General features: G+C 40.1%; 7 protein-coding genes and 1 long non-coding RNA gene across 10 annotated transcripts in view; 6 read left to right on the top strand and 2 right to left on the bottom strand.

Annotated features, from left to right (window-relative positions):
* Nucleotides 1–3,237: 3,237 nt before the first annotated feature.
* On the bottom strand, nt 3,238–13,505 carry ela3l (elastase 3 like). Its single transcript, XM_017709661.2, has 8 exons — nt 13,388–13,505; nt 9,280–9,368; nt 8,572–8,669; nt 7,892–8,020; nt 7,368–7,504; nt 5,985–6,130; nt 4,265–4,417; nt 3,238–3,301 (listed from the first exon to the last, which is right to left on the bottom strand). Exons 1-8 carry the CDS (start codon nt 13,425–13,427, stop codon nt 3,284–3,286), a joined length of 810 nt encoding a protein of 269 aa, XP_017565150.1. The 5' UTR covers nt 13,428–13,505; the 3' UTR covers nt 3,238–3,283.
* Nucleotides 13,506–16,252: 2,747 nt separating this feature from the next.
* Nucleotides 16,253–25,450, top strand: bco2l (beta-carotene 15, 15-dioxygenase 2, like). Of its 2 annotated transcripts, none has more exons than XM_037531919.1 (12): nt 16,253–16,404; nt 19,115–19,289; nt 19,439–19,650; nt 19,918–20,033; nt 20,716–20,818; nt 21,378–21,470; nt 21,567–21,727; nt 21,932–22,099; nt 23,364–23,498; nt 23,586–23,768; nt 24,554–24,664; nt 25,171–25,450. In XM_037531919.1, exons 1-12 carry the CDS (start codon nt 16,338–16,340, stop codon nt 25,285–25,287), a joined length of 1,641 nt encoding a protein of 546 aa, XP_037387816.1. In that variant the 5' UTR covers nt 16,253–16,337; the 3' UTR covers nt 25,288–25,450. The 2 variants fall into 2 exon arrangements, with proteins under 2 accessions (XP_037387816.1, XP_017565149.2); XM_017709660.2 differs by having other exon boundaries at nt 16,254–16,404; nt 21,339–21,470.
* Nucleotides 25,451–25,881: 431 nt separating this feature from the next.
* Nucleotides 25,882–36,860, top strand: si:ch211-214j8.12 (uncharacterized protein LOC100000539 homolog). Of its 2 annotated transcripts, XM_037531920.1 has the most exons (6): nt 25,882–26,201; nt 27,309–27,561; nt 28,600–28,766; nt 30,360–31,396; nt 33,567–33,910; nt 36,370–36,860. In XM_037531920.1, the coding sequence occupies exons 2-6, from the start codon at nt 27,336–27,338 to the stop codon at nt 36,768–36,770; spliced, it is 2,175 nt and encodes a 724-aa protein (XP_037387817.1). In that variant the 5' UTR covers nt 25,882–26,201; nt 27,309–27,335; the 3' UTR covers nt 36,771–36,860. The 2 variants fall into 2 exon arrangements, with proteins under 2 accessions (XP_037387817.1, XP_037387818.1); XM_037531921.1 differs by lacking the exon at nt 25,882–26,201 and having other exon boundaries at nt 27,359–27,532.
* A 3,785-nt stretch (nt 36,861–40,645) lies between these two features.
* On the top strand, nt 40,646–43,696 carry LOC119261767 (C2 domain-containing protein At1g53590-like). The gene is made up of 2 exons (XM_037531440.1): nt 40,646–42,307; nt 43,206–43,696. The coding sequence occupies exon 2, from the start codon at nt 43,214–43,216 to the stop codon at nt 43,604–43,606; it is 393 nt and encodes a 130-aa protein (XP_037387337.1). The 5' UTR covers nt 40,646–42,307; nt 43,206–43,213; the 3' UTR covers nt 43,607–43,696.
* A 5,745-nt stretch (nt 43,697–49,441) lies between these two features.
* On the top strand, nt 49,442–50,935 carry LOC119261892 (C2 domain-containing protein At1g53590-like). Its single transcript, XM_037531940.1, has 2 exons — nt 49,442–49,537; nt 50,443–50,935. Exon 2 carries the CDS (start codon nt 50,451–50,453, stop codon nt 50,841–50,843), a length of 393 nt encoding a protein of 130 aa, XP_037387837.1. The 5' UTR covers nt 49,442–49,537; nt 50,443–50,450; the 3' UTR covers nt 50,844–50,935.
* Nucleotides 50,936–54,894: 3,959 nt separating this feature from the next.
* LOC108434471 (perforin-1-like) lies at nt 54,895–55,746 on the top strand. Its single transcript, XM_037531967.1, has 2 exons — nt 54,895–54,979; nt 55,222–55,746. The coding sequence occupies exon 2, from the start codon at nt 55,230–55,232 to the stop codon at nt 55,617–55,619; it is 390 nt and encodes a 129-aa protein (XP_037387864.1). The 5' UTR covers nt 54,895–54,979; nt 55,222–55,229; the 3' UTR covers nt 55,620–55,746.
* A 5,058-nt stretch (nt 55,747–60,804) lies between these two features.
* Nucleotides 60,805–62,494, top strand: LOC108434475 (protein unc-13 homolog C-like). Its single transcript, XM_037531536.1, has 2 exons — nt 60,805–60,846; nt 61,972–62,494. The coding sequence occupies exons 1-2, from the start codon at nt 60,805–60,807 to the stop codon at nt 62,359–62,361; spliced, it is 432 nt and encodes a 143-aa protein (XP_037387433.1). The 3' UTR covers nt 62,362–62,494.
* A 3,294-nt stretch (nt 62,495–65,788) lies between these two features.
* LOC108434476 overlaps nt 65,789–70,487 on the bottom strand; it is a 12,441-nt gene continuing 7,742 nt past the window's right edge. Inside the window, exon 3 of the long non-coding RNA XR_001858377.2 lies at nt 65,789–65,976. This is a non-coding gene — a long non-coding RNA (uncharacterized LOC108434476). The remainder of the gene's footprint in view (nt 65,977–70,487) is intronic.

A 70,487-nucleotide genomic window follows, 5' to 3' on the forward strand; every position in this document is an offset into this window, starting at 1 on the left:
TGAGTTGAGAAACTCTCTACAGCTGGAACTCATCATCAAAACCTTCCATCATGAGAGTCTAACCCCACACAGGCAATGTGCTATCAACTGATGGTGCATCCTAGAACCAATATTAAACTGCTGTACCTTTTCTTCTGTTGCAGTTTCCAGTCACAAAAGGCCAGAAAGTCATGGGGAAAACAAAAACAACTGCATGACACTCAGACACGCAAACGGATAAACAATAAATAGAGTGAGTACGGCTCAAAGGATGATGGGAGACTGGCTCAAGATTGATTTTCTCTCTTGCAAAGGCACCACCAGAACACAGTGTACACACTACAGAGGTGCAAACCCAGGAAAAGCCTCACAAAGTGCATAAAGCAGCATGGAGTTTATAGCAGCTGTGCTAACATTTTACTATTATTGAAAAATAAATTGGATTCACTAAATTTTCAGTGCTGAGAATCCTGAAAAAACTATGAATGTAAGCTTTAACGTCAGTCAAAGCAAAAAGCAAGTGGAAATCTAACATTAATGAGACCAGGAAAATCCTTTAGCTGCTGGACACTTAGCAGGTTTTCATGGAGGGTTTGAGTGATGGAGACAGCTCTTCAGATGGGCTAACTGTAAAGCTAACGACAACTAACACCATTCAGCGCAGCCTGCTGAGGAGGACTGCTTATACATAAGATCTTTTATCAAATCTTAATGATATTAGTGCAAAGAACAGCTCAAATACACAGGCATTAGCATTTATCTTTGATCACAATGTTTTGTTTATTGCAATTTATCAAGCTAACAGCTGTCATTAAGACTAGCATAATTAGCTCGCTAATGATCATAAAGGGAAAACTTTGCAATGTAAAGAAAGTCATGTAGGTTTGATGTTAAATCAAATCACTAGAGAGAAACTTATACAGTTTTTTTTACAGCGGTGGTGATGGGAACCAGGAGTCGCTACACAAATATAGCCATTTTATTTACTATCCAAACCCACCAGTGAACCTACACATGCCTTCTGAGCTTTGCTAAGTAATGTTGATGATGCTAAAATAGAGACAATCTGAAAAAATATGTTTTTTTGGGGACAATTTTGCCTCATGACGCCCTCTATGTACCTCTCCGCGATTCACGGAATGGAATGGAATGGAAAACGAATGGAATAGCATAATGTTTTAGGCCAAACCTTTATCATTTACTATCATAAGACAATGTGTTGGGCATCAGACAACGTATTCATAGCCATTTTGTGGAATAATTTTCTGTGAGGGAACTTTTAGGGGTGGCCATCTGGTTCCTATCACCACCAGAGCGAACAATTCTGACTCTGTTTCTCTAGAACGGAGCATTTCACACCAAGCCTCTCTGAATGACTCTGTTTACATCTCAACCATTAAATTATGCAGATATTTTGAAAAAATGGAGGACCCTTTAAAAGTATGTGCAGGAGGGAAAGGTGTGTAATCTGTCTTGGTGTGCGACCTTCAGTGACAGAAGCAAGTTCCCACTCATTTTAGTAGCAGCGCTCACGTCTAGCAGCAGGAATCCTCTCTAACGAAAAACAGGTGCTCTGAAAAACTACTCAGCCCCTAAATGTCAGTGAAAGAGTTTCATTCAAAAGTTACATTTCACACCATTTTCCCTCTACCTCAAATGTAGTTGACTAGCCAAGACATTTTTGGTGTCCAAAGTTTAGCTGCAAAGCTAAAAAAGTGACAATAGTATGTTAGCATAGCTAAAAACACTGGTAGCAACTTTTTGGAATATATATATATATATATATATTTGGAATATATATACCTATACTTTTATCCTTTTTAATTAAAAAGTATATCATACAGTATCAGAAACCACATAAGCAAGTCTATTTGAGATTATTTAACAATTTGACATGGTTTGAGGCAAGCATCGATTGATTTAGAGATGCTAATTTGCTAATTGGTCATTTAAGCTTCCATTTCCACTCATTAGCTACATTAGTCTCTTAGTTCCAGTGCAAAAATTAAAAGGGTAAATCTCAGATACTAAAGGTGCCTCAGAAGGTCAGTTATTTCTGCATTTAGGGGGTAAATTGAGGTAAATTTCACTTTTTTACTACTCTGTGGCTTTAAATGCAGTCAGAAGTCAAGCCATCTTTATGTGGAATAGAAGAAAGATATTTCCTCTGCTTTTCTGTTCTCTGAGGAACCTGAAAGGCTGCTACTGGAATGCTAATTTCTTGGAACCTCATGTCTTTTGGAGATAAGAGGTTTTCTCTGAGGAGCAGTAATATGATGTGCTGCTCTCACTAAAGACCTTTGGCTGCTTGTGTGATATAAATTTACAGTCATCAACAAACTGGTGGCAATTCAGATTGACAGGGCTATAAATATACTAGTCCAGCATGCTGTTTGTGTGTGTTCTGTGTTTTACTCTCTTTGTGGGGACCAAGCCACCACATTATAGTGAGAAAACATGACCATTCTAGGGTTGTCGGTATGTTCTGCTGGTGCTCATGAGGAAAATGGCTTTTTAAATACTAAAAAAAAAATTCACTCTAATTTGAAAAAGGGAACAGGCAGTGGGGTTGGTTGGCACAGTTTTCACTCCTTGCCATTTATCACAGGCATAGCATACATTAGGATAACCCAACTAGCAGCAAATATAAGCTGAATAACTCAATTTTACCTGATCTTTCCTGGAATTAGTGCCTTCATGAGGTTGTGCATGTTGTGCACCAACATGGGGTTGGTTGGCACGCGTTACGAGGATGACCGGCACATTATAAAGGGCGATTTTTTGAAAGTCGAGTAGCATTTCTGATTCAATTAAACACTACGGATGTTGAATTTTTAATGCCAAAATGTGACATGTTTGTGTAATATGTTTGTATGCCCAGTTATGAAATGCCAAATAAAGTTTATTCAGTTCAACTCGCTTTATTTTACCATTGACTTGTATTGAAAATAAAACCACGTCATAAAACAAATAAAACCAGGTCACTTTACATTTATATAGATGTCAGTTTTTTCCTTCATTCCTCAATAAAAAGTTGCAATGGCTGAATGTTGGTCAAGTGGACAATCATTTTATGTTTATTTTTATGTTATATTTATCCTACTGAGCCAAAAATTAACACTGTGCCAACTAACCTTGTTCTTGTTTAATATTTGGGGTTGATGTTAGGCTTAGTGTTTAGAATGTGTGTGTGTGTGTGTGTGTGTGTGTGTGTGTGTGTGTATCTGAGAGAGACAAAGAGAGTAATAGCACAACTGGAACTTTTTAAAAGCATTTATTGAAATTATTTCATGCTTGTTCCACTTTAGTTTTTTAGCATAACCTAAAAAAATAGAAAAAAAAACCTATTAGCTATATTCACCATATAGAAGCATCACACAAGAAAATATTGAAATATTAGTTATAATGTCATAATAGACCAATGGCATATGAAATGTAAGAAAAATATACAAAATATTTACAAAATGCTTCCTTTTAGGTATGATCATTATACACAAGCATTATTTAAGAAAATATTTCATCATTAGTGAAAATTATTAATAAATTTTTAGCTAAACATATTATAAATCAGCATTACACATGAAATTGATTTTATTATTCGCTGCACATTATTTTCTGTACACCAGCATAGTATTAAAATGTATATAATAACAATATTATTATCAATATTTTATTATTAGTTATATTTCTTATACAGCAGCACCATATAAAATGTTTTTTATCAGCTATAATTATTATGTACTACAATAAATAGTCATAAATAGTTAAATATTTAAAACATAATTAGTAAAATGGCAGATTTATATTTACAAATTATAAGCTATATTTGTTGTATAATATGCATTAACTAAAAAATAGCCATATTTGTTGTATAGCAATCTCACGAGAATCCCATAAGTAATTATTTTAGCTATAGTTAATGTTATATATCAAAATAGTTCATTAGCACATTAATTAATGAAATAGCAACATTTTATTAGCTATATTTGTTTAGTAGCAGCTTTATGTAAAAACATACTTAGCTACATGTCTTACTTATGTGCATTATATGAAATTCAAATATTCCTTCATTCATATAAGATAATATTAATTATATTCCTTCAGGCTGTGCTGTACTTTGTAATTCTCAGTGAGGTTCTAAAGTTCTCAGTGTGGCTCTAGAATGTATCTAGCAGTAATCGAGCAGATGCTGCTGCTACATTAATAGATTTCTAGGTGGAGCGATATTACAGTCACGCTGCTACAACAGCACTGAGTGCTCTCAAACAGTCACTGCAGACGTTACCTGGTCGATCCAGTCATTGAAGGCAGACACACGGGTGAAGACGGTGGGCTTCTTCTCATAGTTGCAGCCCAGGCCTGAGACAAAGCTGGCAATACCGTGGACCTCCCAGACACCCTCAGAGTTCTTACAGTTCAGAGGACCACCAGAGTCACCCTGCAGGACAGATGAGTTTAACATTAGCTTCAAATAAAGTAGATGGCTGGACAGTTACTGTAGAATAGGTACAGTATATTTATTATTATCTTTAAGGAAGCAAAATTTCATCCATCCACTTAAAATTGAAAATGGTCAGAGATGGTACTTCCAAAGCCAAAAGGGAATTTTTGACAAAAAACAAGGAATAAACAGGCCTAAATGGAATGTCAAAATGAAAGACTTTACAAATAATTTCAGTGGTGATGAAAGTAAGATATAGTGATTAAAAACACTGCATGTTCCCTTCACTCTCATGTGCCATTCAGTGTAGATGTGTTTAAACAGTTTGAGCTGTAGTAGATCAACAGTGAAAGTACCAGCCATTGGTACCACTACAAGTTCCATACTTTAAAACACACCATCCTCCCTTGATACGCAGAATACAGCAAAACATGAGAAGCAGAGAGGAAAGTTCCAGCCAGTCTGCTAACACCATCTGCAGCCACAGGTGTGAAAAGACTGGAAAAATTGACAAACACCAGAGCCGAAGTATGAAGTTTGACTACAAAATAATGAGATTGCCTTGGAGGGCCAACTGTGCTCTGCATCAAGGACATTGGATTTTGTGTGGCACATATAGTAACTGTATAGTATACTGTACATTTTATTTTATGTTGTCATTGATCATCAGCTTTTTCGATGTTCAGTTTTTGTTTTGAATAAGGCTTTTCTTTTCAGTGAATCACTGATAACTACAGTATATTTTATAATTTGTAAATAGATTATTATTATTATTAACTTACAGGGCAAAGTCTGTGAACAAACTTTAGGTTGGCTGGACAAAGCTGCTGCTATGGAATACCAGTTGGTTGCTAAGGTGTTGCTAGGCTGTTGCTATGGAATCCCAGGTGGTTGCTATGGTGTTACTAGGCCACTGCTATTGTATCCCAAGTGTTAAGTTAAGTTAAGTTGTTCCTAGGCCATGCTATGGTGTATAGGAGGTTGCAACGTGTTGCTTGACCTTTGCTATGTCCTTGCAAGTGGTTGCTAAGGTGCTGCTAGGCCACTGCTATTTAAACCCAGGTGGTTGTTAATATGTGTGTGCATAATGCATAATGTCTGTGAGATTTTGTGACATTTGTGGCAGTTAATTTAGAATTTTCAACAAAAAAATCATCTTTGAACAAAGTTTTTTACAGGAAGGCCATACATGCGAACAGTCCCAAAAGCAAAAGCACATTTTTTTCAATATAGGCTGTACGATCCTTTCATTTCATAGTTCTAGCTTGAAAACTGCAGTCGGTAAAACGATTAGAATAGCTTGACTACAGTATACTTCTTAATCATTTAACAACTCCATGCTGTTCTCAAACAGTATGAAACATAAATATTTTAAAAATAATATAAAATAAGAAATCATGAACAAGTGATTCTAATCTTCTGAATGTAACTGTACACGGAGAGTAGTTTCATATTGATTCTGTACATGACTATCAAACACACTGGGACTTTGACACTGATGTTAATCAGTACTGACAGTGCTACAAAGCCACAGCTACTGAAAGCGTTGAGTGCTGCCACTCACATTGCAGCCACCAACGATGCCATCTCCTCCAGCGCACACCATGGTGTCCCTCAGAGCTGGACCCCACCAGTCGAACTTTGTGCAGGTGGCATGGTCCACCACGGGCATCAGAGCCTGCTGGAGCTTGTCAGCAATGGGGCCACCAGCTGAAACAAACCACAGTTCTGTTTAAGCACACTAACTTCTACTGGCTAATGAGCTCTTATAAACATAAGCACGATGAAATGAATATTACAGTGACTAGTGAAATCAGCAAAACTACATTCAACATTAATTTTACCCTGGCAATTCACAGAGCAATGCCTCCCTTCTCTGTCTTCTGTGTTAGCATGAATCAATCATCATGACCAGGAGTTAAATTACCATTTTTGAGGTGGAGGGACCCTATTTTTTCAATGGCTCTCAACAAAGTGGGAACAATAATATTTATTGTATGAGGTATTATAGAGAATATCATGAAGGTGTGATTGTCAATCTGTTTCCATCATACACTGGCAGTATGCTTCAAAAGAAAGCCACGTTTTTAATCTAAACAATGTCCTTTTGGCCACAAAGATGTGGTACAATATGGTAAATGGGCAGTATACTTTAAAAGACAAAAGAGATCGAACTACCAATTAACACCTTGTCGTACGTATATTTAAAAAGAACTTGGTGTACATCTCAGCACCACTAGAAACCCAATTTATGCAGTGATTGATTTGATATCTAGGTGGATACAGCCAAGCTATTGCTCCCATTGGTTAGAACTTCATTAGCTGAACTACAATTTTAGCTTAACTACCAACATAACGAGGAACCAAGGGTGGAATCAACTGATCATTTTTTGATTGTCAATAAGAGGGCCTATTTCTTGAGCAAAAACATCACTCTAGGCCTTCTGGAAATTCTAGATATGTCACTGTTTGTGAATACAGATGGTGGACAGACAAACAGCGACAGCAGCCATAAGCCACTTGAGGCTGTATGTTACTCCACTTCGCGCCATGCCTAACAACACTCTTCCCCGTGATAAAACTGCAGTAACACACAGCATAATACATAATATTAGAACTCTCATAGCACTGCCAGAAGAAATTGGCATTACATTTTTCATTCTCAGCCTAAACTGAAAGCCCAGTTTTAATAGTCATGTTTCATCACTGCATTTCAAACATACTTACTGAATATGACGTGGCTTTAAGACCTATTTTATGCTAATGTCATAGCATGTGGCTGAAATCTGTCACTACCCTAAAACTTTTTTCAGATATAACTTTGATATTCCTCTTGTCTATACGCGTAGCTAATGATTGGTCCCCATCTACACCCAATAACACATCAGAAATGTACACTGTACAATCCTCTGCTTTTGACTGATAAACACATTTTAGCCACACTTACTGAAGATTCTGCCCCAGCCGGTGATGTAGCAGGGGTAGTCATTGGGCAGGATACTTCCAGCGGCAGGTATGCAGGCGAGCTGCACAGTCTCACTTGGGGTCACATGCTCGGACAGCTTAATCAGAGCTATGTCATTCCTGACCACATCGCCATGGAGATGAGTTTACAAACATTTATTTTACAGTATCAGAACAATTAAATTATGATGATTCATGATGACATTGCTTGATGAAATTTTCCTATGTGAGTGGAAATACAAAGTGGGTGTTTCTAATAAAGTGGCCAGTGAGTGGAAGTACAAGGTGGGTGTTTCTAATAAAGTGGCCACTGAGTGGAAGCACAAGGTGGGTGTTTCTAATAAAGTGGCCACTGAGTGGAACTACAATGTTGGTGGTGAAGTTTTGTTCTGACAGTGATTATACATCTATAAACTAAACTGGTACTTTTACTACAATGTACAGCAGATTTCCTGGAATTTACACTAGCTGTTTTTTTATTTACAGTAGTTTTATGGTAGTTCTCACCCAAAGGCCACAAAGATGGGATTCCACTTCTCGTGCACCACAATCGTCTCAGTGCTGATGGCCTTGGACCCAGCCTCCTCCTCCACCAGGTTGTACTTTCCAACATACACGCGGTAGGTATTCTGTGTACTGCATGAATGAAGGGCAGTTAATGCACAAAACAGCTTCATATGTACATCATATCCATATTTATGTATGAAAAAGTTAGAGACGTTATGTTAATTCTGTTTGCTGCTTGTTTACATGCTGTTCGTCATGGATTATTATAGAAATACTTGAGTTAAGTTGTAAGTGTAATACTGTATATATAACTTCATAGATTCATGTGTCTAGATGATGAACAGAGCTATGATTCTAAAATGACAGAGAAAACTGTAGAACATAGAGAATAGATTTCTAATAAAATTAATATCCAGCATGTCTCATAAATATGTATCATTAAATAAGTTCTTGTTGTTCAAAAAACACTTGAAACATTGAATGAAATGTCTAAAAAAATCTTCTGAATCTCCAAAGTGTATAAACTATGAGTGAATACATAAACGACACTTACTAAAATCAAATTAAGCTGCTCTAAACTTTTCAGCTGTAGTGCAAAGGCATCCGTAGTGTTACTGAACAGGCAGGGTTGCTGTAACTGAGCAGCTTCTTTAAAGAAATGAGAAAGTAGAGTGTCGTACTTGATACAGTGAGCAGCAGTCATCACCCAGTTGGTGGCGATCAGGGATCCTCCACAGGTGTGTCTCCACTCTCCATCTCGCAGGTATTGCAGAGAGATCTATGGGGAGGGGGGATGCAATGGGTCAGAAGAATGTTGTAAGAACCATGAGGAGATGATCGATGAGCTGATTTCATTGGGAGATTTTAAAAGTGGAAACAGGGCTGTAATAAAGAGCACATCCACTGATGACACGCTCTCAGAACATCTGCATAATCACACCACTGAGATGTAAACAAAGCCATTCAGAGTGGGTTGGTGTGAGAAATAAGTGGAATTCCCATTTGAGACTTTTTGGGGACCTGAGCTTAGTCTATCTCGCAGCCCCTTCCACATAGTCAGACATTAGGCATTGTCCAGAGGTAAGGCTAAGTTAAGATGTTTCGCAAAACGGACATAAGCTGGAGGCTAACACTAGACTAACAGTAGAATAAACTTAGTCCAATATAAGTGTATTTTTCAGTTAGTTTAACTTTTCCTCCATTTCTAAACTACATGCATTCATGCTCTTGGAGCCCCCTGGTGGCCGAAGCTCTGAACTGCAGCTCCTGAAGCCTGTTGGATTCAAAGAGCCTTGGCTGAAATATCAAGGGGAAAACAGAGACAGAAGAAAATAAGCAAAGAATTACAAAGTGGAAGGACAAGAGTGAATGGACAGAGGCTTACAGACCTGCCAGGGCCAGCTGTGAGGTCTGGCATCCACTCCGTTGACCACACGGGTGGTGATGGGCTCGATGGGGGGAACCCCGCACCCCAGAGCTAGATAGGGAGCGATAGAAGAGTAACATGACTATAGCAGCAAGAATAACTATAAACATATTAACAAAATATGGCACAATGAAGGCACAATGCCCACTCATAGCCCATGTTATTGTTTCATAAACTCTGTCTTCTTAGATGGAGTAGAATAATACAGAGACTTGGCTAAAAATTAACATATAAAGGTTAAAATTACTATATTTAGGCCACAAATTACTATTTTAAGGCAACAAATTACTATACAGAGGCCATGAAGTATTTATTGAAGCCACAAATTACTTAGCAGCCCATAAAGGACTATACTGAGGCCACAAATTATTATACTGGGGACACAAATTAAATTGTGTGTAAATTGTGGCCACACCTTATCAAAGATAATCACCATGTCACGTCAGAGGTCTGTAGAATAAATCTGATGTGTTTGTTTGGCAAAAATTTCAAATTTTCATTTGAAAAACTGGTTTACATAAAATGGACAGAAATGAATGAAACTACATCTCAGCGAATAAAACTGTCTTTGACCCAAAGAGAATTCAGTTCTGAAGAAACCCAAAGACGCCGTCTTGAAATGTCTCTTTTGTTCCATCGACGCCTGCAGTTTATGTTGAGCTGGCGAACTCAGTTGCGTCTGCCGACTCGACTCTAAATGTACATGATTAATTAACTTTTTTCTCATTTGTCAGCGGCGCCATCTCCACATTCAGAACAGACTGTCACGGCAGGGCGCGGCCTGCAGGCGGCGCTGCTGCTGCTGTTTTTAATCCACCGCTGAGCCGTGACGTTGGTGTTTTGTCTCTGTTTAACAAAAACTTCATCCACACAAACTGCGTTTTTGACAATCCCTCAGTCCATGCGAGACCGCAGAAGTGAGTCGAGAGCGCCCCATGAGCGCAACAGCCCAGTGTGGGGCGATAATACCTCATAAACATAACGCCCGAAGCAGAGCAGCGTGAGCGCCTGAGGGAAACTGGAGACCGCTTCACCATTGTCATCAAGTAGGTTTGTTCGTGTGGACTTACGATGAAGGACAAACGCTGCTTCAAGTTATACTTGAGTACAAAGTCAACCGAACCCAGGAGAACGTATGAAGCAGAAATCAGCTTCTTATTCGCATTTCCCCGTTCCACCTTAAATGCCTGGGGGCGCTGCAATGTAACTGCTGCACCAGTTAAGGTGGAACGGGAAAATTCGAACAAGAATTGAATTGAATTGAACCATTTGTCTCTGTGTTTGCACACTGTGAAATTAGACCTCTGCATTTAACCCATACGTGCAGTGAAACACCTGCATACATCCACACTAGTGAACACACACACTAGGGGGCAGTGACCACACTTGCCCGGAGCAGTGGGCATCCCTATCCACGGCGCCCGGGGAGTAATTGGAGGTTAGTCTGTGGTCTGCCCGTCACGAAAACACTGGAAATGGAGGTCTCAAAGATCTCCGCCCTGGACAGCGATGTGGAAAACCTCCATTTTCGGTCACCTATAACCCTGTGTTTGTGTCGACGAGAGACGAAAACGCAGAGAGTAAGGCTTCGCTTACATGGCAGGCAAAAGTGGCCTGAATCTGATTTTCTCACCAAATCCGATTGTTTTGTTTGGCTGTTCACATTGTCTTTTAAATGTGATCTGTATGCGACATCAGTCTGAACAGATCGGCTCCTAAACCGACCCGCCTGCGCAAAAGAACAATACTTCACCAGGTCGGGCCGCCTAGTCCAGAGGTAAACAGTCAAAAGTTAAAATGGTTTCTAATCACTCGCCCAGAACGTTTCTTTAATTTTAGAAAGAATAAGGATGTATCACAAAAAAACAAAGAAATCTTATCTATATATTCCCCCTATTCTACAGCAAACGGATTTTGGGCAGCAGGAGGTGGGCTTTACTGCTAGAGCGTGATTATTCACAGACGACATGAACATACATGAGGTGCCTTTTTAAACTCCTATAACTTGAGTTTTAAAGCTCTTAAAGTTAAAACTGCGGTGTTAAAATGTTTTATGCTGTTCTGTTTTCATCAAATGACTGCATTCTTTTACATAAAAAATGTTTGAGCATTTATAAACTATGATTGTGCTCAAATGCTCCGTTCTATATCAACTCATTTTGGACTCTAGCGCCCTCTAGCGTCAGAAAACCCCGGAAAACATTGCAGAGCGGCAATTCTCCTTTCTACAAGTTCTCTGACCAGACCAAATACAAAGTGAAGCAGTGAGTAGTTTCAGAGTGAATTTAACTCATTGCAACACAAACTGATCACAAATTATGATCAGAGCTGGTGTGTTGATGTTTGTAATCTGTCAACAAAAAAACTTTATTTCTACTTTTTAATTGTATTTACTGCCAGAATCAGGTACAGGCATAAAACCATAAGGCAAGAGCATTGCATTGCAGTCTCTAATACAGAAGAATTTGTTGTTTGGGTTTTTTGAAACTTGAAAATGTTTAATCCAGAGCTTCAATAATGGGTTAGCTTGGTGCTATATGGGATTTTAATCTTAGTTCCAGTTTAAATATGGATATTTTAAGCTTGTAAGAGGCATATAAGTAACATTCTTTACTTTGTATGTCTCAGTTTTTAAGTAACGCTTCATTTAAAGGCTTTGATTTGAAGTCTTAATTTTATTATTGTTGCATAGCCGGTTAGCTTTATGTTGACATACTAGTGAGGAATACAGTTATAAAGAGAATATAAAATGTAAACCAGTTAAAGAGAGTCTGTTAGGGGCTAACAGGGATGTTCAACTAGCTGGTTGCGTGTTAGCTAGCTAGCTGACTTTAGGCTGATGTTATGTTAGACCTAGCTAACATTAGCATCAGCATGTAAGCGAGAATTTTAAGAACATTTACAGATAGTCAGAGTGAACGTGTGACCGGGGTAGAAATAACGTTATTGGCATTTGTTTTCATATTTCTCTTGAGTTTTGAAAGGACACACGGATATTAGCCTGTTAGATTAGACTGATGAGACTGATGCAACGTTGTCAGTACACGACCGCCTGTGTCCGTTTCTCATGGAGGGTTTCTGGATCGAGTTAGTCTGGGTCTTCACTGCAGACCTGTTCGCCCCGGGAGACCCTACCAGGTGCATATTGCTCCCGACGACTTAGCTCTGAAGATCCCTAGACCACACAAGCCCTTCCGCCACGACAAGGCCCTGATCCAGGAGAGGGGTGAAAAAGTCACATATTGCTAATCATTACAGTTTTATCTCTGTAGATGGATATACGAAATTTCTTCAAGCAACGTGGCAGCCTTAAGCATTAATCCTTGAGTTTTTTTTTTTTGTAATCGGAGTTTGATAAAAAATCAACATGTTACTTAGCCTAGGAAAGGAAAGGAGGAGGAAGAAGCTCAAGAAGGTCAGAAGCTGAAGTTTAAGAGAAAGGAGATAGCATTGTTTGACTCTGATACTGTCACCTGATTTGTTCTGGTGTTAGTGGATTGATAGCATTTAAATCATTTTGGATCCTAACGATGATGAGACAGAATTAAACAAATAGTGATATTTTTTACACAATTTTATGTGTATTGCTGCTAAAAGTTAATAAATAAAAAGTTTGGGGCTATTAAAAACTGTCCTGTGGGACCATGTGCTTCCCAGACCCCCCACCTTAGTAAAAGCTTAATAAATCTCTAGAGACACCCCTGGTCTCCAGCTTGTTGATGGTTAGAAACCCTGCACCTCACCAGGCACATTTTGCACCATATTGTTTAAAAGAGTGTCGCATAAAGTTGGAAAAAATGAACAGACCTGTAGGAGATTCTAAAATGACTGAGAAAGCTGTAGAACACGAAAGAGGAAGTTTCAGCTAATGAAATGAGCTCAAAGACCTTGAATTTCAAAAGTGGACTAACTTGGCATTTGACAATAAATGAATATGAATAGATGTATGACTATTTCGATCTGATTTACCCGTAGATCAAATAGTTCCTAAGACTGATAATCAAATCAGAGAGTTGCACCTCTAATTAAACCCTTCAATAAAGTCAGACTCCATGCAGGTGTGTTCTTACCGCTAGCAATGAGCACCGATGCCAAAACAAATGGGAGCATCTTGACTTGGTTCTGCTGACCACCCAGATCTGCTGAGGTGAATTATAAATCCTTCCTTATCAGCTACGCCCAATGTGTCACCACAAATGAAGCCACTGGTCACTCACTGGATGAAAGGAATGCTTTATCTGAGTCTGGGCAGCTGTTTTCCAGGGACATGTTCTCATGGCTACTGGTCATACATAACATGTAGCATAGTTTTGTCTATATTCAGCAGTTTCAGCACTGGAGTATCAGAATTTCCTGGAACTGGATTCAAGAGTTTCTCAGTATATATTTGTTGTGTATTCGCCGCCTTTTTTAAGGTGCCCAATTAACGAATGTTAGAGCTTACTTGTATTTTGTGCACTGCTGACATTCTAAACATGTTTCCCTTTTTCCCACCTTGTTTGTTCAATGAAATTCTATTCTGTTCTATTCTATTCTGTTCTGTTGTATCCTATTGTTCTATTTTACTCCATTCCACCATGATATTGGAATCATATCAATATTGGTTGATAACAATAAAAAATGTAATCAGCATCAGCAGTTTTTACATCTTATAAATGTTCTTGACATTTGACTTGTATATGAAAAATACTGGATATTGGCATCAGCCAGTAATTTCCATATTAGTGCGTCTCTATACTGTATATTTGTGTAGTAGAGTTTCATATAAAGTCTCCGAGTGATTAGTAGTTTGTCACATTGTGAATGTAATTGTTCCAACTAAAGTGCAGCGAGTCGTTTTCTGAAAGCAGATTTGGCTCATTAGCTCGGCTATGGCTGGTCAGCTGTTTCTCAGTTCAGGTCAGCTTGTCTTTGAAGTGTTAGTTTCTGTGTCTGGTAGCCTGACATAGTACATCAAAGCTACTTTTTACACAGTATTTAATCTGTATAGGCCGTGAATCTGAATGTCAGACAGATGTCTTTCTCTCTGTCTTAAGGCAACTGTTTCAATTTCATGTGTTACCGTTTTGTATCTGGATTATGCATTATCTTGGATAAGTCCCAGCAGTGTATCAAAGTGGCTTACACAGTGCACTACAATGATAAATGAGGATTAAATTAAAATAGCGTTTTTAAAACAAGAGGCCTATTTTTTCCAAGGCTGCTGGCTGAACTTTTTCCTGATGCAAAACATTAAAGGCGCAGTGTGTAAGATTCAGGGAGATCTTTTAGCAAAAATGCAGTGTTTTCATTAGTGCAATATCACCTGTAACTAAGAATCATGATTTCATTTGTTAGAATGAGCCCTTCACATCTACACAGAGAGCGAGTCCTCTACTAGCAGAAAGCCAAAGTGACACCAAAGTTGTCTGTTTTCTTCTAGACAGGTAATTTGGTGTGCCAATCTAAAAGCAATGCGGCCACTATAGGTCCTACTACGCGCTTGGAAAGGGAGGAGTGAGAGAGAGGTTCTGCAACCTCACCACTAGATGCCACTAAGTCTTACCCACAGCACGTTTAATGCTGTTGAAATCAGCCAGCATTCTTATTAATATTATATGGCAAAGCTAGCTGTCTATTATTCAGATAAAAACTGATTGAATTTGGGAGAGATTTGGCAGAGATATTCACACCTCAATTCATGCAAGTTTGAATGGAATCTTGAGTCTCTGAGGTGCAAATTTTAGTTTAGTCACAAAAGTAATTCTCTTCTGAAACCTGTCAGGTTAAACACAGCTTCAAATAATGAACCTTTTATTGTGTAAAAACCTTTAGTCTTAAGATCAGACCTCTAGTGCCACATGCAGTAAATGTGTATAAAGGAGAGAGGAAAAGCAAAAGCAAAAGAGTTAAAATAAAGGGATTTTAACTTTAAAAATTTAAGCTTGGTTTGCTGACAGCTTCAGCTGTTACAACTAGTTTGCTAGCTTGCTCACTTGCCTGATCATATACTGTGGTTATATATCTGGCTGGCAGTGAAGTGCCTTAACATTATTAACAGCCTGTAGTGCTGTGTTTGCCCACCACTCGCCTTAACCCTGCGTTTTTTATCAGCTGTATTAGAGGTTGAAGCAAACTAAAGATATGCCTTTCATATTTGCACACTGATATAACCAATATATTTTGTAAGACACATTTTGTCCACAGTGTACTGTATGTACATAATAGATTTGCCCCACCCAGGGTACAAATGTAACATGGTATGTGCTGTGAATGTGCAACCCCGTGCATTAGTAGTGCATTTTCCAGTCTTTGTTAGTTATTCTGACCCTGTACCTCGACTGACTGACCACTTTATTAGAAACCTCTCCTTGTAGATCCATCTTGCTCATGTACAGTTAGATGCACTACAGTTGATGCACTATTTGTGCTTCGTCATTGGTCACTGTGAGCCTGCTGAGAATGACACACCACACAAATAATATCTGGGCAGCAGTGGTCATATATTGGTCCCTTTCCATTGATAAATGGCTTAGAGGGAGGCTGATAAATAGAGCAGATGGACTAGATGAACAGATGGACTACAATATATACAAATTGCACTTATATGGTAGGTGTTTCTGGTAAAATGGCCAATGTGTAAAGGTAGGTGTTTCTAACAAACTGAAAGTGAGTTTTGTATCTAAAGACTGGTGTTTCAGTCGGTGAGACCATCTAAAACATGAATTCAGCTACAACCAACACTTGACTGAATTAGACTGATTGGCTACGTGTACACAAGTACAAAGAAGACAAAAGCCACAGAAAGGGTGTTTATCTCTCAACTACAGGTCAATCACAGGTCAGCCTCAGCCACGGTAGCAATTACAAAAGCAGTATAAAAGTACAGTGTGTTATCAGCAGATAGTTGGGAGTATGTTGAATAACTGGGACTGTGTCCAGGGTTCAGCATTCTGTAGAGATGGCAGGTCCCCACCCCCTTCATGTGCTTATTTGTAAATATACTGTCATTTTATTGGAGCTGCCATTTCAAGTGTGTGCATGTGTAGGACTTTGTCATCTGCAACCATGTCCGACCCAACCAAGAAGCCTGAGCCCAAAATGGCAGGTAAGTCAACGTAGGCATAAAGTTATCATTTTAGGAAATTTTCTTACCAAGTCATATTTCAATTTTAGTGTGTGGCTTAGTCAGTTGCCTAATAACATGCTTTGTTCTTGTTCATACACAAGATATTTTGGTAAATGAATCCTTAATATCTTGTTCTAAATCCTACACATTCACATTGAGGAGACCCCTCTTAATTGAGTTCAAGGCTTTCAGTCACACTCATTGCTAACAGGTGTATAAACTCAAGCACATAGCTATGTAATCTCCATTGATAAACACTGGCAGTAGAATAGGTCGCACTGAAGAGCTCAGTAACTGTCACAGGATGCCACCTTTGACACAAGTCCATTCGTGAAATTTCTGCCATGGTAGGTCTGCTTTGGTCAACTGTAACTGCCACAAAGTGGTACATAAACACTCTGAGTGAAGCTGCGGAAGAATGTAGAACGTAAAAATCGACAGTACTCAGTCATAGCTGCACTAAATAGATCACTATGTGCAATGCCAAGCATCATTTGGAATGGTGTAAAGCACACCGCTACTGGACTCCGGAGCAGTGGAATTGTGTTTTCTGGAGTGATGAATCATGCTTCACTATCTGGCAGTCTGATGGATGAATCTGAGTTTGGAGGACACTTTCTACTGGGAAAAAAGTGCCAACAGTAAAGTTTGGTGGAGGAGGGATAATTGTCTGTGGCTGTTTAGTGTTTAGGTTTAGCCCCTTAATTCCGGTGAAGGGTACTGTTAATGCTACAGCATACAAAGACACTTTAGGCAATTATATGCTTCCAACTTTGCAACAGCAGTTTGGGGAAGGCCCATTCCTGTCCTGGGGTGACTGAGCCCCTGAGCTCCTGGTTTGGGGGGCGTGTTGCGTTATACAAACATTAGGACATACAGTGTGAACATACAGTCATTTCCAGGATCACAATTGCATTTAGTCAATTTAGTCAGCCTGCTTTATACTTCCTCTACACCTACTTGCTCACCCATAATGATCTGATTGTGTACTGTAAGACAAATAATATGACTGCTATCTGCTTAGCACTTGTCGTACATATAGAAAACAGGTTAAATCATGTCAGAGCCATGCGATTAAGAGGCCTTTACATCATATGTCGTAATGTCTGCCCATCACTTACATAATTACCAAGTTCACCCACTGGTCAAGGTCTTGAACTTGAACTAAAAGAGTTTGTTCACTGTCGTCTGTTTTTAGAAGCCATTTCAAATTAAAATGCCAGTCAGAAACAGAGAAATAGATTCTTTCCAATAGACCACCAGTATATGTGATGGATGTTTCAATATGTATATTTTCAAGATGGCACATAGATAGAACAGCTCTGCAAGTGCCGGTTAACCATGTCAAAACTGTGAAGCCCAGGTAGTCTGTACTCACAGTGTTATCAAGAGGACTGAGTGGAGTTTTAGTTAATCATTCACTCTGAGCTTTAGGTGAATTGCATCAGCTCAAAGTCCCAAAGCAATGGGAGCCAATCTACTCCTGTTGTCAAGACAAGCCTTTTCATGAAACTCCCAAGTTGTTATTATTACGTCAAAAGAATATTTGAGGATTTTGAGGACAATAATCCCTTCCATTTACATTGCACAAGAGCAGTAATAAAGCTTTGTTGATTAAGCCATCATGAGCCAAGTATGCATCAGAAATCCAGCTTTAATTTTTTTTTTTTTTTTTTTATTAACTTCAGCTTCTGATCTTAATAAGCTACGAGTGCATGGACAAGGCTGTGTCTGAGATTTCTGGGGGGGAAAAAAGGTTAACAGGTTGTACTCATCTAAAACCCCAAATTTAGAGTTACAATATATTTCAATTAACACTAAATACTATTACAATATACTTGAGACAGTGGTAGAAGAGGTCACTTCTTGAAACAACTGAAAACCATTGACACAATCATAACAACCTGAACAATGACTCTTTCTACTTGTGTACCTGTGCTATAAATGACTTAAAATAATGTAACATTTTTAAGTGAGATTGATAAAGATGGTTATTATTAAAGTAAACATAATCTTACACTCACAGTGCTTTTGCAGGACAAATTATGTTATCAGAGAAAAAAATTTATTTATTGCCTTGGTATGAGAGAATTTCACCTCTTAAGATTTTTTTTCTCTCAGAGCTAATGTTATCTCTATTACATGAGTTATCCAGACATTCAAATTTAAGAAATAATTGAAATTAATAACAAGCTCTAAATTTCTGAATTTTGTTGCGCTACAGTTTCTCATTACTTTGAAAGAGATTTTTGTCAGTTTGCTGTAAAGCTTGTCCAACATGGCAACTAAGGCTAGAAACAAGCATGGGCTGTGCAGCATGGATAGATCAACTAGGATCAAACCCCTTGGTTTGGGTAAGATATGTAAGACTGTACTCTCTAGCTAAAAACACTGTTTGTCAAGAATTAGCTTGCTGATGTCAAACGAGGTGAATTCATAAATGGTGTTCAGTTTTATTTTATGAATCTGATGCAAATAGTGCATAAAAATAATCTTTAGCTTGATACCACTGCAATGAATTCTATGCACTTTGTACTGTACATGCTATGTGGTCCGGTGCGTCCAGTGTGCTTTGGCCTTCAGACGAAGGAAATCGCTAATCTCCACAGAGCTGTGGCCTGAAATGAAGCCAGTTTGACTTACCTGATCTGGACCTAGTACAATAGTCTCCCCCTCCTTTAAAATCCAGCAGACCCTAAGAAGCGTCCTCTGGCCCACGGTCTGGAGAGTGTTGCCACATTACTGACTTCAGTGGAGGAGACTCCAGAGCCCATTCCAACAGTGATAAAAGGAAATATCCCTTCCTGGATCAATGGCAGCTTCCTGCGCAACGGACCTGGCAAGTTTGAATTTGGTGAAAGCAGGTATGAAATCATGGCCTTAATATTATATGTATACTATAATTTAATGCTTTCTTAAGAAGGTTGTTAATTAAGATTGAAGGTTTAATTCTTTCTTAATAAGTTAAGAATAGGTCTGTTTATATGTGGGTACACCTGCCACTTCTTCTCAGGTTCAATCATTGGTTCGATGGCATGGCTCTGATGCACCGCTTCCACATCTGTGATGGTCAGGTGACCTACAGCAGCCGTTTCCTGCGCAGCGACTCCTATGTGCAGAATCTGGAAAAGAACCGTATTGTGGTGTCGGAATTTGGCACATTGGCCATGCCTGACCCCTGCAAGAACATCTTCGCTCAGTTCTTCTCCCGCTTCCAGATCCCAAGTACACTTCTAAATGAATTTAAGACAGTCCAGTGGTGATATTCAATAAGATCTATGTTGATCTAGAGTTTGTTTAGGTGTGTAAGATCACCAAGACAGAAAATCTAAGATGGTACTACTATTCTAAACTAATCCACAAATATTAGAGTGCTAAATCAAGAGTAGCTGTGTCTGGGACAGGTCTTGGACTTTCCACGAACCTATGACAAGAGTTGATTTACCATTCAGTACAAAAATTAAACCTGTAATCCTTTGCTCTGGTCTTCAGAAGCCACTGATAATGCTGGTGTGAACTTTGTCAAGTACAAGGGAGATTTCTATGTAAGCACAGAGACCAACTACATGCGCAAAATCGACCCACAGAGTCTGGAAACCAAGGAAAAGGTACAGTGATCAATGGGCCATATGCTAATGTACAATTGCTGAGAGATACTAGTGTTAGCTCCTATATAAATGAATACTGCTTTATGGGAGTTGCTGGTCCTCGATCAGCAACTCTAACACTGAAAACATATTTAAGAGTAAATATTTTTATATGGCCATGCCAAAAAATTAAAAGGACATATAGAAACAACTTGTTAAATAAGGAGGACAACAAGCTAAAAGCTAAAGTTAGCAAGATCGCTACCTGGCTATCTAGATATCGACCTCAGTTTGTCTTTTTTTCCTGGCTAAAAGTGTAAATATTGGCATCCTGGCGTCCTTTTTCTACTGCGTTAAGAATTGACAAGCAAAAACTTACACTAATTCCAACTTGGTTGTATTTATTATCCTATATTGCAGTGGCTACACTAGCAGTCACGATCTGTTTACATCACAAGGATTCTTGTGCACTCACAATTATATAAAATCATAAATTCCGTCAATCCAGTGAGGCTGAAGGACACACTGCCCAGCTGAAATAAGGCAATAATAGTACAAATAACATATTATATGCTAGTTTTGGTATAGAATGGCCCGCTGATATCATACTTATGGTCAGTAAATTCCAAGAATGTGTGCTTGCTTTGTGTGTGTGGTCAGCATAAGAGAAAATTCTAACAATATGTTCCATGTTTGTTGAAAGGTGGACTGGACTAAATATATTGCCGTCAATGCAGCCACAGCCCATCCACACTACGACCGTGAAGGTGCAACGTACAATCTGGGAAACTCATATGGAAGACAAGGTGCATTAATCAATACCATTTTACCCAAACTAGAACTGCCTAACTACGTTATTCTTGATCAGGCTATTGTATTGAGCTTAAAAGCAAATTTTTTACCCCAAATGGGTTCTGAAGTTTGCTTCCTTAATTTTGCCTTTTAGCTAATAACTTATAGCCACCCCTTAGCATCATGTAAACCGCATGCCTAAAAATGGACTAATTTCAGCCTCATGTTGACCTGTTAAGTCAAATAGGCTTGCTTATGTCATTATTACTACTGTATAACATACCATAATGTATAAAAACTGACAAAAGTACATTAGCAGTAGTACCAAACCAAAGAAGCAAACTTCAGACGTCAAACATGTCTTGGCTTTTGAACCACATTGGGGTAAATTTTCCAAACCATTTCTTTAATCAAGGGCTTCTTCTTCTTTTACAGAGAGAGTATCTTGGTGAGGTGTTGATGAGGGCTACATGTTGAACTAGGTTAAGTTTGTTTTGTGTCCTTTATCTCAACGTATCTGTGCTTTCTTTGAAGGCTACTTCTATAATATTATTCATGTTCCTCGTGGTGAAGGGGGGACAGATGGCGCTGATCTCAATGGTGCCAAGATCCTTTGCTCCATTCCAGCTGCCAGTTCAAGGAAGCCATCCTACTACCACAGCTTTGGTACACAGTCAATCATCAATCAGTCTTCAGTCACCCTGATGAATCAATTGGATCTTTTTATCAATCTGTCTAATCTATTTTGCTTTGCCTTCACAGCATTGTCAGAGAATTATGTGATCTTCATTGAGCAGCCAATCAAGCTGGACTTGCTGAAGTTCATGCTGTACAGAGTTCTGGGCAAGGGCTTCCATGAGGTCATGTCCTGGGAGCCCCAGCTGGAGACTGTCTTTCATGTGGTTGACCGACGAACAGGCCAGGCATGCCAATGCTTTTTTTTTACACCAATGGTGTCCAATCCACAAAGGGCCTACGAAGGTCCAAGCTTTAAGCCATTATTCTGTTTATGTCTCTACGTTAACACTCAACATTCAGTCCACTGCTGAAGATGCATGGAGTATATGATATAAGGTCTTCTCAGACATTGATTAGTTACTCATTACTTTCTTTTCTCTTTTCTGCAGCTCAGCAAGACGAGGTACTACACCAATGCCATGTTTACCCTTCACCAGATCAATGCCTATGAGGACAACGGTTATCTTATCATGGACATGTGTTGTGGAGAGGATGGCAGTGTGATCGGAAACTTCACACTGGAGAACCTGAAGGCAGCAGGAGAAGAGATGGACAAGGTAGTCAATGGCTTCCATGGCAGCTGACCTAGGGCCTGGCAGGTCATGTCAACTCTATCTATGAAAAAAAAAATATTCAAAAGCCTCTATTTAAGGCCTTGAGAGGGGCGCAACCGCCTAAGCATTGGTCTTATCATTAGGAGATTGAAAGTTCGATCCTTAGTGTTGCTACAGCCATCTGTGGCCAGGTGTCCAAGACAGCACAACTGGCCTCACTCTCTCTGGGTGGATTGGATGGCCCTCCCTTTTCCCCCATTACTCAACGCTGGTCAGCGCAGGCGTCTGTTAGCTGATGTAACAGAACTGGTGGTTGCCGCTTTCCTCTGAGCGCGTTTGGCTGTCCAAGGATGTTGTGTGAGCAGCAGTTCGAAAAGATGCGGTGGCGCTTCACAGGACTCAAAGGAAGCCTGTGCTTGCCTTCACCCCCCTAGCACTGGTGGCATCATGTGATTGGGGGAGTCCTAACTAGCGGGCGGAATTGAAGACGTGTTTAAAATGGGGGAAAAAAATTTCTTTAAGTTTTGGCCTGGCAGATTCTAAAACACATCTTACGTATGGAGTTTAATTGCTTAGAATGCCCAGAATTACTAAGCTGAAATATTAACTGGGTGTAAATGAAACACGAAGAGTAATGGACTATTTTTGGACTATTCATTTTATATCAGGGTATATTTAAAGCAGCTCTACAAAAGATTTTACAAATCAGTGTCTGTGTGCTGCTGCAAATCATCCTATACATCCTGAAATAATAATTCAAAAGTGTTGGGCCTCTTTGCATATTCAATGTTTAGGTCTCAATTGAAAAATCAGCATTATTCTGGTGAAGATATAATGACAGAAGGAGATAATTTACACACATCCTCAGAAGAAACGTCCTACACCAAGTTTTTACTGAGTTCTCACTGAATTCTCCTTCAACATGCTCACAATCATCAGATGTATCAGGGAAGGTGTCTGAAGAAAGTACCCATTTCCACCAGAGGAGTCTCCAAATCCTTAAAACTCACATAGTGCAGCTTTAAGATGTGTTTTAGAGCCTGCTGGTTCGAAACTTAAAAACCTCACAGATAAAAACGATCTGGTGCATTTGGTTTTTGCATGAATTCTTTCATGATGTGACCTTCCAGACAGTAAGCATATTAGCTTGGAATGAGCCTAATGCTAGAGCCATAAGTGTTTACAGTGTTTTAACTGCTGCTGTAAATTCATAATTGTTTTAACATTTGACTCTAAAAAGTAAAACACGTCTCTGTTGCTTTGGCAGTTTTACAGTTCTTTGTGCACAATCTTGCCTTGGCGATACGTGCTGCCTCTGGAGGTAAAGGAAGAAGAACCAAATGACCAAAACCTCATCAACCTACCGAACACCACCGCCACAGCCATGAAAACAACAACTGGGGTGAGAGAGAAAGAATAACAAGTGATGTAACCCAAAAACCTACAGCCAGTGCGTACAACCTCTGCTATTTTTTTTCCATACAAAAAGGTTTTCTGCACACATGAGAATCTCTACAATCACGATCTCTTGGAATATGGCGGCCTGGAGTTTCCGCAAATCAACTACACTCACTACAACGCTCGCCCTTATCGCTACTTCTATGCCTGCGGCTTTGGACATGTGTTTGGCGATTCTTTGCTTAAGATGGACCTTGAAGGAAAAAAGCTGAAGGTATGAATCTCAGAGCTTTATATTAAGAAATACATGGCATTTTTGTTGGACTATCAATGGGGGCTTTCTACAAATGATTGATTATTAAACAGTACATTATTTTTAGTCAATTTTCACTTAATACAGTCATCATGCTTGTTGTAATTAAGCTCTGCAAGTATTGTAATAATACTCTTAAAAGTTGATTTGATTGCCAACAAAAAGGGTTAAAATCTTCAAAGGACTGAAGGAATTTTGTCAGATCAGTGTTTTTTCCTCTCATCTAGGTATCTAGGCAGATAGAGCCAAGTGAGCTCTCCCATTGGTTAGGCCGTCAGGAGTCAGACTGAAGGCCTTATACGTTAGAGTAACCAACAAAATAGTCTAGGATGATGTAACCAATGAATAGTCATGTGACCCTGAAGGACGGTACATAGCAATACATATTGCATAGTATGCTATTTTCTGCACAGCCCAGGTTTCAGTATTTGAAGCAGTCAGCTTCAAATAAAAAATATAAGACATCTTTTACCAGCTTTAAATGTCTGTTCAAGCTATAATGGCCAAAAATGTTAATATGCACTAGCGTTAGCTTAGCACTAACGTATTTTTACAAGTCCCATAAGGGCACTAGCCGAAATTAGAGGTTGGTTTTGTTCCTAGAGCTAATAGTCACAGATAATAGCCACCATTTTCTTATTAAACTCTCTTTAGCCTCTCATTGTTGACCCACAGTCATGGGTCCTCCTTACCGTTCCCTGTCGATCATCAATGTAAGTTGAACTATCAGTCGCTTTCTTTGGCAGGTGTGGCGCCATCCTGGTCTGTTCCCATCAGAGCCTGTGTTTGTTCCAGCACCAGATGCCAAAGATGAAGACGATGGTGTGGTCATGTCAGTCGTCGTCACACCAAGAGAGGTGAGTCAGTGATGTGAAAAGTGATGGAGTACAAATTTCTCCACTACCTCCAGTACCTCTGTCAGTGTATGTGTATTATTTGAAATTGTATCGTATTTCATGCCAACTGGCATCTCACTAGACCTCCCACCCTTCAAATCACATGTGGTGAGCCCATGTTGCAGGTGGGAAGCAACTAGCTTGGCTAGCTAACTAGCCATAGCTAAATGGCCACTTTTACTGCTTCATTTGTATTTTTATTTTTTGAGAATAACAAACATAGAAGCAGTTTGTTAAACTTAAAACTGTGGCTTACGTATTTTATTGCAAGTGCTTGTTAGTTAGCATATTTGGCTAATGCAAGGTTTTGGGCAGATAGCTAATAAACAAACAAGCAAGCAAATTATCTCTTAAAATATTTTTTACTATTGCTTTTCACTGAAGTACGTCCGAAATGTAGGTCTGCCAGGACACATTTTAGAACACACATACGTCTGATATTATCTTGTATTTCTACACTTGTGTAGAGAAAGAGCTCCTTCCTCCTGGTTCTCGACGCTAAGACGTTCACAGAACTGGGCCGCGCTGAGGTGCCAGTGGACATCCCTTTTGGCACTCATGGACTGTTCAATGAGATGGGCTGAAGTCAGAGATGTATGCGGCCACAGAGATGTATATGAGACAACGTTAGAAATGTAACACAATACATTATATGTATTACAATTTGTACTATCTAGAACCTAGTAGAGATTCAATGAGCAAAGAGAAATCTGTTTAATAAACTTATTAATCTGTGTCATTGAAAAATGTCTGACTTGTGAGCAAAAGTTTGTGGGCCCTGTCAAACTACTGTGAAGCATGGTGGAGGGAGTATAATGGCGGGCTGCTTTACTGCTAAACAGCCTGCATTCATGAAGGCAGTGGTTCCCAAACCTGTTGTGTTCATTTTTTATGGCATGCAATGAAAAAGTGTTCACACACTTTCTCCACCAAAGGCGTTTACCTCTCTGATTAACATATATTTCAACATGATTCTCATTCCAAAGAAGTAAGCCAATATTGTCAGGCCTTTGATTACCATAGTGCGAGTTTATAATCATAAGCGTGTTTAAATACGGCCGAGCACTGTATTTCTGCATGATTTCTTTTCGCCGGAAATATCTGGCAACCTGCTCCACTTAAAAAGCCGTGAGAGGCTGTGTCTCAAATAGCGCCCTACACCCGAAGTGCACTATGTAGGGAGCAGGGAGCAATTCGGGATGTAGCCAGAGACGGAGATACAACAGGCAGCAGCGGTGTTTGATCTGAACACTGTTTCTGAACAAAATCTACAGAGTCAGAGTCAGATCAGAGTCAGAGTCAGAGTCAGAGAGAGGAGGAAACAAGTTGGTCATTGTTTTTAGTTGAGAAGCGGGCGACGTGTTAGCAATGTAGCTAACTAACCTTGTGTTTATCGGGTGTTTACAGCAGTGTCTCTGAAGCACTTCAGCAAAGGAAAACGCCTTAAAGTTAACTAGCTACGTAACCTACACGTCATTTTTTCCTCACAGAAGTCTTGGTAAGACGATTTAACAAAATATCTTCACGTGTTACAAGAAAGTTTTTTTTAGCAAAACAGGGAAAAGCAGTGACCCTGACCCTGAAGTTAGCAGTATGCTAGCGTCGCTAGCTGAAGCTGTGGCTGTGGGCAGGGAGGTCCGGTGTGGTCAGAGGTGGCCGGACTAACTCATTCTCAACCCTCAGCTGGTGTTATTTCAAAGAAATAATGATTTGCAAGTACAGATAGCTAACTAAACGAATAGAGAAATGAAAGACAACTATCAGGTTCTTAAACTCCTGAAGTAGTGAGAAGTGTGTGGAGCCCTTATGGTGACAGGACTATTTTAATAAAAGGTGGCCACGAATTAATACATACGTTTCTCATAACTTGTGGTCTTTATACAGTAGGTTTTGGCCTCAATATAGTGATCCATGGCCTTAATAGTGAAAATTGTGCCCTCAATATAGTGATTCATTGCCTTAGTGAAAATTGTGCCCTCATTATAGGTAGTTTTGGCCTCAATATAGTGATTCATGGCCTTAATAGTGAAAATTGTGCCCTCAATATAGTGATTCATGGCCTTAATAGTGAAAATTGTGCCCTCATTATAGGTAGTTTTGGCCTCAGTATAGTTAGTTTGGCCTCAATATAGTGATTCATGGCCTTAATAGTGAAAATTGTGGCCTCAGTATAGTTATTTGAGGCCTTTATAGTAGTGACAATATAGTAATTTGTGGCTTCACTAAAAATAGTTTGTTGTTGTACACGAAGACATTTTGACAATATTTATATTTTCACACAATATTCAGTTTTTTTTTTAGAATTGATACGTTGGAACAGACAGAAAAGGCCTCTGTAGTCGTTCAATTCCAGACCTATGCACTTTTCCTTCATATGGAAAAATGAACGCCATGTTCAAGAAATTGCATCCCTTGCGCTGCTGTTGACAGAAACGTAACTGAGGAAATACTGCCCACTACAAACGTCCCCTGCTGAGTTTTAATAGTTTACCAAAGTTGTGCACAAGGGCGCGGATCAGAGGAACGTGCAGGTCCCTTTCCACACAAACGCCCTCGAGCAGAAGTAAAAGTATTGGCGTTTGATCAGTTCTCGCTCCCGTTGAAGTTTCAGTGGCTGCGCTGGAGGTGAAGGATGCCGCTGTTTCGTCAGTTGGAGGCCAGGCCGGAGAGGGAGAAGCAGAAGAGGAATCGCAGACGTGAGTGCAGCGAGGAGGATGAAGATGAGCCTTCCTCACTGACCCGTCTGTGCCTCCTCAGCCTGGCGGAGAACATGAAGGACGTGTGGGTGCAGGACTATGCGCATAACTACATGGATCAGTACTTCTTCAGGTACATCATGGGTCCCTTTAGCTCACTGCGTAAGTATAAGCCACGCCTGCCTGTAATACTGACAGCATCACAGTTGTACTCCACGTTAACGTGTGTAGAGAACAGATACACGGCGTAAAAACACGGCCCAAACCCTTCTCACATCTTTGATGGCTTGAGCGCTCTACAGGAGGTTCTTCCTGCTCTGATGTTTTCCTCCATCAACCCGTATCACTTCTTCTTCTCTGGTAGTTTTCTCTAGTTTTGTAGACGCTTCTTTACATGTGTCTGATGCTTCCCTATAGCCCACAGGTCTTCAAATCCAGTTTCTGGGCCTGGATTTCGTAATCACTGGTCAGTATGAAGGTAGGGGCCAATCGGTGACATCAACGTTTCAGTGAACTACCAGTGATACAAAATCCAGGAACAGAATCTGGATTCAGGGTCCAGATTTAAAGGTCTTTTTTGACCAGGACCAGTTCAGGGGGACTCTCACCCCATTATTAAGGTGCATGCTGGTCATTAAAAGTGTTAATTTATCAGGTATTACATTTTACAAATGAATTGTAAATAATATTGTCTAAAATTTAAATTGGATGTTTACATGATATTTGGATGATACAGACAGGTGTTATTTGATTGGTGTTGACATATAATAAATGGTCATTCTTATTGATATAATTGTATATAAAATTGTTATAAATATACAGTTTGATATTAAAAAACACTCAAAAGATCGTACCAATAGATATGTCTGTAATGTCTCTGTCACTAATTATTGATAATCATATGCATTTCTTGGTGCACTGCACTGACCCTCTACCTTCAACATTCAACACGTCATAACTGAAAAGTGTCTTAGGAAATGTAAAAATGCTAAAAGTAGCATTAGTACCACCTAGTGTAGCAGAATAGTAATTGTAAAAGCCTTTATTGCTAATTCAGGGTTGAGGGCAGAATCATCATCAACATCATCCTTTCATCAGAAGTGCCTCAAACACAAATGAACATTATTAACAACATGGGAGGCGTTTGATTTTTAGCGTTTATGACTCTGACAGCCCTGTTTGTGCTGTGTGCTTGAGCAGCAGGTGATCTGTTGGAGGAGCTGCTGTGTGTTCTCTCCCGGCGGACTCTGCTCTCTCGCGCAGCGCTGCACCTCCTGCTGCTCCCGCAGCTCCACAGCCTCTCGCTCCCGCACTCCTGCAACCTCGTCACCGCCAACCTCTGCAGCCTCATCTCAGCACGCTGCCAGGTTACCATCACACACACACACACACACACACAGTCATTCAGAGGTTTAATTTCAGGTGTCAGCGTTCTTTCATTTAATCAGTAAGAACTTTATCTAATTACGATAAACTGGAGGCCAAAAGACGTTTTTAAGATTCTGTTTCGATAAACGATTTAAGTTTGTAAGAAGTTTTAAATTCTATAATTATATGTACATTTTTCCTTCATTCTCAATATTAATATACATATATATTAATATACATATATATTAATATACTCTGTAGATTCTAAAGTGATTCTAATAGCTTCTCATTCTGATGTTAATTTTCTTTCATTTTTCCTGTTTGCTAGAACTTTATTCTGGCTATTCGTTTAATTAGAACATTATTCTGGGTGCTAATTTTATTAGAACTTCATTCTAGTTAATCATTTTACTAGAAATTTATCCTAGATATTCATTTCATTAAACATTATTCTAGATATGAGTATTAGAACTTTATTCTAGATGCTAATTTTATTAGAACTTCTTTTGGGATATTATTTATATTAAAACGTTATTCTGTCTTTATTATTATCTATTATTATCTTTATTGTTATCTGTCTCTTATTTCATTAGATCTTTATTCTGGGTCTAATTTTATCAGCTGTTTATTATTATAGATGGTCATTTTATCACAATTCTTTCTATTCTATAAAATGTAATAAAATTATTAGACAGAATAAAACCAGCTTTTTACCCACTTCTGTGCACGGTCAAATTGAGCTTGTATGAACACATACAGTTCTCTCTCTCTCTCTGCCTCTCTCACACATAATCTGCCTTTACCATAATTCAAATGTGCACAGTATAAATGTGACAGACCCTAATATTCCTGTAATCTCTGGAGTGTCACTGAAACAAGTCTGTGTTAAAAGTCCTTGTTAATCTGGGAGCAGCGCCAGTCTTATCAGCTTGAGTCTGGCAAACTGTACCAGCGAGTTTGGCACATAGGGCTCATAGACAGATAAAGACTCAACTTGCTTTGTCTGATTTAGAGAGTGAATAAATCCTTCAGCCGCTCACGGTTTCCAGTCGTTTAGCTGACAGGTTATTGACTGGAACAACTGCTCTCTTTGGTGTTTGGTGCTTTAGGATGCAGTACATAGGCTTTTACGACTGCCTTTCTCTTAAATTCTGATACCCCAAGCATAAAAATGCTTGGTATGAAATATTCTTAGCTTTTTAGGCACACTTTGAAGCCCAAGTGCACTTGCAGTTATTAGGAATGTGTCATGGGGAAGCTGGCACCTACATAAATGCATCATTGTGTATCCCTACTTCTTAGTGTCCCATTCATTACTGTAAATGTGTACATTTTGTCATGTGCATGAAGTGATTTTCTAAGTAGAAGTAAGATAAAATAACCTTTTTTTTGCAAATAATAGTTTAACATAATTTAACATATGGGAAGAAAATATACTGTGAATTGTGTCATAACTTCTGTACAGGCCACGATATGCTTTTTCCCATTATTGTGATTCTAGCAAATAAACAGTAATTGTGCATTAAAATGTTCTGAAGTGTGTTCTCTACAGAGGTAACATATGTGCTCTCCCACCTCTTTTCTGTCCTCAGTCCCTGAGGTCTCTGAATCTAAGTGGAGCTCTAAATGTCTCAGCGCCGGCCTTGTGCAGTCTTCTGGGCAGCCTGTCTTGCCTCCATTACCTGTATTTGGCTGGAACTCTGTGTAATCGCAGTGTGATTGCTACGGTGGCTCAGCAGTGCCCAGCTCTGAAGCACCTGGACGTTTCACGCTGTGTCCACCTCCATCCTGTTGCCCTACTGCCCCTGGCCCATAGTGGGCTGAAGTGCTTGACCAGCCTGCTAGCTCTCGATATCGGTTTGGAAGAGAACGAGGACGATGGGACAGCCACAGCCGCCTTCCTGCTGCTTGGCTTGCCCAGCCTGCAGCAGGTAGCGCTAGATAATGCGGGCCAGGCTTGTACGATGATCTGTAAGCAGGAATTCAGGCTAACGGAGGGGTTCACCAGCAAAGAGAGAGTGGCCAGTCTTCAAGAATTATGGACGAGGAGAATTCGAGGTGGAGAGGAGGACAGCTTCAGTCTGGAGGAAAAGCTGGACAAAATGTTGCATTTAGGCAAGAGCAGGGGTGATGGAGTAAGGGCGGACAAAGGCAGTCAAGAAACGTCTGTGAAACTGGGCATTCGTGAGATTCAAAGCGTTTCACTCGACAGTCTCTACGCCGTTGGGCAGTTATGTCCTGATCTTCACTCTGTATCTCTGAACTGCCATGGTGAAGATGATAGCGGTGATGATGAAGGTTCAGGTTTCAGGCGGACGACACTTTTGACCAAAGGTTTGGCTGCGTGGTCCGGTCAGGTGCGCTGTCTCTCCCTGCAGTTCCCTGGCCCTCTCTCCGAGTTGGTTACTCCTCTGCAGGTCACAGGGTCCAGCCTGATCTCCCTCACCCTGGAAGGAGTCCAAGCTGATGGACACCTTCCTTTCCTGGACCTCATCAGTGCCTGCCCCAAATTGACCTCTCTCACCGTTCACATAGACCCTCCTAGGTCAAACCAGGAAGAAGAAGATGATGAAGACTTAGAAGATTGGAATTTACCGTGTCTTCCAGACCTCAGATCTTTAACACTGAAGTAAGTTTAAACATTTGGTCAGACGAGGTGTTGATTTTTGTTCAGTTCACGCCATCATATTACTTTGAGGTGTCCAGTGGAAGCTTAACCTGCTTCTTTGGTCAGTGTGCTCTGATCTAGAGTACTAATCAAAAGCTTGGACACAACTATTTGAATATACACTCACCGGCCACTTTATTAGGTACAAATGCGTATTAACACAAATAGCTAATTAGCCAATCACATGGCCACAACTCAGTGCATTTAGGCATGTAGAGGTGGTGAAGACAACTTGCTGAAGTGCAGACCGAGCATCAGAATGGGGAAGAAAGGGGATTTAAGTGGCTTTGAACGTGGCGTGGTTGGTTGGCTGGTCTGAGTATTTCAGAAACTGCTGATCTACTGGGATTTTCACGCACAACCATCTCTAGGGTTTACAGAGAACGATCCGAAAAAGAGGAAATATCCAGTGAGCGGCAGTTGTGTGGACGAAAATGCCTTGCTGATGTGAGAGGTCAGAGGAGACTGGTTCCAGATGATAGAAAGGCAACAGTAACTCAAATAACCAGCCAAAATCTCTGAGGAACGTTTCCAACATCTTGTTGAAAGTGTGTCACGAAGAATTAAGGCAGTTCTGAAGGCAAAAGGGGGTCCAACCTTTTACTAGCAAGGTGTACCTAATAAAGTGGCCGGTGAGTGTATGTTAAATGTCCTAATGAAATTTTCGATCTAAAAGCTTTTGCTTAAATGCTTGAAATGGCTTTCTAAGACAGTTATAAATAGTGAAATATGCACTATTCTTATGCACAAGTTTTTTTTATTTTTAAATCCTTCCTCACAACAAGCAGTTTTCATTTTTGTGAAATTGTTATATCATCATAATTACTACAACATGGAGCAAAATCCCTTTGGTTTATTTCACGTGCACTGAAAACAGCTATTAATTACAAGTGCTTAATTTTAAACCAAGAAAAAAAGGAGGAAACACAAAGTTTTAAAAGTTCAGTTTTAAAAGTTGGTTGCAAGTTTTGATCCATGTGATCCCAAATACAAATCTAGAATCCTCAGTCATCCGATTTTTGCTTAGTACTGTAGGCATGCTTGTATATTAAATATGAATCAGTGAATTTTGTGCTAAAATGAACTAGTGAATCGTCTGTCCTTATTAATGTGTTGGACCTAATGTGTATGTGCATCAGACACTATCCACACATGTACATGCAGCATCTGATATATATGTTGCAAGCTAAGCTGGCACAACTGATCGGCTCTTTACACATTCTTGTGAACACATTTCCAGGCAGCGGTATTTATCAGTCTGATGGGAAACTTAGTGTGGCCAGCAGCTGCCTTCTCTGCCCACCTTTGAATGTTATGTAAGAGCTTTCTTGGAAGTGCTTGTGATGTATAGCACTTTGTATCTTTTCCTGTAGCCTGATTTCATCTGAACCAAAAACATATGCTGCATTCCTTGACGTATGTGTAATCGTAGTTGCAAACGGAGGTAAACGTCGCAGCTGCTGTCCGGCACCTACCTCGCCTACATCGCTCTGACACGGGCACCCCGGCTTGTTTGAAGCTCCATATACTGAGGAGCACGTTGCATGTTGTTTCGTTCAGATTGCTTCATCCTAGCAAGAGTTCTTACAGAATATTCAGGGCCTCTTTTGAGTGAATCTCACTGTACTTTCCTGTCAAAATAGGCCACAACAAACAACAAAGACTCTAAAGGCTTACAAAACTAACACAGCTGTCAGGTTCCATATAAGTTCCATTCTGCTATTTGCTCTGCCATGGGTACACGCTTCCATGCAATGTTTTTATCGGTCCAAGCAGGTGCCATCTCTGCGAGCCATGCCTTTTGGAGCAATATAGGCTTAACATGTTAATAAATAGTTTACATTTTTTCTTCAAAGTATGTATGGACGTGTATGTTGTTTTGACAATTTCTCATCTCTACACGGAAACAACAGCCTGTTATTGGTTATTTTGCCTGTTGGTCAGATCACCAAAGTAAGTGGTTCTTGGCCACCACAAGGGACGAAACGCACCAGACTCACTGACAATAGTTAGAAATCTGGTTTGCGAGATTGGAGAACATCAACATTTATGACTAATAATTTTGTCATTTGAATGGTACAAAATATGCGTTGTAATGACCTGTGCTTCATCTATTCTATGTTTTTAACAGTTTCTTCTTGGACGAGAGGCAGTTGAAGCCGGTCCTGTGTTGGAGGTCCCTGAGGGGGCCGCTTTGGGCCTTGCTGAGAGGCGCTCCACAGCTCCAGAAGCTGTCTCTAATGGCCACTCCCTGTCGGCTGGATCCTGTGTTCCGGTTGGTTCTGGATCACCACAGCAAGCCACTCCAGGCCTTGGACCAGCCCCCGCTGAGATGTCTCAGACACGTCAACCTCAAGCGCTCTGATGTCACCATGGAGACAACGGCTCGACTTGTGAACACCTGCCATCGCCTGTCCACTCTAGATCTGAGCGGGTGTTGGTCCATGACCCTCAGCAACATCACTAAATTACAGGGTAAAGCCAGCAGGAGGCGCCGTAAACTACAAATCATTTGGACATGAAATAGTGGAGTCACTGTGTTTTTAAATATGGCACTATATTACATTCCATGTACACAGCCACAATAATTTCTGATGCAGTTTATTAATCTTAAGTGTATCTTTTCGAACATACCAATAACTGTTTGTTTTATGGAAGTTTGCACTGTTATTTCAACTTAAGCACTGCTGTATCAGATGTATACGGTTTTATATGTATGTTTACATGTACTGGTCTTTAGTCAAACATGCAGGGAAATGTATGCAGTTTTGTCATGTATTCACATTTCATGATTTGTTGATTTATCTGGGGAATTTTTGCCATTGTTTGATGAGCTTGATGTCTTTCTCAGAACAAGTGGCGTGTGGGGGGAAAAAACGAAATGAGGCAACAGTGTATAAAGGAAAAATTCCCGTCAATAAGCATAATCATGCTTGTACCAGGTTCAACCAACAGGGTAATTTGGTTGGCTTACCAAACCTTGAATGCTGTACTTTTGTTTTTTCTTGTTATTGTTGTTCACAAATGCTTTAATATTTTTTCCGTAGTTTTGAACCTTTCCAAATATTCACTTCCAGTTTTCATACATCAACCTTTTTTTTTTTTTTTTGCTCATCCATCAATTTTCATCCAGTAGACATCAATTAACACTGAGTTTTACTCAGATGGTTTACAAGCTAGAACTACCAAAGTTGGTAGATGCCGGAAGGCAGTCCTTTTATGTCCCTTTGTTTTTCTTCACTCCTCTTTAGTTCCTTCTTTTTCCATCACTCAACTAAAATCCATTCCATACTAACTGAATTCTCCAGCTATTGTCAAACTCAATATACCTGATGGCCAAGTCACAAAGCATCCATCTAACCCTGTTATAAACCCTCCATCATCCTATGGAGACCTGTGGAGATCTTCAGAAAGATCTTCCTCAATCTACAGAAAGACTGAAGAGACAAACTAAAGCTGATCCACTGATCTCCAGAAGGACGTGTGTAGGTTCACTGCCCATTTTGGATAGTAAATAAAATATATTTGCATTGCAGACCACATAACTGGCTTGGTTCCCATCACCACCACCACTGTAAAACAATCGGCTGGCAAGTTTCTCTGTAATAGCCCATTTTACGTCAAACCATTCTGAACAATGTTTACATGTCAACAATGACATTTTTGAGAAATCGGTGGCCAACATTAGCTGGCATGCTCATTAAAACTTGTTTGCACACTTTACCTTCTAGTTTTGTTGTTTTCACTGGACAGGTGTAAAATTCTATATGATGACTAGTCACATTTACTAAGAAGGCACAAACTGACACAATGATGACATTTTCAAAGTTCCAGCATGTGTCAGAAAGTGACAGTCATGCATTTTTCCGTAAATCTAAGTGGCCGTGCCAATAACTTTAGTAAAACTTTAACTTTGGCTAAACACACATGGTTGTACTGGCACGTTTATAACTGGATTGATGTCGATAACTGCAAACCACACTGGACTTTAATTTGTCTTGGCTAAGCAGAGATCAGATTCAGACGCCACAGAAGTGAGGTGAGATACCAGATTTCTTTCTCCACGCTAACAGTGAAATGCCACCTCCATCTGTTTGTCTGTCTGTCTGTCTGTAGCTTGTTTAGACTTGTTTTCCATTTCTACCATCTAGCATCTAGTTGAAAGGTGCTAATGCAGAGTGTTGACCTGTCTGCAGTGGTGTCCATCACTCCCCTGCTATTCGCGGTTCGTCCAAGACAGCTGACTCTTCAGCTAATTGGTCGATCTGATCAGCTGGTTCTGTTTAAGACATGAGTCGATTATGATTCTTTGTTTAGTACATCACGAAATTGACTTTCTTCACAATGTGATTTGATTACTTTGGTCTGAATGATAAATGAATGAAATCCCACAAAAAAAAACTGCGAAAGCTGGACAGCAGAAGCATTATGTGCTAAAAATGTCCTGACTGAATGCAAATGCAGGCAAACGTTTGGGCACCCCTTCATCTAATGCGATCATGTGAGATATGGTCAGCTTATCTACTGCGGTCTTGTAGCTCTGCTCTATTTAAAACACTAAAAATGTAGCATAGTTTGTCAGCGATAGCTAGTATGCTGCAAAAAAATAAAGAAAAAAAACTCTATAGAGCAGCATGCCTGGTCACTGGGGAGGGTGTGTTTTGAATGCTATGGTGGTCAACCAGCATGACAATTCTCATGGACAATTTTAAGATGTCATGCAATATGAAAACAATGTAATGGAGGTTTGTTTAGCGTTTTGGCTCTATTTGCCATGGATTCCAGTCGATATGAGCAGTCTGTCCCCCCAAAGTTGAAATGAAACCTATGCTACTGCTGTAACATGCTACACTACTTCACTACCGGAAGAAGAAATTAGATTAACCCTCCAACACGGCCTCTGCTAACAAACACTGGTGACTTTTTTCCCCCAGACAAAGCCATGACTCCTCGCCTGTTGTGCATGGCCGTCCTAGTCCTGGCGGCTCACCTGGCACTCACCAAAGCTGCCGTCCGTGTTTGGGGCATCCAAGCCTCTGGTCTGGAAGGCGACCCCACAGGACCCCCTGACCCATACATCAAGGTGTGGTGCGGCTCTTCTTTCGGCGGCATGACCGAGTTCTACAGGGACACTCAACGGCCTTCATGGAATGCAGAGTTCCGCTTCTCCAATTGCAAAGCCAATGACATCCTGAAGCTGGAGGTGTGGGACAAAGATCTTAACTTGGACGACCACCTGGGAACCTGCACCACGCAGGTGCAGCGTGGCTTGAACCGTAATAAATCCTGTCGTGTGGGCAAAGGCAGTCTGACATACAGCTACCAAACGTCATGAATATTGTTAGCTTCACTGCTAAGTGCTTGCTCCAGCAGTTTTGTCTTTCACCCCAACTAAAGATCAATTAAAAATCTGATTTTCCACCAACTTGTGTTTGATTCTGTTGTTATTTTCTAGACTTTTTGAGAAAATAAATACTGTTACTGGAGAGTGCTGTTAATAAGACTGTAGATCAGGAGGACTGTTGAGAAACCACCTTTTCTCAGGAAAATTTCCTGAAAATTTCTGCATTTAAGGTCAAGAGGATAAAGACAAAACGTCCACAAAGTATTGCTTTGAGTCTTCTATATCGTTGCAAAACTGCTCCATTCTAAAGAAACTTACAGAATCAGATTTGTTCACAGTGTTAATGACAGTAACCAGAAATCCCAAAAACTTAATGTCTCTAAAAGCTCCCTCACAATTTATTCATTTATTACATAAATTGGTTAATAATTAACATTGTTTAGTTTTTGAGATTTTTGCTAAATCTTCTGCTAAACACATTTTTCTTTATTTCTTGATGCTGAAAAGTGAATAACTTGCACTTAATAGCTGTTTTAAATAAAAATTGAATTTATAAAGTAAATTGTCTTTCTGCCGTTTAGAACTCCATGAGTTTTCTTCTGCTGTTCACCAGATGCTGCAGTTCTTATCAAAAGCACATGACATAATGCATACCTACAGTATGTAAAGCGCAAACAACATATAGTTTGTTTCCTTTTTTCTCTTTGGCTAAAATACACTGTTGATAAGCTCAAGGTTGGTGTAGAGATTGGATCTTCTTTAAATGGGGGCTCAGCTAAGCTGAAGGTACTTGGTGCTTCTTGTTGCTGAGAAATACAGCTCAAGGTAAGAAATTTGTTTGCATTATACTCCAAAAGACATGTCTTGCTTCACTTGTAGCTCATTAAAATGTTAGTTTTGCTTGTTTATTTTTCATACCTCCTCATTCAAATGTACTGTGGACCTGTAGATCTCCTTACCTTCTTTTGATGCTGTGTAGATTCTTCCAGTTTTACCCTCTTGCTCTTCACAGACGAAGCCATGGCCTTTTCTCCTCGCCTGGTATACCTTGCCGTCCTGGTCCTGGCATCTCACGTAATGTTCGGCGATGCTGCTGTCCGTGTGTGGGGCCTCCGCGCCAATGGCCTGTCAGGCGATGCTTTTGGAAATCGCCCCGACCCATATGTCAAGGTGTGGTGCGCTGGCGTCAACGGCGGCAGAACCGAGACCATTAAGGACACACACAGTCCCAACTGGGCCGCAGAGTTCAACTTCCCCAGCTGCAAGCCTAAATCAACCCTAAGGATGGAGGTGTGGGATCAAGACATTTCCAAATATGACCTATTGAGCACCTGTAACTACACATTGGGAAGTGGGTCTAAACCTAATGCTAAGTGCTCTTTGAAGAAAGGCAGTCTGTATTTCAACTATACAGCCAAATGAACATCTCTGTAATAAACAGTGTGAATCAGAAATGTTTTCCATTGATAAGATTCATATGTGCACAAGAAAATCAGTGAACACAGATTCATTTAATGTGACGTCCAACAGTCATTAGAATTTCTCAGAATCTGCCTGTTTGTTCTTTACAGTGTAAAGTCTTTTCAAACCCAGAAGGATCATTTCTCATGTTTCTCAGCAATTTATTAAGTGATTCCATGCAAACTGGCTTCAGACTCAATCAGTGCTCTTACAAAAATTTACATAAGAATTGCCATCTTTTCAAAGCCATCATTATATTGAGTAACGTGGTTGCCAGACACAGGAGAACATCCCCCTTTACAATACTATGCCAAAATAAATAAATAAATATATTTTAAAACCAAAATATACTTTGGTACAAAATTCATGAAATATAGTCTAAATGTATCAAACTACAAAAGCAGCTATAATGTTTTAAAAAATAAAAAGGACTCATCTGTCCATTCACATCATGAATTTCCATGAAAAAATAAGTAGTGACTTCTATTTAATTAATGCAACTGTTAAAAATTTCAAAACTGTGCTCCAAAGTTTGGTCCCAGGAGGTTCTAAACTGGATCCTAAAGTTTAACTGCTTACAGAATGACTGATCTGAGCTGAAATATTAAATATATAAATACAACCCAAAGAATAATATTCACATTTATTGGAAGGCCCTGAATATTTCAGCGCCTAATATATTTCATCTTCGAAACTGAATATTTCCTGGTCTTCTCTAAGCAGCTGAAGCTAACTAATGTCTACAGCTTGTGAAGACTACAAAAAGACATCAGAGTGATGCAAGCTCACAATTTCTACTGTCCAGAATGTCATAAATCAAATGCAATTCAAGAAAACTAAGGAAAAAAAAAACAAGAAAAATGTCAAATAAAAACCACTGTACAGTGACCAGACATGAAAAAGCAAAACCCCCATTTGACAGCAATGGTCAAATTCAGGTAGGTTTAGCTGACACAGGCACACTTGAACATGATCAGTCATCGGTAGGAAAGTCATCAGTAGGAAAACCTCACCAGCAACAACCTCATCACAGAAGTCAAAGAAGTCAACATTCAACGTACGCAAATCAGTTTTGTGAAAAGCTGGAGGCATTTTGTAAAAGTACTGTGGGTTGATGAAGTAAAAACTGAACTCTTTGGACGCAATCACCAAAGGTACACTATATTTCCACAAGTATTCACTCCCCCATCCAAATCATTGAATTCAGGTGTTCCAATCACTTCCATGGCCACAGGTGTATAAAACCAAGCACCTAGGCCTACAGACTGCTTTACAAACATTAGTGAAAGAATGGGTCGCTCTCAGGAGCTCTGAATTCCAGCGTGGTACCATGGTCGGACAACAACAAGCCCAGTCATCAAATATCCTCAGTACTAAATATTCCACAGTCAACTGTCAGTGGTATTATAACACAGTGGAAGCGACTGGGAATGACAGAACTCAGCTACGAAGTGGTCTGCCACGTAAAATGACAGAGCGAGGTCAGCGGATGCTGAGGCGCATAGTGCACAGAGGTCGGCAACTTTCTGCAAAATCAATCGCTACAGATCTCCAAACTTCATGTGGCCATCAGATTAACTCAAGAACAGTGTAGAGACCTTCCAATGAATGGGTTTCCATAGCTGAGAAGCTGCATCCAAGCTTAAGATCCCTGTCAACTGTTAGCTGGAGGGGTGTCAGCTATGAGGTAGTTATAATTTTTCAGATTGAGATAATGATTCATTTAGCTTGTGATCTCAAGATAACAATCTAGAAAATTCTAGCTGCAGCTTATGGCATCTCCAGACTTATTATGCTGCTTATTGATACGCATTTCATGTGATAACTTTCTCTGATGGAGCCATGGACATCTGGCTCCTATCACCACCATTGTGAACAATTCTAACTCAGAAAGTTTCTCTAGAGCAGAACATTTCAGACCAAAGCACTCCGAATGACCCAGAAGTATCCACATACTTTTGACCACATAGTGTATGATTCAACAGATTCTTCTTCTAAGTCTTGTAGTGTATTCAGGGGGCTAAAGCTCTCCTTGTGTGCAAAATCTCAAGCTATAAGCCTCCAGCATCCATATCACAATGGTAGAATAGTGCTCTTGATATGCATTATATGCATTCACACACATTGCTCAGGGATGTGGCAGTACATAAGGACAGTTCTGCACTCAAAAGTGTTTGTGGACAGGACCACCTGCTGACACAGAGAGTAGTTGGGTGCCACAGACAGTCCTTTGAAGAAATGGTTGGAATCAATTGTCTGCTTCTTTCCTCTTGGCCACTCCCTGTTGGCTGGATCCTGTGTTCCGGTTGGTTTTGGATCACCACAGCAAGTCACTCCAGGCCTTGGACCAGCCCCCACTGAGATGTCTCAGACACGTCAACCTCAAGCGCTCTGATGTCATCATGGAGACGATGGCTCGACTTGTGAACACCTGCCATCGCCTGTCCACTCTAGATCTGAGCGGGTGTTGGTCCATGACCCTCAGCAACATCACTAAATTACAGGGTAAAGCCAGCAGGAGGCGCCGTAAACTACAAATCATTTGGACATGAAATAGTGGAGTCACTGTGTTTTTAAATATGGCACTATATTACATTCCATGTACACAGCCACAATAATTTCTGATGCAGTTTATTAATCTTAAGTGTATCTTTTCGAACATACCAATAACTGTTTGTTTTATGGAAGTTTGCACTGTTATTTCAACTTAAGCACTGCTGTATCAGATGTATACGGTTTTATATGTATGTTTACATGTACTGGTCTTTAGTCAAACATGCAGGGAAATGTATGCAGTTTTGTCATGTATTCACATTTCATGATTTGTTGATTTATCTGGGGAATTTTTGCCATTGTTTGATGAGCTTGATGTCTTTCTCAGAACAAGTGGCGTGTGGGGGGAAAAAACGAAATGAGGCAACAGTGTATAAAGGAAAAATTCCCGTCAATAAGCATAATCATGCTTGTACCAGGTTCAACCAACAGGGTAATTTGGTTGGCTTACCAAACCTTGAATGCTGTACTTTTGTTTTTTCTTGTTATTGTTGTTCACAAATGCTTTAATATTTTTTCCGTAGTTTTGAACCTTTCCAAATATTCACTTCCAGTTTTCATACATCAACCTTTTTTTTTTTTTTGCTCATCCATCAATTTTCATCCAGTAGACATCAATTAACACTGAGTTTTACTCAGATGGTTTACAAGCTAGAACTACCAAAGTTGGTAGATGCCGGAAGGCAGTCCTTTTATGTCCCTTTGTTTTTCTTCACTCCTCTTTAGTTCCTTCTTTTTCCATCACTCAACTAAAATCCATTCCATACTAACTGAATTCTCCAGCTATTGTCAAACTCAATATACCTGATGGCCAAGTCACAAAGCATCCATCTAACCCTGTTATAAACCCTCCATCATCCTATGGAGACCTGTGGAGATCTTCAGAAAGATCTTCCTCAATCTACAGAAAGACTGAAGAGACAAACTAAAGCTGATCCACTGATCTCCAGAAGGACGTGTGTAGGTTCACTGCCCATTTTGGATAGTAAATAAAATATATCTGCATTGCAGACCACATAACTGGCTTGGTTCCCATCACCACCACCACTGTAAAACAATCGGCTGGCAAGTTTCTCTGTAATAGCCCATTTTACGTCAAACCATTCTGAACAATGTTTACATGTCAACAATGACATTTTTGAGAAATCGGTGGCCAACATTAGCTGGCATGCTCATTAAAACTTGTTTGCACACTTTACCTTCTAGTTTTGTTGTTTTCACTGGACAGGTGTAAAATTCTATATGATGACTAGTCACATTTACTAAGAAGGCACAAACTGACACAATGATGACATTTTCAAAGTTCCAGCATGTGTCAGAAAGTGACAGTCATGCATTTTTCCGTAAATCTAAGTGGCCGTGCCAATAACTTTAGTAAAACTTTAACTTTGGCTAAACACACATGGTTGTACTGGCACGTTTATAACTGGATTGATGTCGATAACTGCAAACCACACTGGACTTTAATTTGTCTTGGCTAAGCAGAGATCAGATTCAGACGCCACAGAAGTGAGGTGAGATACCAGACTTCTTTCTCTACGCTAACAGTGAAATGCCACCTCCATCTGTTTGTCTGTCTGTCTGTCTGTAGCTTGTTTAGACTTGTTTTCCATTTCTACCATCTAGCATCTAGTTGAAAGGTGCTAATGCAGAATGTTGACCTGTCTGCAGTGGTGTCCATCACTCCCCTGCTATTCGCGGTTCGTCCAAGACAGCTGACTCTTCAGCTAATTGGTCGATCTGATCAGCTGGTTCTGTTTAAGACATGAGTCGATTATGATTCTTTGTTTAGTACATCACGAAATTGACTTTCTTCACAATGTGATTTGATTACTTTGGTCTGAATGATAAATGAATGAAATCCCACAAAAAAAAACTGCGAAAGCTGGACAGCAGAAGCATTATGTGCTAAAAATGTCCTGACTGAATGCAAATGCAGGCAAACGTTTGGGCACCCCTTCATCTAATGCGATCATGTGAGATATGGTCAGCTTCTTATCTACTGCGGTCTTGTAGCTCTGCTCTATTTAAAACACTAAAAATGTAGCATAGTTTGTCAGCGATAGCTAGTATGCTGCAAAAAAATAAAGAAAAAAAACTCTATAGAGCAGCATGCCTGGTCACTGGGGAGGGTGTGTTTTGAATGCTATGGTGGTCAACCAGCATGACAATTCTCATGGACAATTTTAAGATGTCATGCAATATGAAAACAATGTAATGGAGGTTTGTTTAGCGTTTTGGCTCTATTTGCCATGGATTCCAGTCGATATGAGCAGTCTGTCCCCCCAAAGTTGAAATGAAACCTATGCTACTGCTGTAACATGCTACACTACTTCACTACCGGAAGAAGAAATTAGATTAACCCTCCAACACGGCCTCTGCTAACAAACACTGGTGACTTTTTTCCCCCAGACAAAGCCATGACTCCTCGCCTGTTGTGCATGGCCGTCCTAGTCCTGGCGGCTCACCTGGCACTCACCAAAGCTGCCGTCCGTGTTTGGGGCATCCAAGCCTCTGGTCTGGAAGGCGACCCCACAGGACCCCCTGACCCATACATCAAGGTGTGGTGCGGCTCTTCTTTCGGCGGCATGACCGAGTTCTACAGGGACACTCGACGGCCTTCGTGGAATGCAGAGTTCCGCTTCTCCAATTGCAAAGCCAATGACATCCTGAAGCTGGAGGTGTGGGACAAAGATCTTAACTTGGACGACCACCTGGGAACCTGCACCACGCAGGTGCAGCGTGGCTTGAACCGTAATAAATCCTGTCGTGTGGGCAAAGGCAGTCTGACATACAGCTACCAAACGTCATGAATATTGTTAGCTTCACTGCTAAGTGCTTGCTCCAGCAGTTTTGTCTTTCACCCCAACTAAAGATCAATTAAAAATCTGATTTTCCACCAACTTGTGTTTGATTCTGTTGTTATTTTCTAGACTTTTTGAGAAAATAAATACTGTTACTGGAGAGTGCTGTTAATAAGACTGTAGATCAGGAGGACTGTTGAGAAACCACCTTTTCTCAGGAAAATTTCCTGAAAATTTCTGCATTTAAGGTCAAGAGGATAAAGACAAAACGTCCACAAAGTATTGCTTTGAGTCTTCTATATCGTTGCAAAACTGCTCCATTCTAAAGAAACTTACAGAATCAGATTTGTTCACAGTGTTAATGACAGTAACCAGAAATCCCAAAAACTTAATGTCTCTAAAAGCTCCCTCACAATTTATTCATTTATTACATAAATTGGTTAATAATTAACATTGTTTAGTTTTTGAGATTTATGCTAAATCTTCTGCTAAACACATTTTTCTTTATTTCTTGATGCTGAAAAGTGAATAACTTGCACTTAATAGCTGTTTTAAATAAAAATTGAATTTATAAAGTAAATTGTCTTTCTGCCGTTTAGAACTCCATGAGTTTTCTTCTGCTGTTCACCAGATGCTGCAGTTCGTATCAAAAGCACATGACATAATGCATACCTACAGTATGTAAAGCGCAAACAACATATAGTTTGTTTCCTTTTTTCTCTTTGGCTAAAATACACTGTTGATAAGCTCAAGGTTGGTGTAGAGATTGGATCTTCTTTAAATGGGGGCTCAGCTAAGCTGAAGGTACTTGGTGCTTCTTGTTGCTGAGAAATACAGCTCAAGGTAAGAAATTTGTTTGCATTATACTCCAAAAGACATGTCTTGCTTCACTTGTAGCTCATTAAAATGTTAGTTTTACTTGTTTATTTTTCATACCTCCTCATTCAAATGTACTGTGGACCTGTAGATCTCCTTACCTTCTTTAGATGCTGTGTAGATTCTTCCAGTTTTACCCTCTTGCTCTTCACAGACGAAGCCATGGCCTTTTCTCCTCACCTGGTATACCTTGCCGTCCTGGTCCTGGCATCTCACGTAATGTTCGGCGATGCTGCTGTCCATGTGTGGGGCCTCCGCGCCAATGGCCTGTCAGGCGATGCTTTTGGAAATCGCCCCGACCCATATGTCAAGGTGTGGTGCGCTGGCGTCAACGGCGGCAGAACCGAGACCATTAAGGACACACACAGTCCCAACTGGGCCGCAGAGTTCAACTTCCCCAGCTGCAAGCCTAAATCAACCCTAAGGATGGAGGTGTGGGATCAAGACATTTCCAAATATGACCTATTGAGCACCTGCAACTACACATTTGGAAGTGGGTCTAAACCTAATGCTAAGTGCTCTTTGAAGAAAGGCAGTCTGTATTTCAACTATACAGCCAAATGAACATCTCTGTAATAAACAGTGTGAATCAGAAATGTTTTCCATTGATAAGATTCATATGTGCACAAGAAAATCAGTGAACACAGATTCATTTAATGTGACGTCCAACAGTCATTAGAATTTCTCAGAATCTGCCTGTTTGTTCTTTACAGTGTAAAGTCTTTTCAAACCCAGAAGGATCATTTCTCATGTTTCTCAGCAATTTATTAAGTGATTCCATGCAAACTGGCTTCAGACTCAATCAGTGCTCTTACAAAAATTTACATAAGAATTGCCATCTTTTCAAAGCCATCATTATATTGAGTAACGTGGTTGCCAGACACAGGAGAACATCCCCCTTTACAATACTATGCCAAAAAAAATAAATAAATATATTTTAAAACCAAAATATACTTTGGTACAAAATTCATGAAATATAGTCTAAATGTATCAAACTACAAAAGCAGCTATAATGTTTTAAAAAATAAAAAGGACTCATCTGTCCATTCACATCATGAATTTCCATGAAAAAATAAGTAGTGACTTCTATTTAATTAATGCAACTGTTAAAAATTTCAAAACTGTGCTCCAAAGTTTGGTCCCAGGAGGTTCTAAACTGGATCCTAAAGTTTAACTGCTTACAGAATGACTGATCTGAGCTGAAATATTAAATATATAAATACAACCCAAAGAATAATATTCACATTTATTGGAAGGCCCTGAATATTTCAGCGCCTAATATATTTCATCTTCGAAACTGAATATTTCCTGGTCTTCTCTAAGCAGCTGAAGCTAACTAATGTCTACAGCTTGTGAAGACTACAAAAAGACATCAGAGTGATGCAAGCTCACAATTTCTACTGTCCAGAATGTCATAAATCAAATGCAATTCAAGAAAACTAAGGAAAAAAAAAACAAGAAAAATGTCAAATAAAAACCACTGTACAGTGACCAGACATGAAAAAGCAAAACCCCCATTTGACAGCAATGGTCAAATTCAGGTAGGTTTAGCTGACACAGGCACACTTGAACATGATCAGTCATCGGTAGGAAAGTCATCAGTAGGAAAACCTCACCAGCAACAACCTCATCACAGAAGTCAAAGAAGTCAACATTCAACGTACGTAATCAGTTTTGTGATAAGCTGGAGGCATTTTGTAAAAGTACTGTGGGTTGATGAAGTAAAAACTGAACTCTTTGGACGCAATCACCAAAGGTACACTATATTTCCACAAGTATTCACTCCCCCATCCAAATCATTGAATTCAGGTGTTCCAATCACTTCCATGGCCACAGGTGTATAAAACCAAGCACCTAGGCCTACAGACTGCTTTACAAACATTAGTGAAAGAATGGGTCGCTCTCAGGAGCTCTGAATTCCAGCGTGGTACCATGGTCGGACAACAACAAGCCCAGTCGTCAAATATCCTCAGTACTAAATATTCCACAGTCAACTGTCAGTGGTATTATAACACAGTGGAAGCGACTGGGAATGACAGAACTCAGCTACGAAGTGGTCTGCCACGTAAAATGACAGAGCGAGGTCAGCGGATGCTGAGGTGCATAGTGCACAGAGGTCGGCAACTTTCTGCAAAATCAATCGCTACAGATCTCCAAACTTCATGTGGCCATCAGATTAACTCAAGAACAGTGTAGAGACCTTCCAATGAATGGGTTTCCATAGCTGAGAAGCTGCATCCAAGCTTAAGATCCCTGTCAACTGTTAGCTGGAGGGGTGTCAGCTATGAGGTAGTTATAATTTTTCAGATTGAGATAATGATTCATTTAGCTTGTGATCTCAAGATAACAATCTAGAAAATTCTAGCTGCAGCTTATGGCATCTCCAGACTTATTATGCTGCTTATTGATACGCATTTCATGTGATAACTTTCTCTGATGGAGCCATGGACATCTGGCTCCTATCACCACCATTGTGAACAATTCTAACTCAGAAAGTTTCTCTAGAGCAGAACATTTCAGACCAAAGCACTCCGAATGACCCAGAAGTATCCACATACTTTTGACCACATAGTGTATGATTCAACAGATTCTTCTTCTAAGTCTTGTAGTGTATTCAGGGGGCTAAAGCTCTCCTTGTGTGCAAAATCTCAAGCTATAAGCCTCCAGCATCCATATCACAATGGTAGAATAGTGCTCTTGATATGCATTATATGCATTCACACACATTGCTCAGGGATGTGGCAGTACATAAGGACAGTTCTGCACTCAAAAGTGTTTGTGGACAGGACCACCTGCTGACACAGAGAGTAGTTGGGTGCCACAGACAGTCCTTTGAAGAAATGGTTGGAATCAATTGTCTGCTTCTTTCCTCTTGGCCACTCCCTGTTGGCTGGATCCTGTGTTCCGGTTGGTTTTGGATCACCACAGCAAGTCACTCCAGGCCTTGGACCAGCCCCCACTGAGATGTCTCAGACACGTCAACCTCAAGCGCTCTGATGTCATCATGGAGACGATGGCTCGACTTGTGAACACCTGCCATCGCCTGTCCACTCTAGATCTCAGCGGGTGTTGGTCCATGACCCTCAGCAACATCACTAAATTACAGGGTAAAGCCAGCAGGAGGCGCAATAAACTACAAATCACTTCAACATGGAATAGTGGAGTCACTGTGTTTTTAAATGTGGCACTATATTACATTCCATGTACACAGCCACAATAATTTCTGATGCAGTTTATTAATCTTAAGTGTATCTTTTCCAACATACCAACAACTATTTGTTTTATGGAAGTTTGCACTGTTATATCAACTTAAGCACTGCTGTATCAGATGGATACGGTTTTATATGTATGTTTACATGTACTGGTCTTTAGTCAAACATGCAGGGAAATGTATGCAGTTTTGTCATGTATTCACATTTCATGATTTGTTGATTTATCTGGGGAATTTTTGCCATTGTTTGATGAGCTTGATGTCTTTCTCAGAACAAGTGGTGTGTGGGGGAAAAAACGAAATGAGGCAACAGTGTATAAAGGAAAAATTCCCGTCAATAAGCATAATCATGCTTGTACAAGGTTTAACCAACAGGGTAATCTGGTTGGCTTACCAAACCTTGAATGCTGTACTTTTGTTTTTTCTTGTTATTGTTGTTCACAAATGCTTTAATATTTTTTCCGTAGTTTTGAAACCTTTCCAAATATTCACTTATAGTTTTCATACATCAACCTTTTTTTTTTGTTCATCCATCAATTTTCATCCAGTACACATCAATTAACACTGAGTTTTACTCAGATGGTTTACAAGCTAGAACTACCAAAGTTGGTAGATGCCAGAAGGCCGTCCTGACCTAAGTTTATGTCCCTTTGTTTTTCTTCACTCCTCTTTAGTTCCTTCTTTTTCCATCACTCAACTAAAATCCATTGATTTCCATACTAACTGAATTTTCAAGCTATTGTCAAACTCAATATACCTGATGGCCAAGTCACAAAGCATCCATCTAACCCTGTTATAAACCCTCCATCGTCCTATGGAGACCCGTGGAGATCTTCAGAAAGATCTTCCTCAATCTACAGAAAGACTGAAGAGACAACCTAAAGCTGATCCACTGATCTCCAGAAGGACTCTGAATAGATTATACAATGTTCTCTTGAAAGCGTCTTGTCTTGCCTTTGAGAATCTGAATGCTAAACCTAACTTTTGAGTCTTTATCCTCTGTCTGCGATTAGGCCACTATATAGGGAGGAGGAAATGAGATCGCACATCTAGTTAGCACCTGCTTTCAGTTTGAGAGTTTTTTTGAATGGTCACGTCATGTTTTAATCAAATAAAGTTTGGTTTGGTTTACTGAGAATAGTTTTTTATTTGGTTGTTGTTTACTCCATTCATGGTGGAGAGGTAGGTGCATGTAGGCATTTTAAGACACAATAGTCCCTGAATTAAACTTAATTGTCTGGTCTATTATCAATATATTAACATTATGTTAAGATCACATATAAAAACTCAGGAGACGTGTGTAGGTTCACTGCCCATTTTGGATAGTAAATAAAGTACGTTTGGATTGCAGACAACATAACTGGCTTGGTTCCCATCACCACCACCACTGTAAAACAATCGGCTGGCAAGTTTCTCTCTAATAGCCCATTTTACGTCAAACCATTCTGAACAATGTTTACATGTCAACAATTACATTTTTGAGAAATCGGTGGCCAACATTAGCTGGCATGCTCATTAAAACTTGTTTGCAAACTTTACCTTCTAGTTTTGTTGTTTTCTGTGGACAGGTGTAAAATTATATATGATGACCAGTCACATTTACTAAGAAGGCACAAACTGACACAATGATGACATTTTCAAAGTTCCAGCATGTGTCAGAAAGTGACAGTCATGCATTTTTCCGTAAATCTAAGTGGCCGTGCCAATAACTTTAGTAAAACTTTAACTTTGGCTAAACACACATGGTTGTACTGGCACGTTTATAACTGGCTTGATGTCGATAACTGCAAACCACACTGGACTTAATTTGTCTTGGCTAAGCAGAGATCAGATTCAGACGCCACAGAAGTGAGGTGAGATACCAGACTTCTTTCTCTACGCTAAGAGTGAAATGCCACCTCCATCTGTTTGTCTGTCTGTCTGTCTGTAGCTTGTTTAGACTTGTTTTCCATTTCTACCATCTAGCATCTAGTTGAAAGGTGCTAATGCAGAATGTTGACCTGTCTGCAGTGGTGTCCATCACTCCCCTGCTATTCGCGGTTCGACCAAGACAGCTGACTCTTCAGCTAATTGGTCGATCTGATCAGCTGGTTCTGTTTAAGACATGAGTCGATTATGATTCTTTGTTTAGTCCATCACGAAATTGACTTTCTTCACAATGTGATTTGATTACTTTGGTCTGAATGATAAATGAATGGGATGCCAGTGGGATCCAAAATACTGCGAAAGCTGGACAGCAGAAGCATTATGTGGTAAAGATGTCCTGACTGAAGGCAAATGCAGGCAAATGTGTTTGCACCCCTTCATCTAATGCGATCATGTGATATATGGTCAGCTTCTTATCTACTGCAGTCTTGTAGCTCTGCTGTATTTAAAACACTAAAAATGTAGCATAGTTTGTCAGCGATAGCTAGTATGCTGCAAAAAAATAAAGAAAAAAAATGGTATAGAGCAGCATGTCTGGTCACTGGGGGGGGGGGGGGCGTGTTTTGAATGCTATGGTGGTCAACCAGCATGACAATTCTCATGGACAATTTTAAGATGTCATGCAACATGAAAACAATGGAGGGTTTGTTTAGCGTTTTGGCTCTATTTGCCATGGATTCCAGTCGATATGAGCAGTCTGTCCCCCCAAAGTTGAAATGAAACCTATGCTACTGCTGTAACATGCTACACTACTTCACTACCGGAAGAAGAAATTAGATTAACCCTCCAACACGGCCTCTGCTAACAAACACTGGTGACTTTTTTCCCCCAGACAAAGCCATGACTCCTCGCCTGTTGTGCATGGCCGTCCTAGTCCTGGCGGCTCACCTGGCACTCACCAAAGCTGCCGTCCGTGTTTGGGGCATCCAAGCCTCTGGTCTGGAAGGCGACCCCACAGGACCCCCTGACCCATACATCAAGGTGTGGTGCGGCTCTTCTTTCGGCGGCATGACCGAGTTCTACAGGGACACTCGACGGCCTTCGTGGAATGCAGAGTTCCGCTTCTCCAATTGCAAAGCCAATGACATCCTGAAGCTGGAGGTGTGGGACAAAGATCTTAACTTGGACGACCACCTGGGCACCTGCACCACGCAGGTGCAGCGTGGCTTGAACCGTAATAAATCCTGTCGTGTGGGCAAAGGCAGTCTGACATACAGCTACCAAACATCATGAACATTATGTTAGCTTCACTGCTAAGTGCTTGCTCCAGCAGTTTTGTCTTTCACCCCAACTAAAGATCAATTAAAAATCTGATTTTCCACCAACTTGTGTTTGATTCTGTTGTCATTTTCTAGACTTTTTGAGAAAATAAATACTGTTACTGGAGAGTGCTGTTAATAAGACTGTAGATCAGGAGGACTGTTGAGAAACCACCTTTTCTCAGGAAAATTTCCTGAAAATTTCTGCATTTCAGGTCAAGAGGATAAAGACAAAACGTCCACAAAGAATTGCTTTGAGTCTTCTATATCGTTGCAAAACTGCTCCATTCTAAAGAAACTTACAGAATCAGATTTGTTCACAGTGGTTATGACAGTAACCAGAAATCCCAAAAACTTAATGTCTCTAAAAGCTCCCTCACAATTTATTCATTTATTACATAAATTGGTTAATAATTAACATTGTTTAGTTTTTGAGATTTTTGCTAAATCTTCTGCTGAACACATTTTTCTTTCTTTCTTGATGCTGAAAAGTGAATAACTTGCACTTAATAGCTGTTTTAAATAAAAATTGAATTTATAAAGTAAATTGTCTTTCTGCCTTTAGAACTCCATGAGTTTTCCTCTTCCTCAGTTCTTATCAAAAGCACATGACATAATGCATACCTATAGTATGTAAAACGTAAACAACATATAGTTTGTTTACTTTCTTCTCATTGGCTAAAATACACTGTTGATAAGCTCAAGGTTGGTGTAGAGATTGGACCTTCTTTAAATTGGGGCTCAGCTAAGCTGACGGTACTTGGAGTTTCTGAGACATACAGCTTGAGGTAAGACATTTGTTTATCTGAAACCCCAAAAGACTTGTCTTCTTCCACTTGTAGCTCATAGAAATGTTAGTTTTACTTGTTTATACTTTGCATTTTCCCATTCAAATGTATTGTAGACCTGTAGATCTCCTTACCTTCTCTAAATAGTGTAGATTCCTCTTGTTTTTCACAGACGAAACCATGGCCTTCTCTCCTCGTCTGGTATATCTCGCCGTCCTGGTCCTGGCATCTCACGTGATGTTAAGCAATGCTGCTGTCCGTGTCTCGAGGCTCCGTGCCACCAACCTGCCAGGCGACTCCTTGGGCTACTGCCCTGACCCATACATCAAGGCATGGTGTGCTGGTGTCAGTGGCGGAAAATCTGAGACGGTTAAGGACACATACAGCCCCACCTGGAAAAAAGAGTTCAACTTTTCCAGCTGCAAGCCTAAATCGACCCTGAGGTTGGAGGTGTGGGACAAAGACATTTCCAAAGATGACCTATTAGGCAGCTGTAACGTCATGCTGTCAAGTGGGTCTTTTTCTAATGCCCCATGAAAAAAGGCATTGTGTACTTTAACTGTACAGCCAAATAAACATCTCTGTAATAAACCATATACATGTCAGCAATGTAAGGCTAATGGTGCAGTTGTCTGGGCAGCCTTTTGTGTAATCAATCTGTGAACACTGCTCACTTTAATGTATACATCTCTATGTATATCATATCTGACTCTGACTCTCAGAATCTGCCTGTTTATTCTATCAAATGAGAGACCCAGATATTTAAAACCCAGATATGAATTGTCTCCTGTTCCAGCAATGTATAAAACGATTTTTTGCAAACTGCCATCAATTTCAGTTCTAATGCATAAACAATTACCAATTTTTTTCATGGCGAGGGTACTTGGGGGACAAAAGCCCACCAGAATAATATGCCACCTCCCCTTCCTTACCCAATAACATGGCCGAATATAATTTTGAATCTAATCTAATCTTCTAAGCCACTTTTCCTCCTGGGTCATGGGGGGTGCTGGAGCCCATCCCAGCTGTCATTGGGTAGAATGGAAACATACAGCTGATCGATTTTTTTTTTAAGAATTGTGATCTATCCAATTACACTAAATTGTACTAGAAAGGTTGTTCAACTAAACTATATGGACAAAAGTGTTGGGACACCTACAGGAGCTTTTATGACATCCCATTCTAAATCCATAGGCAGGTCCCCCAACTCCATATTAATGCCTAGAGCGCAGTTCTTTTTGGAGGTTGGAGCCCTGTAATAAGAGCATTACAGTGATCAACTCTGCTTGTACCAAATGCATGAACAGCATTCTCTGAGATAGAAAAGACTGACCTTTAGCAATATGTTTCATGCTTTATAGTTCAGGTAAATAAAGCAAAACAGCAGAGCTTCTCATGAAGCAGCATTCTCTGTGGGACTGGTGTAGGTATCAAAGGAAAGAATTCCTAGGCAACACCCCACACAGCATACCCAGACTACGCCACCCCAATTTACTGGGTAGGGGGTATCACACTGGAATAGTCAAATAAATGTGTTATACAGAGCTGTTGTGCAATATTTACAATTATTTTTGTTGTTTTAATAAAAAAAATGTTAAGAAGAGCTGTCCACAACAGTCTCAATATAGCCATTAAGAGCAATATTTTGTAGTAAGAGGCATGAAAACCAGCCACAATTATCAGTTTAAGTATTAAAACCCAGTGCTGAGAAAGGTACAAATCAATACACCCTCACAGGAAGTGGACAGACTGGGGTGAGAACTAATCAGTCCTTCAAAGAAGCATAAAAATGAATATGAAAAAAGACTTTATAGTTTATGGCTTGCACCAACCTCTCACTTCCACCAGATGGCAGGAATGAAGCTTTATTTTCCACCAACCCTACTACATTTGACTTTTAGTACCACAGATCAGTATCTGCAACTTCAACTTTTTTTCTATGTTACCTTTTTTTGTCATTTGATTATGCATGTATCCTGTTGCAATATAAATGTTTACCTTTGTATTGCAACTAAAAACTGATATCTTGTAAATTACAAACCACCACCTACTGCTACATGCACAGAACAAGCTTTCTTTTACCATGAATTTGCTGTATTTCTAAGATGTAACTGAGAACTGAGTTTTTTTTTTTACTTTGTGTTGATTTAACATGGAACATTTCACATCAACACCACCATGACTGCAACGAGTTTTTCCAGCAAGCTGGCTTTAGTTTAATGTTTTATATTTCTTATATTTTTTGTCTGCTTTTACACATTTATCAATTTTTATTATTACCTCGTTCCCACTCCTTGCTAATTCATCGCCATGACTTAAATATCTTATTCCTAAGCATCATGAAGTTGAGGCCATGACTTAACTATCCTGCTCCCACAACTTAGTTTACTCATTCTCACACATTATCAAGTTGTGGCCATGAATTAACTGAATTAACTATGGACTTACAGGATCCAAAAAACACACACCGTGTCATTAACCTGTATACATCTGTAAAATGTGCGCATTGGAGCTCTACAAAAGATTTAGACACCCTTATTAGTCTCACAATGGGGAAATTTCACTTCCGCATTTAATTCATCCATGCAGGGAAACACCACATACACACTAGTGAAGACACACACTAGGGCGCAGTGAGCACACTTGTCTGGAGTGCTGGGCAGCCCTATTCACAGCGCCTGGGGAGCTGTTGGGAGTTAGGTGTCTTGCTCAAGGGCACCTCAGTCATGTACTGTCAGCTCAGGGGATTGAACCTGCAATTTTCCGGTCACAAGACACAGTAGTTACGTCCTCTGGTTACAACTGGGACTGAGAACAAAAACTTATGGTTTCAATAATATTTCCAAAACATTTTTATTAGTTATTAGTTATGGGTTTAAAATAAATTTATAAAGTATTCATATAGCTGAGAAAAAATTATTTGGGAATAAACTTGAACTTAATTTTATATAAAAAAAAAGATATTAAGAAATATTGGGAAAAAAATAAAACATACATTTTATATTTCTTTTTTTTTTTCTAATGTTACACTCAGAAAATAATTAGACATTGTGAGCTAACATTTCCTTTTCATTCATTCAAAAAATGTTTAAAAATCTACATTTAAGTGTGTGTTTATTTCATTTAAAAAATTATCCAAATGGGAAGTCACCACCTGTCCGGAAACCTTTAGTCAAACTTTAACTACGGTCAAATACACACATTCACAAATTTATAGTTGACGCACCTGCTGATAATTTCAAGGCTGCTGCGCAGATCATACTGGCGTTAAATTCAGGCTCAGCTGAGCACTATCATAGCTTTCAGCCTGTGTAGAACTGAGGTGATACTTTCTTTCTTATCACTTGCACAGTTACTCTGGACTTGCCTGGGAGATCAGTGTAGTAACACATATCTGATACTGCTTATATGCTAAGTATCGAATCCTTTGTGTGATCAGATGCTTTGTAGCTGCAAAATTATTAAAACCAGCACCAGGAGAGCAGGACAACCCCTCATAACCTGATGTAACAGAGCTGACAATTTGGGTCCACTGTATTGACTCATATCTTTTTTTTTTTTTAGACAAAGCCATGACTTTACGTTTGATGTGCGTGGCCATCCTGGTCATAGCAGCTCACCTGGCGCTCACCAATGCTGCTGTCCGTGTGTGGGGCTTGCAAGGCTTTAACTTGAAAGGAGACCCCATTGGACACCCTGACCCCTACGTTAAAGTCTGGTGCGACTCCACTTTTGGCGGCATGACCGAGTTCCAACAGAACAACGCCAACCCAATATGGACTGCCGAATTCAACTTTCCCAACTGCGCAGCTAAAGACATCCTGAAACTGGAGGTGTGGGACAAGGACACCCACTATGATGACCTCCTGGAAACCTGCTATGCACATGTGCAGTCTGGCACTCATGCAAATGAGTGCACAGTGGGCAAAGGCAGTCTGCGTTACAGCTATGAGCTCATATGAATGGTCTAAGTCTCGTAGCCGCTAAGAGCTTTCAAAAGCTTGAATTAGAATGCCATATCCCATGTTTCTTTGCAAAGTCTTCACATCTCTTAATCATCAATTAACGACCAATATTAAAGTGATCTTCAGCAGACGTATGTACAATTCTTTGTTCATGCTTTCTACACTCACATTTTGAGGAGAAAATACTACTGTGGTCATTTTAAGGGTAAGAGGGAAATAGTTTTTGGTCTGTGGTCATGAGCTTAAATTGAAATTCCACTTTCTAACTTGCATTATTGAGTACTTTAGATGTAGTCCACTAGAGTGGCTTAATGTTAAATGCTCCATCCCAATTGCTCACAGTGGTGGTGATAGGAAGCAGATATCTGAAGAGTTTAATGCCTGTAAAAGCTCCCTCACAGAATGTTATTACATGAAATGGTTGTGAACATTGCCTGATATCTGAGAAGATGGAATTTGGCCTGAAATGTATTTTAAAGGGACATTCATGGTGGAGAGGTACATGCAGGGTGTTGTGGTGCAAAATAGTCCCTGAACAGAGCTTACTCTTGCAGAGTTCCCCTATATTTTATCATCATGAACATCTCAGAAGATACATGTAGGCTTACTAGTATTGGATAGTAAATAAAATGGTTATATTTGCACTGTAGATGTCACAACTCCTGGTTCCTATCACCCCGACTGTGAAGAAGTTTGACTGAATTGCAGTGATAATGGGCCGTTTAGTTTGTACTACATTTGAACAGTCATGTGTGTTGAGTGGGTTTTTTGTTATGGACCGAAATCATGGCTCGTGTACGAGATGCTCGAGACTGGCATCAAAGAACTTCTGTGACCAGATGACAGCAGGTGGCTACTGGAAAGATATGTGGCTATGTGTGATAGATATAAACCCAATAGCTTGTGAATTAGCTTATAAAACAGTAAATCTAACTGCGTAAATTAAAATGGGTTCGTGAACTGCAATGTTGTAACAATGAATTGGTTCAACTCCTTCGAACTTCTGTGAAGTCTTTGGACCTCTAGTGTCTGTGGTTCCTCGCTTTTCTTTAAGGACTGGTAACACCGAGCCATTACCTGGATCTCCCTGTCTACAGCAGTGGACGCTGAGATGGATGTAATTAAACACAATAATTCAGGTTGGACACCGTTTATTTACTTCTTAAACAGGCACATATTTAAAGATCTCTAAATGAGTTATTAAATGAGACTCTTATCGAGTTTTGCATGTTTGGTGCTCAATAGCTCTTCCACAGTTCTGACCACATCATCCTGCATAAAGCACAGGAGTTCAGCCAAAGATGATGAAAAATAAAATACAGATATAGTCGTAGCGGAAACCGGAAATAAGTTTACACATAATCTCCCAAGAAACTCGACCTCTCCTCCGTGCGTGAAAAAGGCCCATATTTCAGTGTCCACAGTGTCCTGTGTTGAATATACCTTATACTTTATATACATTTATATATATATATATATATATATATATATATATATATATATATATATATATATATATATATACCAAATACTTTACTGTATTCGCAAGAATTTAAACCTGTACATATTGCAAATTTTTCTGTTTTGTTTTGAATTATTAAAGTGTTTAATCTTTCACATAAATGGTTGCAACTGTAAAAACTGCAATTTCCCTCTAGAATCAATAAAGTATTCTGATTCTGATTTGACATCAAATATTAGTAAAAAAAATGGTACAAATACACGCTTAAGACAATAGTACCTCACAAAAGTATGGAAAGTGGCCATGCTTGCAAAGCAAATCTCTAGCAAGGAGAGCCCTACAATGGGGTCCTAGACACCACAGCACCCTTGAGGATCAAAGGAAGATCCCATGCACCAAAAGTATGTTTTCCACAATTCACAGCTTTCCCATATAAGGGGACACACCGAGCTGGTAACTCTGAAAGCTTCAGTCCTGTCCAAATACAAGGCCTGCTCTGGATAGTCAGAGCCTCTGATTCTGTGTGGAAAAGAAGTGGGAGTCACTCATCTCACAGGGAAGCACCTAGGCATACATGCTGGATTAGGCTTGATGGGCAAATGGCCATATTTGGGGAACAATATGGTATAAACTGAGAGTCATTTCAGTTCACCAACACATGTGGCCAAGGCCAGTGCCACAATCAAGTACTGATAAGCTGGCAAGGAACAACAACCCCCTTCATTTGTTTGTGAACGTGAATGTGCTGACCAACTGTGCGCTGTTAAAGAGAAATTATACTTTCAAAAATAATTGAATGTCAAGCCACCATAAAACCATACATTGTCTCAAAATAAAGATCAGAATTGCCCAGGCTATGGTCATTCTGGACAAGCAAGTCAGGAAACGTATAGTAGCCTTTAAACTTTGGTGTTGGCAAAGACCTTTGAAAGAACCTTGAATGGCAAACAAAAACAAATGAATCACTCAAACCATAACTCAAAGCATAGATGTATAACTGTGCCTTGAGGTGGTGGCGTTTGTGAGGCCAGCCCTGAGGATTCTTAAAAGGGGTATGAATGAAACTAATTTTCTCAAAATTTCTCCCCAATTCAATCCACAAGATGTAAACGAAGTCACTCAGAGGGTTTTGAGTGAAATGCTCCATTCTGTGGAAACATACTGAGTCTAAATTTTTCATAATGGTGGTGAAGAAGCAGACGTCTGAAAAGTTGAAAGCTCCCTCACAGAAAATGACATGAAATTGATACAGCTCTCATTGTTTCAAGATTTTACAAAGATTTAAATTTTTTCATTTATTCATAGTGTAGAGCCACACTGGTACATAATAGTAACCAAACCATTCAATACTATTTTACCATCATCGACAATACATAAAACATAGGTTTACTAGTGTTATTTCTTCGTCCCCTGCCAAGTAGCCCTTATATTATTACCACCAAGTTCCCCCGCAATCTTTTCTTTAAAGCTTATACTGTTCTTCTTTACTGATCTCACAGCTTTTTTTGATTTCTCTCACTTCACTGAGCTTGCCTTCCTTAAAAGCCTTTCTCTTGTTATACAGGATTTTGAAGTCATTATAGATCCAATGTTTGTGTTATTATACAGTATACAGTCACAGTTCACTTCATTGAGGTGATAAATACAGTTTGTAGTCTCCTGAGAGACTGGAACGAGGAAGAAGGCACACCGTCTTATTTTCAGACGAACCAAGCAGAGTGAGGTTTGCAGTTATTGAGTCAGCAGACTGTTTGTTGGACCCTTTGTGATTAAGTTGCTGTGGTTCCTAAATGCTTCCCCTTTTCAATAAAACCACTCACAGTTGATTGTGGAATATTCAGGAGGGAAGAAATTTCACGAACTGACTTGTCGCAACATTACCATGCTCGAATTGAGTGAGCTCTTTAGAACGACCTGTTCTTTCACAAATGGTTGTAAAGACTGTCATGCAACTTTCTTTTTTCTCTTACACTTATAATAACCACAATGCATATTTTTCTTACAATGTGAGTGTAGAAAGTGCGAGTGAAGAATTGTACACAAATTTGCTAAAAATCACTTTAATATTGGTTTTTAACTGATGTCAAAGAGATGTTAAGACTTAGAAGTGAAGAAGCATGAGATATGGCTAATTGCTGTTAGAAGCTCTTAGCAGCTGAGAGACTTGGGATGTTTATTTGAGCTCATCTCAATGATGATCCGAAAGATGCTGCGGTGAGCTTGTTTTTCGGAAAAACATACACTTCAATCTTGGTGCCAAAGATGAAAGGTCATCCAGCCTTTTATCAGTGAAAGATCCAAAAGCCAACATCTGTCATGGTATGAGGTGCATCAGTGCCCACAGCCAGTGTTACTAGGACCCACTTGCAAACCTGCAAGAGATAGCATCCTCAGTTCCAAAATGATTAGAAGGTGTAGTGAAAATAAAAGGTAATAAACACAGAGATAATTATGTCTCTGTCATAATTGTCATATTCTAAAATTCTTTACAGTTACAAAACAAAAAAATAAAGGCAAAATTCAATGGTTGAGATGTAAGCAAAGTGGTTTAATGTGAAATACTTAAATGGTAAAGAAACATACTGACTACTACTTCCTTACACTGGTGCTAATGAACCAGGGGTCCCAATGTCAATAAGAAAAATGCAGCCATTTAAATTTACTATCCAAAACCACCACTGAACTTTTAGAGTGTAATACTGATGATGGTAAAATAATGGTCAATCTGGAAAAAAAAGTTTTCTTTGGGAATTACTTTGGTTTAGAACATTTTCCATATATGCCTCCAGCATAAATGAACTAAAATGAATAGATTAAAATACATTTTTGACCAAAACTGTATCTCAATATTACCATAAAACAATGACTCAACCATCAGGCAGTATATTTGTAACCATTACATGTAGTTATTCTCTGGGATGGAGCTTTGAAGGGCACAGTTTTTAACACAAACATTAAGAACTTCATAAAAATGTTCTTATTCTCAAAAAACCTTAAGAAGTTCTCAGATATTGTCTTAAGAAAATCTTTACAATTTTCCTAAGATTCTATGATTTCCTTAAGATTTTCTTAAGACAGTCTTCATCCATCCATTTTCTAAGCCGCTAAGACAGTCTTCATTGTTTATTTATGTTGGCAATGACATATACTTTGAATATTTATTTAAAACTGCTCAGCGGACCAACAGCAAAATGGCTAAAAACATAAAAACAAGAGTGTTAGAAATACAGATGACGTTGGAAGAAACAGCCAACAGGAATTAGTTTTACTTTCAGTGTCCCAAACAAGGCATGCTTCTTCACCCATTGTTCAGAAAAAGAATCTTTCTGTCAGTCAAGGGTGTCAGTTTACCTTAAGAAGTTTTCAGATATTATGCTAAGAAAATCTTTATCATGTCCTTAAAAGTTTCTTAAGATAATCTTCATTGTTTTCTTATGTGAGATATATTTTTAATTTATTTTAACCTTTTTTTTTTCAATATTTATTTTTGCTCATAGGACAGCAAAAGAAAAAAACACATCAAACCAAATGTTGAAAAACAAATTAGTAAAAAAGAACTAGAGCTGATGGTGGAAAAAATAGCCAACAGGAATTAGTTTCACTTTCAGTGTCTCAAACAAGGCACGCTTCTCCACCCATTGTTAAGAAATCCAATCTTCCTGCTAGTCAAGGGTGTCAGATATAAGCACAAGAATGCTATGAATGTTACAGAAGACACAAATGAAAAAGCTACTTAGAGAAGATGAGGACACACCCAAGCAGGTGGGCAGTGAGAAATGCTTAACTTACTATGGTTGCATTAGTTTATAGCATATTGAGTTAGAAAAAGATCAATAATAATGTTATAAACACTGATCTAGGAACAGAACAGCAAATTTCTCTCACATTACTTGTCATAAGTGCATTTTTCTACCAAATGGATGAGCCCAGAAACTAAATATAATTAAAAAAATGTTCTTTCTATTTAAACTCTGGGAATTGTTAGCCTAATTGTGATTCCTAATAGGCCTGTTAGCATGTTGGCTTTCTAGTCTTACCAGTTCCATAAAACAACTGAAACTTCCCAACATAACTGACTGAAACCCAATTAGACTATCACTGGTATTTAAAGTGAGTGACATATCTAGAACTCCCAGAAAGCACATAGTGATAAAAGGACCTATTTTTTTCTCACTAAATTGGTTCCACCCACAAGTATAATTAATTAAGCTTAATTTCTTCTGCCATGTTGTCAGATTTGGAACCAGAATTTGTGCATACCACAGTTAAAGTTGGGTATGCCCACTTAATTGGCAGGTCCGCCCCCTTTTCCCAATACTAAAGTCCAGCGCGTTGTAAACCGCCTTCACCGATCTTGCAACGGTAGCGCCGGAGCAACACAGCCTGAAAAAGCAAAAGCAAAGGGGACTTTTTTTTCCAGGATATCCCGTTTGTCCGGTAAGTGTAATGTAACAACCTTAAAAGTGTAGTTCATGTAAGTTATTATAATTTAATGATATATTCAGACACCTTATTTTTCTGAATAAAAGTAGTGACAAGTTAATAAAATTAATGTTACTAACTATCAGTGGGCTAACATTATATTTCATTTCAGCCTCTGTAGAATCGAGTTGACACTTTCCTTCTGAACACTTGCAGGGTTAATATTAACTTACCTGGAAGATCAGTGTAGTATCACGTATTTGATTTTGCTAAGTATTTCAATGTGCGATCAGATGTTTTGTCACTAAGAATATATTAAAATCCCAAAATACACAACACTGAGACCCACCAGACCCAAGAGTGTAGAGTAGTAGTACAGTCACTCGTAACCTGTTGTAAGAGCTGACAACCTGGCTCCATTCTATTGACTCTTATAACTTCATTTTTTTCCAGACAACGCCATAGACTTTCCGTTTAATGTGCGTGGCCATCCTGGTCATAGCAGCTCACCTGTTGCCAACTGATGCTGCTGTCCGTGTGTGGGGCTTGCAAGCCTTTAACTTGGACGGCGATCCTATTGGCCCCCCTGACCCCTACATCAAAGTCTGGTGTGGCTCCATTTTTGGTGGCATGTCTGAGTTCCGCCAGGACAATGCCAACCCTGTATGGAGTGCCGAATTCTACTTTCCCAACTGCAAAGCTAAAGACATCCTGAAACTGGAGGTGTGGGACAAGGACCTCACCTATGACGACTATCTGGGCACCTGCACCATGAAGGTGCAATCTGGCACTTACTTATATCGTACCTGCATGGTGGGCAGAGGCACACTGAGTTACAACTATGAGCTCAAATAAATGTCTGAAGTCTCTCTGCTGCTAAGAGCTTCTAACAGCAATTAGAATGCCATATCTTATGCTTCTTTGCTTCCAAGTCTTAACATGTCTTTGAAATCAATTAAAGACCAATATTAAAGTAATTTTCAGCAAACTTGTGTACAATTATTCATTCACAATTTCTACACCCACATTGTCAGAAATAGTATATACTGTGGTTATTATAAGTGTAAGAGGAAAAAGAAAGTTGCATGACTGTGCCGTAATCACAATATTTTCAATCAAAAGGTTTTTGGTCTGTGGTTATGATCTTAAATGTCAATTCCACCCATTTTTCCAACTGTAAGCATTATTAAATAATTACTGTGACGGTGGGGAGTGATAAGGCAGATGCATGTGCTGAGAAAAGCAAGATTTATTCGGGGCAAATCCAGGGTCATAGTCAATACAGTCCAGGTTCAGGGAGCCAACATGGATATAACGAGGGACAGACATAATAAGAAAAAGAAACACAGAATAAACAGACTACGGATGCCGATAGAGAAACCAAACAAATCAATACAAACAAAACATCAAACATCCAACACCTATGACCAATAACCAACAGCAAACAAGAACAGCAACAACCAGGGGCAAAAAAACAAGGGGCAAACACAGGGCTTAAGTAGCACAAGGGATACAAGGGATCACAAGACACAGGTGGATAACAGATGAAACAAATCAGGGGCGGTGTCAGACAAACAAGGGGGTCGGGCAGAGAAGGACTCAAAACAAAGAAAACACACGGACTTGACCAAAACAGAAAGCACACGGAAGAGTGGGAGGAGCCCATCGTGACAATTACTATGTAAACCTCAGAGTGGTTTGTGGTGAAATACTCCATTCTAGTCTAGTTGAGTTCCAGTTGTTCACAGTGGTGGTGATAGGAATGAGACAGCTGAAGCTGAGTTTGCCTCTGAAAGCTCCCTCACAGAACGTTACTATATGAAATGTTTATAAACACTGCCTGATGTCAGAGATGATGACATTTAGTCTGAAATCTATTTTTAGATACATTTAGGTACAGAGGTACACTCAGGGTGTTGTGAGGCAAAAGAGTCCCCAAAAGAAGCTTATTTTTCCAGCTCTCCCATTATTTTACCACCAGGAATATCTCAAAAGACACATGTGGGTTCATTGGTGGTTTTGGAGAGTAAATTAAATGTCTATATTTGCAAAGACATCATGACTCCTGGTTCCAAACACCATCATTGTGAAGTCTGAAATGTAATAACAATATTTGCTCAGAATTGAATATCAGGGTATACCTTATTGCTGAACATCAAATATTGGAAAATGGCACACGTGTACACTCAAGACAGTAGTACCTCACAAAAGTATGAGAAGTGGCCCTGCTTGCAGCAGAGCAAATATTTTGAAAGGAGAGCCCTACAGTGAGGTTCTGGACACAACTGCACCCTTGAGGCTCAAAGGAAGATGTATCCCACACGTCAAGAACACGTTCTACACAGGTCAGTATAATAGATATTGTTTCAAGTTATCTTTCTCTCATAAGGAGCTACAAAGAGCTTGTCACTCTTTCTGAAAGCTTCAGTGGAAGGCCTGCAGTGGACTGAAGCTGTTCTGATTCTGTGTGGAGAAGAGGTGGGAGTGCATGGTTTAGGCTAAAGAGACACTCACCATATATGATATGAATTTAGACTCATTTCAGTATGCCAATACATTTGGCCATGGCCAATGGCATAATCAAAGCCTCGCTCTTCCTCAATCTCACCTTCAGCTCTCTCTGTACAGTGATTCCTAATCCCTCAACCAAAAAGCCTGCTTCTTCTTGTTCAAAAGTTCCTTCAGGTCCTTGGTGATCCATGGTTTGTTGGGAAAACAATGCACCCACTTTGCTGGAACAATAGTGTCCACGCAGAAATTGATATAATCAGTTATGCAGTCATCTTGTTCATGTCTCCACTAATTGATTCACACAAGACTCTCCAGTCTGTGGTCTCAAAGCAGACCTGCAGAACTTCTGCCTCTGGTAGCCAACTCCTGATTGACCTCTTAGTCACTAGTTGTCTTAAGACTGGTTTGTAGGACTTAGTACCAGGTTGTGGTCCAATCTTCCCAGTGGACGAAGGGCAGATGAAATACAGGCATCCTTAACATTCGCATACAGATCATCCAGCACTCTGTTCTCCGTAACTGGTGGAACTTTGGGAAACTGGTGGAGAGTGAAACATGATTAAAACCCCCAGAAATGGCAATGAAAGAGTTCAGGTACAGAGTCAGAAGTCTCACGATAGCCAAGAGTATGATGTCACACAGTACTTCCACATCAGCTGCCAGCAGGATGTAAACAATGACAATAATGGCAGTCCTGAATCCTCTTAGAAGATATTACGGACGTAAATCAACAGCTAAAAGTTCAGCGTTTGGGCAACAGCGACTCTCCTTTAGGGCAATATGTCCTAGATCTGTTATTCACTAACAATGCAGCCCCTCCACCTTCCTTCTTAGTTTAGCATCTCTGTCCCTCCTCACGATGTGACAACTGGTAATCCAAATACTACAGTCCGGAATATCAGCATGAAGCCATGTCTTGGAAAAAACACAGCACACTGCACTCCCAATTCTCCCACTGGGTCTCGATCAGTGTGTTCCGTTCGTCCACCTTAGTACCAAGAGACCTCATATTCCGCCTGATGATGGAGGGGATGATGGACTTTTACCCTCTTTGCCTTCACTTTAACTCCAGCTCTGCATCCCCTTAACATTCTCCATGGTTCTTTGGCAAATGGAACATTTCCCCATTTTTCACCATTCTGAGTCAGAAAAGTACTTAAAACTAAAAAATGACATGTCTGAAAAAGACAAAACTAAGGCTATGTGAGAAGACAAAAAATAAGAAAGAAATAAACATAAAAAAAAACTAAAGGAAATGTAGCAGACCTATTATAGGTACGAAATAATGTACAACCCCAATTCCAATGAAGTTGGGACGTTGTGTAAAACAAATAACAGAATACGATGATCCAATGCAAATCCTTTTCAACCTATATTGAATTGAATACACTACAAAGATAAGGTATTTAATGTTCAAATGGATAAACTTTTTTGCAAATATTCACTCATTTGAATTGCTGCCTGTGTGACCTTTCTTAAGCATTCGAATAGGTTTGAGCTCGACCTATGCCACCTGGAGAGTTTCACCCCAGGAAATATACCACCAATACCACACAAAAGCACACAGGTACGTTCAGAGATACACAGAGACGTGAATTGTAGTTCAGTGTAACATTTACTTAAAGTACAGGAGGACAAATGCAGATTGACTGGGGTTTAAAATATGTCAAGGAGAGTAAATGCCCTTTCATACCTTGACCCTTAAAAACCAATAACCCTAGGATATACTGGCCATGCAATTCTCTTACAGTAGTTAGAGTTTATCAGTAACTAGAGCTGGCGTCAGATAGTTTGGCTAGGTCCCCACACTGGAGGCTACACAAACCACACACACAGGCTGTAACACCTCAAAAAGGAGTGACTTCAACCACATCAACCCAAGTGTAAAAGGAGTGAAAAGGGAAATTTCCAAAGAGGGTAACCATCAGCCAAGAAGAGACACCCTTCCACCAAGTTGCTCTAGAACAAAATAAAAAGACACAAAATAATTAATCACAGCCAGTAATCCTATTAAAAACAATACATCCTCCTAAATGCCATCAAAATTGACATAAAGCGGGGTTAATTCAACATATCACAAACAAATTCCAAAAGAAAATACACAATTCTTTAATTAACAAATGAATGAGAGAAAACAAAAATCATAAAGAAAGAAAGAAAAAAAATTAACTAATAAACCCCACATTTACAATAAAATGAAACACTGTAAAAATAGAATAAGGAAGGCCTTAGCCCCACAGCTAATGAGCAAATGTACCTTCAGGCTGGGATTACCAGTACAACTTGTTTGGATGCAACTTGCAAGTTTCATGCCCGAAATCTAAAAATCACAATGTTTATTTAAAACCAAACCTAACCATGCACGCTAAATCAGGAAACTAAGTGAAACACCTGCCTTTCGATGCCGTCTCCCCAAACCCACCCGATATCATGCACGCCAACAGTACACACCTACGTGAGAGGCATCGGCCATTACTCTCCATTATATGATAAAAATGCAAACACATTAAGCGTTATATTGTTCCAAGTGCATACCCTGCGGCCAATATTACCCACATCCACGTAAGCCACAGCTTTACACGCGATGTTCTGGGTTTAGGCTGATGCTATCTGCTATCAGCTAACGGCGTGGTGAATCCAAGCAGTGAGGGAGAGACACCCGTTTTCTGGCAGAATTCCCTGTATATCAATGCATTCACGTCACTTTAAAATGATCTTAAATCTTACTCAAAAAAAAGGCACTGAAACACCCAGCACATACCTTCAACCTCCTCCTGGATGACTGAGCTCCTCACTCTATCACATAGCATGTAGCCCGCCACCTGACGAAGAAAGCTCATTTCTGCCACTTGTATTCGCGATCTTATTCTTTCGGTCATTACCCACAGCTAATGACCATAGGTGAAGGTTGGGATATAGGTCGACCAGTAAACAGAGAGCTTCACCTTTTGGCTCAACTTCCTCTTCACCACTACAGTCCAGTACAGTGACCGCATTACTGCTGCTGCCTGTCCCAGCCTGCAGCTGATCTCACAATCTCTCTTCCCGTCACTTGTGAACAAGACCCCAAGATACTTAAACTCCTCCACCTGGGGCAGGTCATTTCCCCTTAATTAGAGTGGGCATGCCATCCTTTTCCGGGCCAAGACCATGGACTCAAACTTGGAGGTGCTGATCCGCATACCAACTGTTTCACATTCAGCTGCAAACCGCTCCAGCAAGCGCTGGAGGAATCCATGTGATTCCACCAAAAGAACATCATCTGCAAATAGCAGAGAAACAACCCTCCAGCCTCCACACATAATGCCCTCCTGACCCCGGCTACGCCCTGACACTCTGTCCATGAATATCACAAACAAGATTGGAGACAGGGCACAACCCTGGCGGAGTCCAACGCTAACACTGAAAGAGTCTGACTTAATGCCCAGTATACGGACACAGCTCTCACTCTGGATGGCCCAGAGTAGAAGCCCCAGCACCCCATACTCCCGGAGGACCTCCCACAAGATATCTCAAGGAACACGATCATAAGCCTTCTCCAAGTCCACAAAACACATGTAGACTGGCAAACTCCCATGCCCCCTCAACAATCTGTGAGAGGGTGAAAAGCTGGTCCATTGTTCCACGGCCGGGATGGAATCCGCATTGTTCCTCCTCAATCTGAGGTTCAACTATCGGTCGGAGTCTCCTTTCCAACACCTTTGCATAGACTTTCCCAGGGAGTCCCCCCTTTAAAATAGGGACCATCACCCCAGTCTGCCAGTCCAAGGATACTGTTCCCAAGGTCCATGCAATATTGCAGAGGCGTGTTAGCCACGACAGCCCCACAATATCCAGAGCCTTAAGCATCTCTGGACGATTCTCATCTACCCCCGGTGCCTTGCCACTGAGGAGCTTACCAACTACCTCAGTGACCTCCACCAGGGAAATAGAACTTGACACCCCAGGAGTCTCAGGCCCTGACTCCCGTAAGGGAAGCACGTCTCCCAGATTAAGAAGTTCCTCAAAGTGCTCCTTCCACGGACCGACAATATCCTCATTTGAAGTCAGAGTTTCTCCCCCCTTGCCGAATACAGCTTGGGCACAGCCACCCCGACCACTCCTGAGTCACCGGATAGTTGTCTAAAACCTCTTTGAGGCTGAATGAAAGTCTGGACAGAGCTGTGCTGTCTGTAGAGCTTCCTTTAATGTAGCATGGACAAAGTGTTTTCAAAGCCTATTCAAACTTACAGTGAGTCACACAAACACTGTGTCTGATCATCAACTACAGCTCAACTAGCTGAATAAAAAACTCAGAGAAGACGTAAAACTCCACAACTGACATCCTTGACTGTGTTAGCCTTGAATGTGATTCCTATTGTCACTGAGCTACACAGACTGATGTTGAAAGACAGTGAGGAGCAAAGCTGTAAAGAAGCACTTTTCTGATGTGGAACACATGTTGGCTGGGTATTCCAGTTAGTATTGGCTGGCTGTTAATTCAATTTAATAGTACTCAGTAGTACATAAATGCTCCAAAAATTCAGAGCTGCACTGATTGGTGTGGTTCAGCCCTACTCATTTGATTTGGCTAATGTTAATGTTCACAAGTTCACCATCAGGAGAGCACTGAACAACAATGGTTTGTATGGCAGGGTGGCAAGGAGAAAGCTGCTGCTCTCCATGAAGTGCTTTGTGGAACAGCTTGCCATCATATCATATACACATACATTTCCAGGAACCAAAAGACACTTTTAATGGGTTCTATGATACTGTCTATAAGGCAAAAAGGCAAGCATAACACAAAGAGTTGCGCCACTGCTATTGTCCAACAGCGTAACTAGGATCGAGTTCCCCACTTGAAAATGACCTTTACCAAATGTACAAACCCCGTTTAAGTCGGGGTAACCAACAAGCAAGTGAATTGGTAACAGGTGGGGATATCATAACGAGCACCTAATTGGGTTAAATGGTAATTGGTAAGTATTAAATTGCATATAAGAAGAACATCCCAGAGAGGCTGAGCCTTTCAGAAGTAAAGATGGGGAGGGGTTCACCTCTCTGTGAAGAACTGCGCAGGCAAACAATTCAAGAATAAATTGCTATCTGTAAACACAGCTTTTCCACAAACTGAAGTTACAATTCTACATAAAGAAGAAACCATACACAAACAAGATCCAGAAACGCTGTCGCCTTCTCTGTGACCAAAGTCCTTTAAGACAGACAGACGTTTAATACAGACAAAGGAGAAGTGGAAAAAAGTCCTGTGGTGTGACGTATAAATGCTATAGTCTTTTAAGGAAGATGAGAGGGACTTTCCAGCTTGTTATTAGCACACAGTTCGAAAGCCACTTGCACATGTTTGAAGGCACTATTAAGGCTGAACGATACATACAGGTTTTGGGGTATCATATTTTGCCAACAAGTGCCTGATGAGTGGAGAAGCAGTGTACTGGTCCCCATTTTTAAGAACAAGGGTGATGTGCAGAGCTGCAGTAACTATAGAGGTATAAAGTTGATGAGCCACACCATGAAGATATGGGAAAGAGTTGTTGAAGCAAGGCTAAGGCGAGAGGTCCAGATCAGTGAGCAGCAGTTTGGTTTCATGCCCAGAAAGAGTACCACAGATGCAATTTTTGCGTTGAGTGTTGGTAGAGAAGTACAGAGAAGGTCAGAAGGAGCTACACTGTGTCTTTGTGGATCTAGAGAAGGCATATGATAGGGTGCCAAGACAGGAACTGTGGTAATGTATGAGGAAGTCAGGTGTAGCTGAAAAGTATGTTAGGGTGGTGCAGGACAAGTATGAGGATAGTGAGACAGTGGTGAGGTGTGCAGTTGGAGTGACAAATGGTTTCAAGGTGAAGGTAGGGTTACATCAGGGATCAGCTTTGAGCCCCTTCTTGTTTGCAATGGTGATGGACAGGTTGTCAGATGAGGTTAGGCAGGAGGCTCTATGGACCATGATGTTTGCAGATGACATTGTAATCTGTGGTGAGAGTAGAGAGCAGGTGGAAGAGAATCTGGAGAGGTGGAGGTTTGCACTGGAGAGGAGAGGAATGAAGGTCAGTAGAAATAAGACAGAATACATGTGTGTGAATGAGAGGGAGGCAGGTGGAAAGGTGAAGATGCAAGGAGTAGAGGTCGTAAAGGTGGATGACATCAAATATCTTGGGTCAACCATCCAGAGCAATGGACAGTGCAAAAAAGAGGCGAGGAAGAGGGTGCAGACAGGATGGAGTTGGTGGAGACGGATGTCAGGGCTGATTTGTGACAGAAGGATAGCAGCTTACAAGACAGTAGTGCGTCCTGCTATGATGTATGGTTTGGAGACTGTGTCTGGAGACTTTGCTCTGTCTAAAAGACAGGAGGCTGAGCTGGAGGTGGTGGAGATGAAGATGATGAGATTTTCGTTGGGAGTGACAAGGCTGGACAAGATTAGAAATAAGCAGATCAGAGGGACAGTAAAGGTGGAGCAGTTTGGAGATAAAGCC

This window comes from Pygocentrus nattereri, chromosome 20, assembly GCF_015220715.1.
Source record: "Pygocentrus nattereri isolate fPygNat1 chromosome 20, fPygNat1.pri, whole genome shotgun sequence".
NCBI lineage: Eukaryota > Metazoa > Chordata > Actinopteri > Characiformes > Serrasalmidae > Pygocentrus > Pygocentrus nattereri.

Excerpts from the sequence above, each read along its gene's own strand:
- bco2l (XM_017709660.2), top strand. The coding sequence starts at position 16,338 with ATGTGTAGGACTTTGTCATCTGCAACCATGTCCGACCCAACCAAGAAG. Across the intron at positions 16,405-19,114 it reads GCCTGAGCCCAAAATGGCAG|CAGACCCTAAGAAGCGTCCT; the intron begins GTAAGTCAACGT and ends TTTAAAATCCAG. Across the intron at positions 21,471-21,566 it reads ATCCTACTACCACAGCTTTG|CATTGTCAGAGAATTATGTG; the intron begins GTACACAGTCAA and ends TTGCCTTCACAG.
- ela3l (XM_017709661.2), bottom strand. The coding sequence starts at position 13,427 with ATGCTCCCATTTGTTTTGGCATCGGTGCTCATTGCTAGCG. Across the intron at positions 7,505-7,891 it reads CCCATCTTTGTGGCCTTTGG|GAATGACATAGCTCTGATTA; the intron begins GTGAGAACTACC and ends CGATGTGGTCAG. Across the intron at positions 6,131-7,367 it reads CGGCTGGGGCAGAATCTTCA|CTGGTGGCCCCATTGCTGAC; the intron begins GTAAGTGTGGCT and ends GGTTTGTTTCAG.
- LOC108434471 (XM_037531967.1), top strand. The coding sequence starts at position 55,230 with ATGACTTTACGTTTGATGTGCGTGGCCATCCTGGTCATAGCAGCTCAC.
- LOC108434475 (XM_037531536.1), top strand. The coding sequence starts at position 60,805 with ATGAAAAAGCTACTTAGAGAAGATGAGGACACACCCAAGCAG. Across the intron at positions 60,847-61,971 it reads ATGAGGACACACCCAAGCAG|ACTTTCCGTTTAATGTGCGT; the intron begins GTGGGCAGTGAG and ends ACAACGCCATAG.
- LOC119261892 (XM_037531940.1), top strand. The coding sequence starts at position 50,451 with ATGACTCCTCGCCTGTTGTGCATGGCCGTCCTAGTCCTGGCGGCTCAC.
- LOC119261767 (XM_037531440.1), top strand. The coding sequence starts at position 43,214 with ATGACTCCTCGCCTGTTGTGCATGGCCGTCCTAGTCCTGGCGGCTCAC.
- si:ch211-214j8.12 (XM_037531920.1), top strand. The coding sequence starts at position 27,336 with ATGCCGCTGTTTCGTCAGTTGGAGGCCAGGCCGGAGAGGGAGAAGCAG. Across the intron at positions 28,767-30,359 it reads TCATCTCAGCACGCTGCCAG|TCCCTGAGGTCTCTGAATCT; the intron begins GTTACCATCACA and ends TTCTGTCCTCAG. Across the intron at positions 33,911-36,369 it reads CAACATCACTAAATTACAGG|ACAAAGCCATGACTCCTCGC; the intron begins GTAAAGCCAGCA and ends TTTTTCCCCCAG.